This window comes from Cheilinus undulatus, linkage group 3 (assembly GCF_018320785.1).
Source record: "Cheilinus undulatus linkage group 3, ASM1832078v1, whole genome shotgun sequence".
Classification (NCBI taxonomy): Eukaryota; Metazoa; Chordata; class Actinopteri; order Labriformes; family Labridae; genus Cheilinus; species Cheilinus undulatus.
Genome location: NC_054867.1, coordinates 16,035,743 through 16,107,350, shown reverse-complemented (window position 1 = coordinate 16,107,350; position 71,608 = coordinate 16,035,743). Strand labels below are relative to the sequence as shown.

General features: G+C 37.8%; 5 protein-coding genes across 7 annotated transcripts in view; 4 read left to right on the top strand and 1 right to left on the bottom strand.

Annotated features, from left to right (window-relative positions):
* Positions 1-6,663, bottom strand: part of hcfc1a (host cell factor C1a) — a 15,722-nt gene extending 9,059 nt beyond the window's left edge. For 2 of the 3 annotated variants that reach the window (XM_041780099.1, XM_041780114.1), the window contains exons 1-9: positions 6,525-6,663; positions 5,162-5,362; positions 4,502-4,650; positions 2,459-2,619; positions 2,145-2,353; positions 1,494-1,578; positions 1,266-1,372; positions 980-1,159; positions 628-870 (exon numbers count right to left, since the gene is read on the bottom strand). In XM_041780099.1, coding sequence (XP_041636033.1) covers positions 628-870; positions 980-1,159; positions 1,266-1,372; positions 1,494-1,578; positions 2,145-2,353; positions 2,459-2,619; positions 4,502-4,650; positions 5,162-5,357 — 1,330 coding nt within the window. In that variant the 5' untranslated portion in view covers positions 5,358-5,362; positions 6,525-6,663. Of the gene's footprint in view, positions 1-627; positions 871-979; positions 1,160-1,265; positions 1,373-1,493; positions 1,579-2,144; positions 2,354-2,458; positions 2,620-4,501; positions 4,651-5,161; positions 5,363-6,304; positions 6,418-6,524 lie in introns of those variants that run through there. The other variant, XM_041780107.1, reaches the window with a different exon arrangement.
* Positions 6,664-29,096: 22,433 nt separating this feature from the next.
* On the top strand, positions 29,097-33,358 carry LOC121504481 (blue-sensitive opsin-like). Its single transcript, XM_041779286.1, has 5 exons — positions 29,097-29,475; positions 29,984-30,152; positions 30,318-30,483; positions 30,596-30,835; positions 33,254-33,358. Exons 1-5 carry the CDS (start codon positions 29,097-29,099, stop codon positions 33,356-33,358), a joined length of 1,059 nt encoding a protein of 352 aa, XP_041635220.1.
* Positions 33,359-35,898: 2,540 nt separating this feature from the next.
* Positions 35,899-39,880, top strand: LOC121504695 (blue-sensitive opsin-like). Its single transcript, XM_041779717.1, has 5 exons — positions 35,899-36,277; positions 36,882-37,050; positions 37,213-37,378; positions 37,491-37,730; positions 39,776-39,880. The coding sequence occupies exons 1-5, from the start codon at positions 35,899-35,901 to the stop codon at positions 39,878-39,880; spliced, it is 1,059 nt and encodes a 352-aa protein (XP_041635651.1).
* A 4,876-nt stretch (positions 39,881-44,756) lies between these two features.
* Positions 44,757-48,887, top strand: LOC121504077 (blue-sensitive opsin-like). Its single transcript, XM_041778687.1, has 6 exons — positions 44,757-45,135; positions 45,566-45,734; positions 45,897-46,062; positions 46,162-46,401; positions 47,115-47,117; positions 48,783-48,887. Exons 1-6 carry the CDS (start codon positions 44,757-44,759, stop codon positions 48,885-48,887), a joined length of 1,062 nt encoding a protein of 353 aa, XP_041634621.1.
* A 5,377-nt stretch (positions 48,888-54,264) lies between these two features.
* On the top strand, positions 54,265-62,328 carry LOC121503347 (blue-sensitive opsin-like). Its single transcript, XM_041777695.1, has 5 exons — positions 54,265-54,643; positions 55,230-55,398; positions 57,831-57,996; positions 58,101-58,340; positions 62,224-62,328. The coding sequence occupies exons 1-5, from the start codon at positions 54,265-54,267 to the stop codon at positions 62,326-62,328; spliced, it is 1,059 nt and encodes a 352-aa protein (XP_041633629.1).
* Positions 62,329-71,608: the final 9,280 nt, after the last annotated feature.

The window sequence follows — 71,608 nt, the reverse complement described above, 5'->3', positions numbered from 1 at the left end:
AAGAAATGTAGCTGGGCCGGACATGTTCGGCAGCCAGTAAGCAGCTGGTAATTTCAAGTTTGGAACCAATACAGATCAATTTTATAAAAAATATACACTTTTTTATTTATAGTCTCCCTTTTAAATTTGGCAACATGACAAAAGCACATAAAAAGTGCATAATAACACAACAGAGCTCTATTTGAACATAACCTGAAGTAGAAATGTTTTTTTTTTTTTTCACTTGAATAAAAATAAAACAAATAGAATGAAAAATTAAAATGAAATCCTGAAAACAATAATTTTGTTCACGTCTTACCCAGACATATCTTAAAGTACATAACAACTATATTTGCACAGTTGTACCTACAGTTGAAAAAGGCATGTTTTACACTAGTTTTTGGGGCTACTTCTGTCAGCATCGCTACCACACTTCAAAACAACACAGTGCAGTGTAGGTAGACTGTTGCTAAGCTACGCGAAACGTGGCATTTATGGTCTGAAATACTTTCCGAATTTATGAAAACTTGCGAAACAGGGTGCCCTCTGCCTCTCTGGCATGACCAAAGGCTGGGCCACTTGGGGGTTGGTTCTGGCCGCATGTGGCCCCCGGGCCTCTAATTGAATAGGCCTGAACTAAGGTATTACCTGTCTGTGGTAGGCTCTGAGCAGAGGGTGCTGCAGCAGCTGGTGCCGGGCTCTTAGGAGAGTTCACAGGCTGCGAGGGAGTTGCACTCATGGCTGGTGAGGCTGCAGCTGGAGTTGCGGGGATGTCATATTTCTGCAGCTGCAATAAGTAGGTGTCAGCAGTTGAGACTGCACCCCAGCTCACCTCCAGAGAGTTTGTGTTGGCACGAACTAACTGCACCCTGGCAGGGGCATGTGGCCGCTCTGTTGAAGTAGAGAACAAGAAATTAAACAAAAAGACACAATTTGACAACCTGACTCACTAATGCCTCTCTTATTTTAATCATTTTCTAATGCCTTAAAGCACACCTACCAGTTTCAAGATACCAGAGGTCTTTACAACAGACTTGGTTGTTCCACGCTTTACGATATCCATCACGACCACTCCAAACATAGAGCCTGGAGTTGATGGCCACTGCACAATGGCCTGCACGGGCCCTTGGGATGTTATCTTCAAGAGTATCCATTAACACTGTCTCCCAACACATAGTGTCTGCAGAAAAACATAAATGATAAAAATTAACTCCAATGAAGCACATTTTACATCAAATTTGAAAAGGTAAAATTTATAGAATTAGAAAGATCAAAGTCAGACAAACCAAGATTTAGGCATGCGAGAGTGTTTGTGCACTTCCACTCTTTCTCATGTGTGGCCACTTTGACATCATCCATGACTAAAGGAACCCATCCTCCAAAAACATACATCCTGCAGATGGAGAATATGAAAAACAATAAACTACAGTACCAAGCCCAGCCTTTTCTTGGGAACTCAAACATGATTAAAACAAAAAAAGTTTGATGTCACAAAGGAACAAGCGTTGTCTCACTTGTTTGTGATGGTGGTGGCAGAGTGAAGACTTCTTGGGAGCGGTGCTGTCCCGTTTACTGATGGTTTGTTCCATGTAAGGGTGTCTGAAAATCATCACAAAGTGCAGATGTCATACAAGAGCCATACAAAAAAGTCCCAACACATCACTAGATAACACAGACAAATCCCATGGCTGATTTGTGGGTGCATGCTTCTTGCAGTGTGGCCGTGACTGCATTGTCAACTATACTGCTGTCTGCTGACTGTCACAGCAGCAGAGATAGTTGGATATGAAATATTAGACGACTGCTGATGATGAAACCTTAATGACATGGTCTTTGGTGGATGAAAACAATAACAACAAAAAAACAAACAAAAACACTGTCTACCACATATTTGTAATGACGTTTAGATTAATGCAATGATTTTCTTCTCCTAGTTAGCTACAACAGCTGCATTAAATCTTTAGTAATGTCTATTTGCCAACTTTCATGATTCTCAGATTCCCACCAAATGTCAGGCAAATTTGAGCACATCTTTGTCAAAAAATGATTAATAATCCTCTGTGAGGAAGGGTCTGACAAGTCAAGAATAGCAGCACTTCCAGTAGCAACATACGGGTATTTTAATCGTGGGGTATCATATTTCTTGTACAACTTTGGAAACTTACCAATATCCAGGGTCCACAGATCTCCAAGACGACATCCGCTCATCCCCCCATAGATAATCAGCCGAGACTTCCTGCTCGTCTTTTCTGTGTATACCACAGCTGTGTGGCTTTCGCGGGGCGGAGGCAGAACTCCATATGTGATTGGAATATCCCATCCAACAACGCTGGAACCAGCACGCAGCTCAAGTGTGTAGAGATCATTTAGGTATCTGTGATAGAGAAGGACACGCTTTTCATACTCATGCTGTTGTTGGAATTCAATCTGACAGCAGTGGTGCATCATATCACACTGTTAGAATACAAAACCCTGGTACCTGGGAATGTTGTTTTTTGGGTCCTCGCTGTCATTTGCAAGCCCACCAAAAAGGTAGCATTTATTGCCAACAAGGGAAAAACTGTGGCCAAGGCGAGGACATGGAGGTGGGCCATTCTTCGGGTTTTTTGCCTTTAACTTTTTCCATTCCCATCTACTGGCCTAAAATAGAAACGGTCAACACCATATTAATAATAGATCACGTTCAAAAATTAAATACAGATGAATCTTATCTACCATGTTAATTTTTGGATATTTACACCAAATAAAAAATTAGTATATGTAAAAGTAATTATTTTATTTAAAGTGGATGAACTAAAACTTTCGCAGGAGAATACTGACAGAATTTTTACAGAGTCCTCCAGACAAGACAATAACAATACCTGATTGACCCCTGGAGGAAAACTGAGGTAATGCTTTTCTTTTTAGTATAGGTAAGTCCTGACTATATAAGCAGCAGAATAATGCTGCTGTTTCACATCAGATCCGGCCACTTAACCAACAACACCACCTGAATCCCAGCTACATATGTGCTGAAATAAGTAGTAACTATTTAAACAATGTCTGGTACTAGGTGGATGCAATCCAAGTTTTTGTAGATGTTATTTACTAACCCTTAAACATAACTGCCTAAAAAACTTGAGATTTCAGAGGTTACAGCTAAAGAGTATAAGGCTTGTTCATGTCACAACATACATAATGATTTCTTAAAAAAAAGATCAAATATATTTTTATTTGGAGTTTACTCCCAAAAACTATTTATTCAAAGTAAACAACAAATGCCCTAATCACATGAGACTAGTATAACCCAGGGACCTCTGGTAATTTCTAATAATCAAATTTTTAATCCTGTGTGAATCAACCATATTCGTAATTTATGGATTAACAATTCCAGGGCAAATTAACTACCATATTTCAGCACACACATATGTTCACGGGTAAGTCTAATCCCGCGTGAATCGGCGTCTCTGTAAATTAGGATGGTAATGAATAGATTTTCTGTAGTCTGTGCTGCTTTTCGTGCACGTTTTCTAATCAAAAAACAGAGGTAGCACAAAAGATTGTTAGTGACGTTTTGACACATATAAGTAATAAATGGTCCTTCTCTCTCAGTTAATTTCAGTTTATGTGTAAAAATGGCTTTACTTATTTATTCAAACTCTGCCCTAATGTTTGTTCACATACTGCTGTTTCTCTTTGCAAGTGCCTGATCTTATATCAGTATAATTTATCCGTACATTTCATGCATAACACAATTTAAGATCAACATTCAATGGTTAGGCTGCAATAACTGAGAAGGGCTGTTGTGGATGCATAACAATCCCAAATTCACAGAGCGCTGAGAAACATCAATAGCATAATAACTGTTAAAAGTAACAGAGGCAGGTCATATTTAACATTAGACATCATTAACCTTTCTAATACATTAACAGAGGGATTCTTGACTTTTTCTTTCTTACTCTGTCTGACCTGATCAGCCTGTCTGATCATCACAGGTGACTTTCACCACCTTGATGTGTAATGGGAGAGTTAGAGGAGATATTGCAATAGTCATGCTACAGATCTATAAATGTAAAAATATAAATAGAGAGTAGGGAAAAAAAACACGTAGGCGAATGCTGTCAACAGTATGTATAGGACACATGCAGGAAAAGTCACCTGCAGAATGCAATGTGCACAACTTTACATTTTTTTGCACAAGTTTTAGAAATAAAATACACTGTACATTTTTATTGCTGCAGCCATGCATCTGTAAATTTAAGCACATTACAGACTATGCTTATCACGTGGGAAGGTCCCACACCTGACATTGATGTCAGGGGGTAATTCAGAAATCTCAGAGGTCCACAGGCAATATACGTCCTGTGCAAAAAACACTTAAGCTTTATCTGATAAATATCGGCTAAAGTACTGTAAGCTAAAGTTCTGTGCTACAATGATGATCCTTCGCTTATTTTTTTTTTTTAGAACTGTTGACATTAAAAATAAATTATCCTAAAATATAAAACAAAATATTGAGGTCAGTGTCTCATAATTTCATTACCTGTAGCTCGTAGAGATCATTGCTGTACTTTCCATACTCAACCATTCCCCCAAACACCAGCAACCTTGTGCCATCGCAAACAAACCCATATGCAGCACAACCAGGGGGAATATCGCCACGGACAGCTGGGATAAACCACTGGTTTGTTGCTAGAAAATGAAATAGAATAATGACAGTGAGATAAGCACACTTCAAGCCTATCTGTGTCAAGAGCTACTCAACAAAGTGACAAGAATTTGATTATGATTCTGCCAGCAACCACAATGACAATATTATGTTAACTTCAACAGAATGACATTTAATGACATGCAACACCTTTCTGTTCCCATTGGTTTGTTTTCAGGAAACTGTGGCAAAAGACAAACTTAAACCAACCAGCATCAACCATTTTATTTTAGCCCGCCTTTTTTAGCGTGCATTTCAACCTTTTCTACAGCAGAGGGAGACAAAATCCTTCAAACATGGATCTACTTCGCCGGCCGAGGCCCTTACAATAGTTAGTCTGTACATCACGAATCTGTGTTTATTTAATAATAACAAAAGTTTGAGGCAAACAGTTCATGTAGAAATGCGTTTAGTTTAAATAAAGTTTTTACACTGCCATTCGTATAACTTCAACCATACTAAACATTTATAAACTGAACTGAAAGTTACACTTACCTGTGTTGTATACATGTAATTCATCCACAATCCCCTCATTTCCACCGCCGAAGACAACCATAAGCTCCTTAATAGCCACAGCTCGGTGTCCGTGTCTGGGCCGGGGAACAGGACCGGACCATCCGAGGACCCGTTTCCATCGCGGCTGCAGAACCGACGCCGTGGTCCCAGACACCGCGGAGCCAGGGGCAGACATGACTTCTGTCAGAACGTAAAACGAATGAACACTCTTATCTACGTAGCACATTTTAATAAATGTTATTTTATCACTAACAGTCGATTTGCAGAGTATCTGACGCTGTGCAGGAGCTAACTTCTCTCACAGTTAGTATGGCCGTAGCGGCTACAAGGCTTCATATTTAGCCGTTAGCTGTGGTTGACAGGGATAGTCAAGCTATAGCATACAAAGTAAGCAACTCGATGAGCCCCTGGTTGTAAACAATTTAATATATTTCCATTTAAACTTGCGTATCAAAAACATTTAAGATACTCAACACCTAAATTGAGTTTCATATAGTTGCTTCCAATCATTGAATTGGTTACATGGAAGCAGCCATCTTGCAACCAAACAAACCCCCGCTAAGGCTACTGCCAGTCTGAAAAATGGCGGAAGCGAATGAAATTGAAAAATACATAATAGCTAGCAAACTACATCAGCGCACATATTGTGTCAAATGAAAAGCAAATTCAATTACATACTAGTACAAAATAATACAAACCAACCCACTGAAGGAATAGAGAGTTACTCTATGGTTTAAACCGTTAGCAAGAGTCGGCTATTTTCATGCTTCTCTGGGAGTCGCCATATTGTAGCTAACAAACTTAGCACTCCCTGCAGCCGCTTTAGCGCAGTTACAAACATTAACATCAGATAATACCTCTTTTCAACTGTCGCAGCGATATAAAACCTCCATTTCTTGAACCACATCGAATAAGTCACACATAACCGCCCAAAAAGACGAAACCCCGAAGTTGTACTGTTTCTGCCGTAAGCTAGACTCAGTTAGCAGTAGCGACTAGTGGCTCAACCTAATTTACCACGGCTAACAGCGTTAGCTCAAAAGCTGGCATCTGTCAAAGCGTCGCCAAATTTTACAATTAGATGCAATGTGATTCCGTGTAATTTTCATATGCATATTTTACCTGGTACAAATGTAGTTGCAGAAACAGTCTTAAATCATAACCAAAGAAAGTTAAACTGCATATATTAAGTGTTATTATGTTTCATGCCGTCTCTGGAAGCAGCCATCTTTTCGACAATCGGCCTAGTTCTACAGCTCCCACAAGAAAAATGGCCGGACGGAATGCCACAACAAAACACAACAAACAGCGAAAGGAGGTAATTTCCCATTATATCACTTACTAATTTCGATGCAGTAGTTGCAAAAACACTGGTTCGTGGACTTATCTTCCGACAATAATCCAAATTCATTCGATTTGTGAAGAAGTATTTCCTCTCATGCCTGCCTGGAAGCTGCCATCTTCTTGACAACCAGAGGCGGAGGAAAATGGAAGAGAGTTGGCGTCACCCAAAGTAAACATGGCGACAAAGACCCGCTCACTTAACGTTACATACAGAAATACACACACGGTTTCCTTTAATTTTCATTGTGAATAGGTGAGTAATTCCGTTTTCAGTAAGGTGCCTCAAAAGACACTTGAAATCTGTGCAAAATAATCATGTAACGAGTTTCGGCGAATTACAACAAGTTGTGTTATTTCACTAGGCTTATTGTCCCTTACTAAAGATGGCGACATCCGTGCCGGAACCCTTTCTATATTAATGTCTTTGGTGATGCAGCTTATATTTCCTCTTGAGCCTATTCAGACATGCACAAACATGCAGGATAATAGTGTTTAAGCACAAATTTACACATCGAGTGGTTAAACATGTAAAAAAGATGACACGCCCACATTCAACATTAGCGCGCCCTCCACTGTAAAAACTGCTGCATTGCTGCACAGTATCTTTAGTATGACCCCCTCCACCCCCAAAACCTTTTTATTTGATTGTCTACATGTATGTCGCTGTTGACATGCACCATTAATTTAATATAGACATCTTGACGTTTTAACGGAATTGCCAACCAAAAGGACAATCTTATTTTGGGTTGAAAAAACTATCACAATAAAAGTAGTTAATAGATTGTTTTAGACTTTTGGTACAAGGCTAAAGCAGAACTGAAATATATACAGGTGCATCTATAAAAAATAGAATATCATGAAAAGTTATGCTTTCCCCTGTGATTTAATTCAAGAAGTGACACCATAAATTCTAGATTAATCATAACAAAATGATATATTTCATGAGTTTTTTTGTTTAAACATTAAAGATTAAGGCTTACGGGTCACACAAATCACAAATACATTTTCTCAAAATATAAGAAAGTCACAAAACATCAGTTCTAAAAAAAAAATTTATAATACAGAATTGATGACCTTATAGAAAAATATGCTCATTTATGAACTCTGTAATTGGTTGGTACTCCTTTTGCACAAACTACTGCATCAATGCAGCATAGCATGGAGCCAATCAGTCCATGTCCATTTTTGACAATCCTCTGAAAGCTGAGCTCATCCCTGTTGCTTATGCACCTTTTCTTACCACACTTTTCTCTTCCAGTCAACGTTCCATGAATGCACCATTATACAGCCTGTGAGATCAGCCGACCCTCTCAGCAGTGACCTTCTGTGGCTTCCCCTCCTTGTGGCGGGCGTCAGTGATGGTCTTGTGGACAACTTTCAGGTCAGCAGTCTTCCCCATGATTGCAGTTGTGTGTACTCAACCAGAATGATAGAATAAAGAATAGGCTTAGACTTTAACCTCAATATTCTATTATATTTGAGGTAGTGGATTTTTGATTTTCTCGAGCTGTTATTGCCAAGATTAAAAAAAAAAAAAGTCTTGAAATGTTTAATTTTGTATGAGATGAATCTAGAATATATGGAGGTTTACCGCTTTGAATTAAGCCACTGTAAAATTTTGTTTTGCATGATGTTCTAATTATCATTTTTTTCAATGCAGTAGTGCGTGCAGTAGATCACTGACTATTATAAAGGTGACCCTGGACACCTGACTCATCAGGTTTTTCAGTGATTTTAAACTTAAATGCTGTCAAAAATCCAAACAAAAGTATAACTGAATGCAACCTTGCGAGTTTAAAAAGTTTATCAATTTAATAGATTTATAATTATGCCCTTTTGAGGCAAGGAATCCCCATTTGTTGTGATGCTGTGGAATCTATCAGGTGGGCTCTATATCATAAATTCTATTCGATCTTTTCATGCATCATGATCATTTTTCCTCCTTTGGTTTTAAGCCTCATTTTCTAAAATGACTGGCTTCATGTGAAGTCAGGAAGAAGAAAAGCAGTGAACTAATATTAAAAGGTCAGTTTTTATTATATTATTATTGACCATAGTTAAAGACAGCCAGTAATATGGTTGTGCTTAAAAAGCTCAGTCTATTTCATTAAGAAGTAAAAAATTCCATAACACAGTTGCCCTCATGTAATTCATTATTTGTCCATTAGATGACAGGCTTTCATGTTTTTCTTTTTCCCCCTGTTTACAACTTGAACAGGGAAAACGTTCTGGACAACAGGGAGAAAACAATGTTTGTGTATGAGTCTGTTTAATTTTTATTATGAGGTTGCTGCAGCACAATGCCAAAGCACATTCATGACATATAAATGGAAAGATGAAAATTGAATATGTGGAAAAAATTGGCATTTCTTTACAGCACAAAGTCATGATAAAGTCACTTTCCCCTACAATATAAATATATTTTAAACTTAAATGCTGTCAAAAATCCAAACAAAAGTATAACTGAATGCAACCTTGCGAGTTTAAAAAGTTTATTAATTTAATAGATTTATAATTATGCCCTTTTGAGGCAAGGAATCCCCATTTGTTGTGATGCTGTGGAATCTATCAGGTGGGCTCTATATCATAAATTCTATTCGATCTTTTCATGCATCATGATCATTTTTCCTCCTTTGGTTTTAAGCCTCATTTTCTAAAATGACTGGCTTCATGTGAAGTCAGGAAGAAGAAAAGCAGTGAACTAATATTAAAAGGTCAGTTTTTATTATATTATTATTGACCATAGTTAAAGACAGCCAGTAATATGGTTGTGCTTAAAAAGCTCAGTCTATTTCATTAAGAAGTAAAAAATTCCATAACACAGTTGCCCTCATGTAATTCATTATTTGTCCATTAGATGACAGGCTTTCATGTTTTTCTTTTTCCCCCTGTTTACAACTTGAACAGGGAAAACGTTCTGGACAACAGGGAGAAAACAATGTTTGTGTATGAGTCTGTTTAATTTTTATTATGAGGTTGCTGCAGCACAATGCCAAAGCACATTCATGACATATAAATGGAAAGATGAAAATTGAATATGTGGAAATAATTGGCATTTCTTTACAGCACAAAGTTATGATAAAGTCATTTTCCCCTACAATATAAAGAGCAGGTGTACTTTAGTCTTTATTTACAGAAAATTTCAACGACAGATACATAGACTAATAAGGGTGATTATAAATTTGTATTTATGATAATAACTAGAAATAGTAATACTTTTAGCAAAGATATTAAGTATTGGTGTGAGTCGAGATAGGTCAACGACAACAATCCACATGATCCCTCAAGACCGAAGCAGCACCAAAACTCCTAAAAAGAAAGCACAAAGTTAGGAACATGCAGTAATGAGACATGAGTGCTTATCAACGCTGGGATATCAAGTTCTGTAGCAGAACATTTTTGTCCACAAGGGGGCATTTTTCACTTATATTTGGCATCATTTGGATCTCATACTGCAAATATACATTTACATAGAAGATTATTTTTGCAATTAAAACTAAAATTAATCTATCCATTTTTCTTCACCGTTTATTCCATTGGGGGTCTCTGGTGGCTGGAACCTATCCCGGTCTTCATTGGGCAAAAGGCAAGGTGCACCCTGAATTGGTCACCAGTCGATTGAAGGGCTTCTTAAATTCAAATATATATTTCTTTCTAATGAGTTTTTAATACAATGTAATGTGTACAAATTCACTACCCTCATATTCCATTCCAAGACACAACTGTCCACTTCCCAGAAATATTATCCACTAAGCTAAAGCTCCAGCCTGTAACGTTATGATCCTAAAAGACGCGTAGCGCATGTTCTTCTTCAGTATGCATCAACTTGTCATGAGGTTGACTCTCTGCTTTGTTCTTGCCAGAGGAGATACACCCTGCTACAGATTTTTAAGAGTTACTGTCATAGTTCTGTCATAGTTAAATATATAACACTTTCAAAAGTGTAGTTTAACTACATGTAGTGTGGACAAATGTAGACACTTCTAAAGTGTTGAATTGAACTCTGTAAGAGTTCATGAACACTGTCAATTTTTCAGTGTATTTTACGTTATTATAGAGGTGCGACTTTACCTGAACAACCTGGTTATAAACTGTGGCAGTTGATGATGCAGCAGGAACAAAAGGTTGAGGGTGGGAGGAGTTCAGTGGTAAATGTGATAAAAATGAGTAAAGAATAATCATTTTTTTTGCATTTGTAATGTTCCAAATGAAAATAGTTAAATTCTACACAAATATATTACGCTGGATTTACTTAGAAAAACACACACACAAACTATGTTAAATTTTACTCAATATATTCAGATATTCAGTTTTTCTGATGCATTATTTGTCCAAAATGCACATATTTGTTTTTATTATGTGCAGTTTATTCAAATTTGTTTAGTAAATATCAATTAACCCCAGTCTCAGTTTTTACAGTGTTGGACATCTATTCTCTTGTTGTTCTTGGCAATAAAGAAAGGTTATATTTTATCATTTAACTTCTCAGTAGCTACTCAGTGTGCAGTACTTGAAATAAACTTTGAATGAAACACTTTTTACTGTTGATTGAGTAGATTTACAGAACAGTGCTTGTACTTTTTCCACCTCTTCAGCCAACCCGGAGTCAGGCTGTGCTATCAACTCTTACAAAGAGGTTTTAAACAAGAGGGTAAATAAACAGTTTCTGCTTCCCGTGCTAGTTTTGAAGACTTAAGCTTCCCTGCATTCTGTAAGCCCAAAATTCCCAATGGGTGGTGTTGGTGATTTCAGAGAGCAAGAGCAGAGGAGCTAAATCTGGAAAGAGAGAGTTAGTAGTCTTCTGCAAAGAAAGATCATCCAGGGAAAGCAAATTTACACTTCACCTTTAATGATGAGCAGGTTACAAACATTTTCATATAATTCTTGTTTGTTAGGCTAAGTTCAATAAACACAGTCTTCTTTATGTTTTTATTGTAGCAACTAAACTTTATCGCTTTTATTCATTATTATGAAGGGTATTATCTGCATAAAAAGGAAATAAAAACATTGTTTCTTTATAATATTACATTAAGATGCTTACATAAAGTAAACAGACTAACAGCAAAATCAGAAAAAAAGCACTGTCTGTTTAAAATCAGTAGAATCTTTTCCAGTAGGAGTGCTTCTATGGCAATAAAGACAACTAAAATAAAAGCCTGCATTTAACATCTTTCTTAAATTTAAAGTGACAAAATAAAAACAGAAAATACACATACAGTTACAGAAGTTAAAATAAATTTTAAAAAGTATTTGATTTAACAGTTGTTTACTCCCTTCTGCTGATGAAATATAAATGTTCTACATTTTAATTCTTTTAAAAAAGAATGAGTGTTGTTCTTCCCATGCCTGCTTTAGAGAAGGAGAGTGGACAGGATGCACTGGTACCTTCAGATAGATTGGAGACTCATTAATCACATCACTGTGAAAACGATTACCAGAAAGCAAGCTGAAACTATATAAAGATGGAAATATTGGAGAAATAACACACATTTAACTGGGGTATACAATTTCTTTGATTCAAAGAGCTGCAAACATGCAATCCAAAGCCTAAATAAATCACAGACATGCATGTGATGGCTTGAGGTAGGAGATTACAGAGTGAGAAAACAGATCAGTGGAGCTCAGACATCCTGATCTTCCATGCTGATCTGAGTGGTCAGTAGTGGTTAACAACACGGTAAGAGTCTTAAGAAGTGGCTGCTGAGCTGGATGCATCAGCCTTAAGAGATCCAGTAGAAAGCCTCACAAGTGACAGGGGGAAAGATTATAGCAGCAGGAGGTGGAGGTCTATATGGAAGGCTTATAAGGTTTATATGCATCACACTTTAACAATTCTATTATGCGCTCTTAATCCTTGGGTTGCAAAGCCCTTCTCAGCCATTTTGGGAGAAAATAAGTGTAAAAATGTCTAAGATGTGCTTTTTAAGGACCATCTCTGCATCTCTTTGCTTCTTGACATATTTTGTTCAATCTGAAGTCAAAACTGCATTTCTGTATGTCTGTTTATCTGTGTTGGTTTTCACGCCACATCATTGCTCCAGTTGTCCTTGATACCTCTCAGAAGACTTCTTGGGTGCACTGGTTTGAAACTGGTGCCATGAAAGAATCATAAAGATGTACAGATTTGCTTTAAACTCCCAAAATGTTGCACCCGGTCATCATTAAGGGACTTCTGCTGACTTCTAGCAGGAGAGGGCCAGAACGGGATAAGGAAGAGGGTCCTGTGCAGGGCTCTAGAATATTTTAGAGGCAGAAAACAGTCCCACTTGTTGTCATTGCTGGTAAAAAAGAAAAAGAAAAAAAAAAGATCCAGTTTGCCTCATTATAAAGCATTTGTAAAATGTATCACCCATTTCTTTGTTTATACTTTCAAGCTGACTATATTCAAAGTCATTCACAAAAATTTTAAACTTGTTTTCATAATTTATAGCCATAAGTAGTTTTATGTCCTCAGTAACATGAAATGTAACCCTTTTTAGTGTCACATTTAGCCGGAACAATGAAATACTAATGAAAACACAAACATTTGATAAAGGATTTTCACCAACAGGTCCGTTTCAAAATTTTCTCAGAATATTGTTTTGAAAATAAAAAACCGGTAAACAGATATCTGGAACCTATATGCGTTACCATGACGTATAAAATGTATTTAATTTGGCAAAAGTAAAATTGCATGATCAAAAAAAAATGAAGTATAATAAACAAATTAGTCCGAGCGCTATCGGCATGAGAAACGGAATTGAGCAGCACTGTAGTAGCAGGAAAACAGGAAGTGATGTCATAAGCTCACTGTGTCAGTGGCATCCAGGCTAAAGTGTTGATTGGATAGAACTCTTGTGACATCTAGCCAATCAGACTGTGTCGTATACATAATCTGAAAATAAAATGCTGATGCTGATAAATGATCAAATGCTAAATATCAGCATCAATAATCAGCAGGGCTGATAATTGGTCTACCCCTACTCTCTGGTTTGTCTATCTACTATATATTATTATATGTTACATTTTTTTACCAGACATTTTAAGATACAAGAAATTAGATTTAAGAATTACATTTATGCGTACAGAAACCTGCTTTCAAACAATTATGTAATAAACAGACAGCAGATACTAAGACAGCGACACATTTATGGAAGGAAAAAGAATAAATAACATTTTCAGTTTGTTGAGGACCTCACTCTCTCTGCAGGTTCCCTGTCTTCACCTCAACATGTCAGTCATTAAGGACCTCTTGGAAAGTTTTCCAGGCATACTAAAGAGAGAGGTCTTGAAAAATGTGGCCTCACTTATGTTTTTTTTTTTTTTTTTTCAAATTCAACTTTTTGAAGTTTTACTACTGCTTTCGGATTAATTGATCAATGACCTGGTTTATATTCAATTCTAGCCCCCATTTTTGTGTAAAATAAGCATCAAATCTGGATTTACTTCAATTAATATTAATAATTCGATTATATTCAAACTGTTACGTGGCCAGTAGTAGTCAAGATAATCACAGGCCACATCTGACTGATCTCATCTAATCTCAAATAACAGATAACAAACAAGGGACACAAAAATAAGGAAAGAATACATTAGAGAGATAAACAAAAAAAAAAATGACAAATGGGCTTGTGTTGTTATATGCATGTTATTCTATAAAATATTACTTGTCAGAATATTTTCAATTTCAAAAACAGAAAATAGATTTTGTTGTGTGTCTTTGTGTGTGTTGTGCAGATGTGTATTTGTGGGTTCGTGTGTGTGTGTGTTCACATCTGCTGTGAAGTAAAACTGGGTAACCTGTCACCCCATAACACCGGGTCATTTTAATTCTAGTCTAGTGTTAGTTGACAAAAACTCAAAACATTTAAGTCTAGATTTAGTCCATAAAAGTCCTCAGTCTTTACTTTTAGTCAAAGCATTTATTTTCTTGCCTAAATCTGGTACAAAGTCATGGTAGTCTGTTCTATGCACCCTGCCAAACCTGGGGTCCCTGCTTTCTACAGCTGAGAGGCAGAAGAGATACAGATGAATTGTTTTTCTTTTTTTTTTTTGACAGATTTACCCATAGTGGAGAAATGTCACAGGTTTTGAATGTCCGACAGAAAGTACATTACATGTTAGTCTAGTTTTAGTCATCTTGATGAAAACTAAACTTAGTTCTTGTCAGTTTTAGTCATCAAAGGTCTATTTTTGTTAGTCTTAGTCTAGTTTTTCTTATGGAAAAAAAAAGCTGTTGATGAATATTTTTAGTCTTAGTTTTAGTCAACAAATTTATCACTGGAACCATCCATGTATCCAAGAAGACATTAACCTTTCAGACAAAATTGTATTTTGAACTAAAGAAATCTGCATTATAACACTGGTTAAGTGACTTCCAGTGCTTCTGCAGACACCCTCAAGTGGACAGTGGAGGATCTGCAGGTCATCACACTTTCACATTGGCTTCATTCTTCAACAACAGAGGTTATAGCTTGCTCTAAATCAGGGGTCATCAACTACATTTGTACAAAGTCCTGGTTATGTATTGACAGGTGATTTGTTCTTTCTTTTTTTTTTTTTTTTTTTTTAGAATTAACAGTGAGCTCAGTCCTTATTGCCTATGGGCAATCGAAGTATTTCAGCTACATATTTCTAACACTTCCATGTTGTCTATCACTAGGTTTAACAATAATATCCTGATTGGTGATAAAAACAAATAGAGAAAAAGGTCTTTTTGTTTTGATTCCCAGGCAGGAACATCACACACTCTAAGAGGGTGAAGTGAAAAGTTGACACAAGACTGCAGATTTAATCAGGACTGGACTGATAAGTACGTGTTTATCATGCATCATATTTACTTATAGTAGCTGACAGGTGGAACATGAAGTTATTCCTGATAAAACTGTGGCAATCTTGATTGTTTTAGGTAGAGCTGATTTGATTGCAGTAGGGATTTAAAGACAAAAGATACCCTCAACACCACATCACTTTTTTTCCTCCTCTCATTTTCTGAATTTAATCATCTTTTTGGGTCCGGAGCTTGATTGACAGTTGATGGTCACTGCTCTAAATGCTATCAATTCTTTCTGGTTCTGTTGATTTAAGATTTGTCCTGCTGCTCCTAATGTTAAGTACGATGTGTCAGAATTTTCACAAAATCTAAGAAGACCTAATACTTGAAATGTTTGCAGACTATTTTATCAAACAACCTTAAATGAGCAACCAGCTGTTTCCAGCCTTCTTGTGGATCAGATCCTTAATAAGCACCTTTCTTTAACAGAATAGACGATGATTCCTTTAATGCCAGCTGTGATATATACAGTGAAACTAACTTTCTCCAGGTGACTGGTGTCATTTCAAGGGCTGCACGAGGTCTGCTGAGCTCCTAGCATTGTGACTGTTTGGCAAGACGCAGTGGTATGTCACATAAACCAAATGTCAGTGTGTTAATGACAGGATAACAAACTTTCATCTAATCTCTCCGGTAAACCCATTCTTTTTTTAGTATTCAGTTCCAAATACCAATTACCCTAAAGGCATGGCTCAAGCTGTTGGGGATGGCGTCATTTTGCAAAGCCCAATTAACCTGCTGAAAGATTTGCACAATAATGTCATTTTCCCTGAAGCTTCAGCATACTCACGCTTTGTTAATGTTTCCATTCTGGGTGAATTGTTCTGCACAGTATTTGATTTATATAACAATTTTGGATCTTTTGTTACCTAATTAGACCGATGCAAAATAAACATCCAACCATGATGGAAATCCTTTGCTTGTGCTGCGATCCTGGCTCCACCTAATGTAATCCTTCTTAATCCTGATAAGATAATGAAGGTATAAGATCATCCATCCTAATGCTAAGAGAAAACAGGATACCTTGGTCCCATTAAAATGTGTTTGGCAGGCGTAATAGCCCTAATGATGGGATTATCTGATTACAAAATTACTTCCTTCTGGATTCGATCCAACTGAACCATCTTGAGTTCTGGGGCACTAGACTCTGTAACACCTAGTGTTGGCTATAACAGAAAATATGGTGTGTGAATGGTAAACTAAGAATTTTAAAGCATGTTACACTATTCATATCAACATTCACTATTTAATGGACAAACTGATGGCAAAAGCTGCCATGTGAAATCCAAGCTAACCAACAGGAACTAATTTCATCACATTTGCAGATATTCCAGGGATGCACCAATACAACTTCTTTTAAAGCAAGTACAAGTGTTCACATTAGAGTACTCACTGATACAAAGTACCAATAATAATACTCAACAATACCTTTAAACCTCTTAATAATTACTATTTTCATCAGATGTTCCTAACCCTTTCTCTTGACAAATTAGCAGTGCAGTTTGCAGTCTGCTTTTCTTTGGTTATCCTTGTTATCGTTAAAATATCATCAAACAACAGACATCGCTTTGACTTGCCAACCCACTCAAAAAATGTAAGGCCAGCATCATGTTGCAAAACAATATGCGCACAATATTGTTCATGTTTTATGAGTACTTGGGCTTGGTATTTGCACCAAAACATCTCTAATTTATTCACATACATGGTTTTTGAAAGCAATTCAAAATTCTGGGTCTTGCCTGTTGATAGTTTAACTGTTTGGCAAAAGCAGGCAATTGTCTGTGGCCTGGTGCCCAAAGGCACTGGAGGTACAGTGCCTAAAAAGTATCCACCCCCTTGGATGTTTCAGCCTTTTATTGATTTTATAAATCAATCATGGTCCATGTGATTAGGCTTTTTAAAAACAAACAAACAAAGAAAAAACTAATGGGGAGCAGGTGGCCTAGTGGTTAAAGGCGCTCCCCATGTACGCGGGTGGCCTGGGCTCGAATCCGGCCTGAGGCCCTTTACCGCATGTCTCTTCCCCACTCTTGACCCTGTTTCCGACTCCATCCACTGTCCCCTTCTATCTAATAAAGGCACAAAAATGCCCAAAAATAAATCTTAAAAAAAAACAAACAAACCCTAATGTCAGAGTGAAAACAGATTTCTACAAATTAATTTCAATTAAACACAAGTATGTACGGTAAAATAAGCCACTGAAGAAATATTTTCCTCCTTTAAAGTGACTGACCTAATTTGACAGAGGTCCAGTCAATCATTGCTAGTAGTTTCACAGTTAGAGAAATGGAGTTCACCAGGTTCAGTCACTGTTTAATCAGTATTCCTGGCTACCATTATATATTGAAAACAAAAGAACAGCCCAAGCATCTCAGAGAAAAGGTGAAGTCAGTGAAAAGTGTGAGTCAGGGGATGAGTACAAATAAAATTTCCAAGGCACTGAGTTCTATTTAGTCCATCATCAATTTAAAGAAGGAACATGGCACTTGTAATCTGTCTAGATCAGGCCGTCCTCACAGACTGAGAGACCATGCAAGAAGGAGACTAGTGAGAGAGACCACCAAGACACCTATGACTACTCTAAAAGAGTTACAAGCTTTGGCAGCTGAGATGGGAGAGACTCTGCATACAACAACTATTTCTCTCTTCTTCTTTCTTCATCAGTCAAAGCTTTATGAGAGAGTGGCAAAGAAAAAGCCAGTGTTGAAGAAAACCCATTCAATCTTGACAAGAGTTCACCAAAGGACATAAAGAAGACTCCATGGTCAAGTGGAGGAAAGTTCTTTGGTCTGATGAGGCCAAAATGATGCCTTTTGGCATTCAGACAAGACACTCTGGTCAACACTGCACATCATCACAAACACACCATCCTCACTTTGAAGCACAGTGGTGACAGCATCATGCTGTGGGGATGCTTCTCAGAAGCCAGCCCTGGAAGGCTTGTAAAGGCAGAGGGTAAAATGATTGCAGCAAAATACAGGAAAATCCTAGGGGACAACCTCACTCAGTCTGGAAGAGATTTATTTTCCATCATGACAATGACCCAAAGCACAAAACGAAAGCTTCACAGAAATGGTTTAAAGACAACAAGGTCAATGTTGTGGAGCGGCTGAGTCAAAGCTCAGACCGCAATCCAACAGAGAATTTGTGGCTGGACTTGAAAAGGAATGTTCACACCCAATCTTCTTGCAACCTGACAGAGCTTGAGCAGTTTTGCAAAAAAATTATAAATGCACTTACCAAGCTTGATTGAGACCTATCCACACAGAATCTGTGCTGTGATTGCAGCCAAAGGTGCGTCTACTAAATAGCTACTGGAAGGGGGTGAATAATTATGCAGTTCCCTATTTTACATAACATTTGTATTCAGTTCGTAGTTCTTTGTAGAAATCTGTTTTCACTTTGACATTAAAGAGCTTTTTTTGTGTATTTTCTGCATAAAAAGCAAAGTTTTATTGACCATGATAGTGGCCACAATATGATAACACTTTAATGCTCTGCAAGCAGCTGTGTTAAAAAAAACATACTAAAGAACTTTAGCAAAGAGTTTTTGTGTCCTGTGCCTCCTTCATTTCGTGTTGCCTCATTAAGATATGTCTGCTTCTATTGAGGTTTATAAGGTTTTACGGGAAAGCTTGGTGAAAAGACGAAATTCCTATAGGCCATGCGGCACACATCACACCAGACACACTTACATCCACATCCACATAGAGCATTGTGTATTTTAAAGAACAGACCGCGCTGTACATGTGGTGCATGAAGAGAAGCAGATAAATTTGTTTTTATGCAGTGAGGTTGATTTTAATGTACCAAAGCAGTTCATATGTTCAGGCCAAGTTCATCCATTGGCTACTGTAACATCCCTGGCCTCACTAAGTTTTAGAAGAACAAAGTTAGATTGTGCAGTCAACAACTTTTTAATCGCTTATTGTCCTCATTGTTAAATGTGCCACTAAAGCTCAGGAAATGAGGCAAAATGCCCAAAAGGTAACACACAGCTTGAGTTAAACCTGTAAGGCCACAGCACATGCTAATCTCAAGATTATCAGATTTAGTGTAATTGGTAATCAGATTGCAAAGCAAAGACCTGCTGGGCTCATAATTGGAAAGTGGGATTAACCTGTTTAACCAGGTTTGGAAGTTAAGAACGTGATGATGAGAGTCTCAAACACTATGCTTTGTGTACACTTGTAAACAAATGCATTGTTACCTTGGCCAAGGAGGTTATGTGATCGGGTGGGTTTGTTTGTTTGTTAGATTTTTAGCAACATAACTCAAAAAGTTGTGGACTGATTTTGATGAAATTTTAAGGAAATGTCAGAAATGGCATAAGGGAGAACTGATTAGATTTTGGGAATGATCCGGATCCATGTCTAGATCCAGGAATTTTTTTAGGATTCTGTACTATTGGGAGATATGGCTAATGGCGGAGGTCTGCGGGCTCTCTGAGTGCTTTTCTAGTTATTATTGCTTTTCCCCTCAGTTAGATTTTCTCTTTTCATAAGATTTTATATCATTGAGGGCTTAATCTTAAAGTTCCGCTCTTGAGCCAAATTTAGAGAGGCTCTTTACAGCAGGATGTGTGTTACATTCAACGATCAGTTCCAATAAATCCCCATAAACAGCAACATCTTACAAAGGGATTACAGGAGGCACAGTGGATCCTGAGTTAATCTCTGACTACCGACTTTGTGAGGCCTTTTTTCTTTCTTCTCTGCACAGATGCTCTGCTACGACAGTATTTATGTTTAAAAACCCACCACCAATATCTAATATTCATTAAAATCATTATATACAGTTAACTTTGACTGCAATTCTAAAGCTAAAACAATGTTTTCACAGATCAGTCATATCTTATCAAAAGTATTAACTGGCAAATCTCTAAGAGAAATCAGAATCAGAAGGATTTTAAAATGGTTTTATAAATTTCACAACAGCACAAATTTTAAAATGCATTAAAAAAAATCTGATTTTTCATTAATCTACCTCCATAGAGCAGAGCAGACTCATTATCAGATGATGTGTTTATGATGACTAACTCAAAAACCACATACTAGGCCCAACTTCTAGTAAAACAATCCCGATTTAAAACCTGAATTTTGACTTTTCCTTCATATCATTTATTTTGAAATGTTTTAAGATGCTGCGTTGCTTCAGTATCTATTTCTTTGAAAAATGTTTGATTTATTCCTGCTGGAAATTCAGTTAATCTGTGAAATGATAACCAATCAGTCAGACAGCCCTATTTTAACTTTGTTTTAAGGCCACTTGTCCTAAAGTCCTCCAGATCAACTGTTATAATCTTCTAGCTAATAGATACCTGACACATGTAGAAAAGCACATATATTTAGACATAAGACATTAATGATCTATTGACATAAAAGAGTCAGCCGCATGGAAGGAACTGGCATGACCTGAAATCAGGTCAGAGGAAAATCTGTCTGGACAGGGTGGGGGTGAGGGGCTAGTGCATGTACAAGGACATTGGTACACAACTTAAGTTCATCTGAGGATAGTAGATGTGCCGAGTGTTCTGTTTAATCCTTTGACCTATACGAACATATAAGTCATCTGTACATGACCTTAGCTACAACCAATAGGAAATAAGCACTCCTGCTGGCAGCAGAACAAATGCAAGGGATTCGCTGCCCTGCACAAGCAAGTTTTCCTGCAATGTCCTCTGCAAGTTTCTCTTAGTTTATCTTCAACAAATGATAATGATATAATTTTTCTTAAAATGCTTTTAATCAATCAAAGTGCTGTACATAGATTTAAAAGAATAAAAATAAAACTATTGACAATTAGGAACAATTAAAAATCCATAAACCAATAACAACACTAAAACCCTAACAGAACATCTGAGAAAGGAACAAACAACTCAAGACTTATGCACAGTAAACGGTAAACAAGTGGGTCTTTAGCTTTGTTTTAAATACATTTACGATACTTGCCTGCTTAATATCTACTGCTGGACTTTTCAACAGTGTTGGCGTATGCTCACCAACCATCTTTTACGGACCAATGGGACCCTAAAAAGACCAGTCTCTTGCTTTGGCAAACAGGATAATCTAGCACAGCTAAAGTAGCCTTGTTTGCTTTAGCTACATTAGTTATGTAGCTTTATTACTTACCTAGTTTATGTAGCTAACATAGCTTATGTAGCTTCATGAGCATCAGATTTAGCCATGTAAGCCATGTTCATTTTATAGCTAACATAGCTTTCTTAGCTTTTTGGTCAGATTTTTGACTTTAACTTTAACTCGGTAGCCTTAAGCCATATTTGGCTTGGGTCACTTGGGTGACCATATTTTGATCAACACCATTAAAAAAAAGGGTTGTGTAGAGTTTGGTGACCTGCACTTTAACACAGCATTCTTGCCTATAAGCTTTTTAACACATATTATTAGAACTATTGCTACAATAATGCTAATGCTAATGCTAATGCTAATAATAATAATAATAATAATAATAATAATAATAATAATAATAATAATATCTGAGAGCTACATTCTGTCTGTCTTGGGAAATTCTCTAATAACCAGCTCCTCAAGTTTTAGTTTCAGTGTCAGAAACACTTTGTAGGACTACTGGCACATACAACTGTAGATCATCTGAATAATAATGAAAAGCAATCCAAAATGAATGTGATATCTGACAATGTTGTGCTTGTGTTATTATATTTAAAGATGCCAAGGACTGTTAACTTTACTGTGGTTTGATACACAAAATCTGTGCTTTATCTTGAAACTCTCATTTGTTTTATCAGCAAACACTTATGAACTCACTGTATTTGTTAGTTATAACTCAACAACAGAGAAAAAACATATCGTCTTGACACGACTGAGATCACAATCACTAACAATCAGCATATCAAATAAATCCTTAATATCAGGATTTTTGCTTTATTTTTTCAGAATTGGATTGGATTAAAAGATTTAAGGGCTCCCTCTGAGCCTAGGCCCTCAAAGCCAAAACCTAACTGAAGAGCTATCTACAAATAATTAGTTTTGTGCGGAATTAGTAAAACAAATCTATAAGAAATATTTTATTTAATCTTTTAGATGTTGTTTCAGAAATGTGTGGCAGGAGCTGGGAATGGATGGGTTGACTTAAATGTCTCAAATCCTGTTAAATGAATTGGCCATGCTCATATTTGGGTTTTAAAAGTGATGGAGACCTAACTAATAGAGGTTTGTATAAGTTTTGGATACATGAATAACTGGCAACAATTGTGGCATATAACTTTGTGACAGTGACAGTTTTTCTATGTAGATCTGAACCTCATTTGAAATGAATTATCTGAAATCATCCATCCATCTTCTTCTGCTTATCCAAGGATGGATCCCAGTGGCTAAGTAAGTCAACCTAGACAATCCTCTCCCCAGCAACATTATCCAGTCCTCTGAGGGATTCCAAGGCCTAATAGGATATATAACTCCTCCAGTAAGTCCTGGGCCTACCCCGGGGTCTGCTCCCAGTTTGACATGCCTGGAAGACCTCAACAGGGACCAGACAGCATCCTGATCAGATGCCCAAATCACCTCAACTGGGTCCTTTCAATGTGAAGGAGCAGTGGCTCTACTTTGAGATCCTTCTGGATGTCCAAGGTCCTAACCTTATCCAAGGCTGAGCCCAGACACCTTCCTGAGGAATCTCATTTCAACTGCTTGTATCAGCGATATCATACTTTTGGTCATTACCTGAAGCTCATGACCATTTGTGAGGGTTGAAACATAGATTGGAGCTTTGCCTTCAGGCTCAGCTTCTTCTTCACCACAACGTTCTGGTAAAACACCTGCAACACTGATTGCAGATGTTGAACCAGACTTTGAGACAGGAAACAGAGACAAACTATTTAGCAAATAACTATTGTGGGGTATTACTTAGATTGACATGATAACTTAATTCAATATCGCATGTTACAAGCAAGCGTAACTTGGATGTTGCTATTCCTTGTCCCTTTCTAGACTGAAAAAGGCACCTCATGGCAAAAAATTGTTAGCCTGACAGAGATCTGACTCCTCTTAGCACCTGTCAGCCACGTGGTCATGAGGAGATTGAGAGATGAGACATTCCATTTCCATTTCCTTACAAAACTGGTGCTAGCCTGTTGAGGTCTCAGTGGGGAAAGGACTCATAGTAGTGCCCTGCACGGGCCTATTATCTAGGCCCGAGTCCGGCCCTGGCCCGAGGGGGTGGAGCCCGGCCCGGCCCGACAGGTTTTCAGAATCATCAGACCCGAAGCCGTATGAAGCCCAACTTTGTTTTTTTTTTTTGCATGTGCAATGCAGCAGCGCACAGCAACAGCTGACCTGCATATCGCAACAATTGTAGGCCTATTAACAAATAAACACTTCTATTCTATTCTATAGTTGAACTATTAATCAATTCTGAACATGGCAACGTCCAGTTCAACAACAGCAAGCTGCTTAACATGGCAAACTCTGTTCTATAAACACCACAAGAAGAACAGTCTGTTTACTTGGCATCATGCAGAAAAAGAATAGCATCCACAGTTTCAGGGGCAAGTCCAGTCCTCTTTTCTTCCATCACTCTTCCAGCTGTGCTGAAAGCACACTCGCTGCTGCTACCGCTGGCTGGGACACGTAGAGCGGGAAGGGAGGGGGCAGAGCGGCTGCTGCATTCAAGTGTTGCCATTTAAATTGGTTAAACACAAACACGACACATTGCTCTAATTGGCAGGTTTAAAACAAAAGAGTCTGAGCCCGGCCCGTGTCCGAGGTAATGATATAATCATTGGCCCGAAGCCCGGCCCTCGGGCTGTCGGGCCCCCGGGCCTAGGGCTCCAGTGCAGGGCTCTAACTCATAGGCATCATCAAGGTCAAGCAATACCTGTGTGACTTTTTTGTTTGGCCATCTGGATTTGCTCTCAGATCCTTGTTGACAAATCCACACTGTCAGGGAACCCTGGGACCCCTGCCCCAGGTATGGTGTCGATATATAACTGTTCACCAGGAGGTTCTTGGTCATGCGTCTGATCAAAATGTTGAAGAACATATATCCCTCCACATTCAGAAGGGCATTTGCCTCTAAACTGGGAGCCTTTCTCCTTTGGGATGAAAGTGGCATCTACAGTTTTCATAATGATGGGATGACTGGGATTTCCAGGTAGCTCCAATAAGCTTCCACACAAGCTCCAGCAGCCAGGGGCAGTTATTACAAACCTTGTGGGTTACTACTTACCACTTAGATGGAGTAGTGTTACACTAGAAGGAAGGCTCGGGTGTGTAAGGTATAACATTTATATATATATATATATATATATATATATATATATATATATATATATATAAAACATAACCCGGCAATCAAAGGGGTTTCACTTTTGGGTTGCCACTGGGCAGGTATTTGATGTAATGCTCCAGCTCCTGCTCGTTAGCCAATAGCATCCCAGGGTTCCTCTCCTCAAGTAGTTTATGGGCATTTTTGAAAAAGTTCCAGGACAAACATGCCTGCATTCTTCCCTGCACCTTCCCTGCCTTTTGATCCTTTCAGCTCTCCTAAAGTGCATGCATTTCTCTGAGCTTTCCTCAAAGGTTCTTAAGCTTTCTTTTTGTGGGCCTCAGCTCTACTCCATGATTTCCTTGGGAGGCATTGTTTTCTAACTATGAGAGGGATTTCCATCTTGTTTCCTGGTGCAACTCTCCAGATTAATTCCTTCCTTCTTGATAACAGAAGACATTTGAAGGTTGTTGGAGGTTGTGCTTTCCTTGAGAATAGTGTGGAGGATACTGCGATAGCAAAGCCTCTGTATTTCTCTGTGGTGTTAGCCTATCACTACTTGACTCTGGGTGTCTGGATGAACCTCTGTCGTGGTACTCTGCAGGTTTGCAGTGAAAATGTTGGGATAACACGGATTTTAACACCTCCGACTTCTCGTCAAACTGTGCCTTAAAGCTGGCGTCAAATTTCTGAGAGGCATTTGATTTTTGCATCAGACCAACGTGGACCCTTCTGTGCCATTGTATAGAATGATTGTTGAGAGGGATGGTCGCATCGACTATACATCACATCACATCATTCCCATGCTCGTACTCCTTCATTTGTATTTGTGCCGTGCTTTGGCCCACCTCCTCTTCTGTGCCAGGGCCTGGGAAGTGTGTTGTGCCTGTGCGCGGAATAGTACACTTGCACTGGTCAATCAATTTAGACTTCATGCTCAAACGAGCATAGACACTGTATAGATTGCCTAGTGTGAGTGCGCCCTGCTATGGCAATTTTTCTATGCTGCTGATGAGAAAAGAAATAGAGATGTCTGCTTGCCGACAAATATGTTTTATTCTTTTCAAGGAAGGTCAATCTCACACACAGGAGCGGTCAGTACGCAGAATGAACCAGAACATGGGGAGACTAGAACATTTATGCTTGAGGAAACGCCCCCCTAAGGTATGCTTGACACCCCTCTGTCTGGGAGGAATCCACACCAGCACAGGGCTTTGTTTCCAGGCAGTCTGGACATCACAATTTAAAAGACAAAAGGACCATTTGATTCAGTCATGGGCTCCAGGTTTAACACTTATTCAGGAGCTAGCACAGTCATCCTCGTTGCTTCGTGTTTACATATGAAGTAAAGGCCCTGTCCATATGGAGATAAAAATGATATGTTGCCGTTTCGTTTTGAAAAAGTTTTTTCTGAAAGACGGGACCATTTCAGGAAATATCCGCGTAAGCATGAAACCACTGGAAACGACTGAAAACGCTCTAGTGCATTTGCCACGCCTGTACGTGGCGCTGTGTTGCTGCCACGGAAATGCACCAAAAGAGAAGAAGAACATCACAGAAAACTGACACAAACTTTCTTCTAGTTGCCCTTCTGGTTGTTCTCCACGTTGGATATGGTGTGTGCGTTTCACGGTGGTGGTAAAGGAGCATTAGATTTTTCTGTAAAAGCCATAACAAGCTCAGTAGCTTCTGCAGCACGGACACAACCATGTAGTCCGCTATTATTGTTTTGGCCGGACCTGCACAGGTGCCTTAAAGGAGCTACGATGTGTGTGACGTAATCGTTTCAAGAAAGATGCTGACAGCCATCCACATGGAGATGAAACGGTAGTCGTTTATGGACCGATGCACTCTGGGACCCGTTTTCAAAAAGTATCGTTTACAGTCATTCAAAACGCCATTTCTGTGTGGATGAAACACCGATACGACAAAATACTTTTGTCTATACGCCCAAATTCGTCTCCGTGTGGATGGGACAAAAGTCGACACCTTCCTAGCCCTATGGTTTTCCCATGTCTGTGAAAGGGTAGGCTGCATAGAAAGGAGTACAGTAGGGGGTGTTGGGGGGAAACACAGGGGGAGTGTTGAGACAAAGAAGCTAATGCCCATTTACACGACAACATTTTCGAGTGAAGATGCAAAAGTTTTGTAGCGTTTTGGCTGTCCGTTTACACGGCAACGCCGTTTTGGTGCCTGAAAACGTAAGTTTCTGGAAACGGGCTCCAGAGTGGAAGTTTTCCAAAATGCCCCTGTCTCCATGTAAACAGGGAAAACAACACTTCCTGAAAATGCACATGCACACTACGGCTGCAATCAACTGTGAAGCACGAGTGTCGCAGCACACTGGATCCAGCCGTGGCAGCTCGAGCCGAGCTGTGATGTAGTTTACTGCCTGTCATGTCACAGACAGCTGGATTTAGAAAAGGGGACGCATTATTCTCATTTAGAGGGCTATCAGTGACAGTTTCTTTAGATAAAGTCGTGCTTTTAATTTTGGAAATGATTACTTTTGCCTTTTTTTATTGATCATCATGATAATCACCATCATCACCATCGTAGTGAGGCAGAGATATTTCACAGCTCATCTTAACACAAAATTGCTTTGCTAGATCAGTCTTGTTATAATGTAGATATCCGCTGTGAATAATTCAGCCCCCCCAAAGAAATTCAGCTCCTACAGCCTTTTATTTATCGTGGATTTTCTCATAAAGTGCGGCGCTGCACATAAGTGCAGCTGGAGCCTTTTTTTAGAATATTTCTATTTCCCTTTATGTCTGCTTCTCAGAAGTGATTTAGTTTTTATCTTTTTTTCTTTAAGTTTTAAAAACTTATTGAATTTCCCTTCTGGGATAAATAAAGTTATTGTATTGTATTGTGACTACCCTGTCTCCTCCTCTACTGGCTACATATCAATGTACAGCTGATGGAGGAGACAGGATTAGAGCTTCTGTGTTTAGTTAAAAAAGATAGTTAATCACTTCCAAGAAGCAGATAAAATTGAAAAAGGGGAAGTAGAAATATTGTTATGAAAAGGCTATCATTCTTTTGCTGCGCTAAAAGCAGGAAGTGCTGCACTTTCGGAGAAAATCTATGAGAAATCAAAGGCTTTAGGAGAAAAGTTTGTCCCTGGAAAATCAAACAGTCTTAACAGTATTTCGTTATAATAAGACTGGTCTTGCAATGCATTTCTGTGTTTATATGTGCCGTAAAATTTCGCTGCCGTGCTACGATGGTGATGAGGAGGAGGATTTAGTGATGAATGACTCTCATGTACATGTATGATAGAAATGTTACATATTATCAAAAACACATGAAAAACACTGTCCTTGTTGTAGGGACAGTTTTATTGTGTAGTAAATCACCTTACTAAAGCATTTGTCGGTCTCCTGTGTTCTCGTGTAGATGGAGGTTATTTTCAAAACGTTGTTGTGTAAACATGAAACTTTTGGGAAACGAAAAAGGAAAACGAAGCAAAACGTTGTCGTGTAAACAGGGCCTAAAACTCCATTACAACCCTAGCACTGTGGTCCTCAACCTGGCTGTGATGCCTCCTTATCTTTGCTTGACTGTGGCTACGATGGCTTACCTGTGGTTGATTGTTACTGCCATACATTACCTTTTTCTGATGGTCCAAGGTAAGCTGTTCAACCATCCACAGCTGTATTCTTTTGGGATCCTGTGCTTGTCTGTCTTTGATGCGCCATTTTATTACTGTGTTGTCCACCCAATTGATCAATTTTCCATTTCACCTCTTAGTGAACCAGCGCTTCAGTTTCACCTTGTTCTGTTTGTACTTGGACAATCACATAGCACCTGCCATGAGGATGATTGAAGTGGATAACTAGATCCCCCACTTCAAGGGGAGTCCAGCCAGTCTTCCCTGGCCACCCTCCAGTCTGTTTCCTGGAACCAACTGCACTATTCATGGTAATCAGTGGGGAGCCATACAAAACACATGCAAACTCAGGTGGTTCCTCCTTACATTTCAGGCATATGCTGCCTGCACAAACTGGATTACTAAAGCCCAGATGCATTCAGCCTAATTGACATCAACATCACATCATGATCATATTATGTAGTCCATTAACACAGGCCTCTTACACATTAGATTAGGGTTTAATGAGCTCTCGTGTGCCAGTGCTGACGCTAAATGCTTATCAGCAAGGTGGTGGGTGCTGCCATGGGACTCCATCATGTCTGCAAAAGTAACAATTAGGTTTGGGATGTGCCCAAACCATTAAATCCCTTCCTTGTCCTTTGAACAATCATGTGTGGGTAGTGAACGAAAGCTTTAAATCTCCTTGAGCCAGTTAAGTTGAGCCCCAGTAATATTTTAGTTTCCTATAAATGCAGGAGTAATTGCCCACTGGAAAGAGACTGTCAGAGGACAGTACCAAACAAGTTCCTCAGCATCAGTTCTGGTTAGATAGAAATTACTGGTGTAGTTCTAATAACATAATTCTATCATATTTTTAAAGGGTGTTGAAATTATCTTTGAGACTCCAGCAGACAGAAATGAGAGGAAATCGCCAAATGGAGCTCCCTGAGGACTTCTACATTCCCATCCCTCTGGATACCAACAACATCACTGCGCTGAGCCCATTCCTTGTTCCCCAAGATCACTTAGGGAATCCGGCTATTTTTTATGCGATGTCCGTTTATATGTTCTTCATATTTACGGTCGGAACAACCATTAATGGCCTCACTATAGCATGTACTGTTCAATATAAGAAGCTGCGGTCTCATCTCAACTACATCCTGGTGAACTTGGCTGTGTCTAACCTCATTGTTGCCTGTATCGGGTCTTTCACCTGCTTCATCAGCTTCTCCCAAAGATACTTCATTCTTGGTCCACTTGCCTGCAAGATTGAGGGATTTGCAGCAACACTGGGTGGTGAGGAGCTTAATATATTTGAATGGATTATTTTCTGAACCATGCTGACATGTGTTCACATGATGTGACACTACGCTGTTTAGCTGTCAGCATCATGTAAAACACAAAGATGTGTTATTCAGGACAGATATTTGTTTCTATAATCAATCATCTTGACCAGAAATTGTTTTTTTTTTCTTCAGTTCAAATCACTTTGCAACTCCAATGACTCTGGTTCCTTTTTGAGCTTTTTGATTAGTTTTTTTAGCCTTAAATGCACAGGCAGAAGAGAATTTTACTCAAAGTGTTTCATTGTAAATGTGACTACAGTACCTTAAAGTAACATCTGAGGAAGCTTTGCAGAGCTCACTGTGATATAAATAGATGTATTTTGAACCTCTAGGTAGACATTTAGCAGAACAAGAGACAAAAAAATGACAGCAAAGGGTTTCTCCTGCAATGTCCATTTAGTAGATGAAGATTTAGCACACATCACATGATCTAAATATGCTTTTCTGTCTTGTTCCAGGTATGGTGAGTCTGTGGTCTCTGTCTGTAATAGCGTTTGAGAGGTGGCTTGTTGTCTGCAAACCTCTTGGGAACTTTGCCTTCAAGCCTCAACACGCTTTAGCATGCTGCGCAGCAACCTGGTTCTTTGCATTGGCCGCCTCAGCTCCTCCTCTGTTTGGTTGGAGTAGGTCAGTGTCTTTGAAACCACACAATGGATTTTTTCAATGTTTACATTGGTACAGAATTATTCTCAGGAAATAACACTTTTCAGACAACTTCCTCAACAGTTGACTTCCATTATACTAAATTCTTAAATTTCTTGTTAAACTCTAAATTCTTATCCATCTCTGCAGGTATATCCCAGAGGGCTTTCAGTGCTCCTGTGGACCAGACTGGTATACAGCCAACAACAAGTACAACAATGAGTCCTATGTGTACTTCCTGTTTGGCTTCTGCTTTGCATTTCCCTTCTCTGTCATCTGTTTCTGCTACTCACAGCTGCTCTTCGTGCTGAAATCGGTGGGCACTTTATTCCATATCATCAGTTTTTATAATAAATTGCTGCTTTTATGGCCCACACCAATGTTTCCAGCAGACCTCTAATATTTAAATACCTCTCCTCCATCGACAGGCAGCAAAGGCTCAAGCTGAATCTGCGTCCACCCAGAAGGCAGAAAGAGAGGTGACCAGGATGGTGGTTGTCATGGTGATTGGTTTCCTGTTTTGCTGGGCACCTTACACCATTTTTGCTCTTTGGGTTGTCAACAACCGTGGGCAGGCGTTTGACCTGAGACTTGCAACCATACCATCCTGTATGTCTAAATCCTCCACAGTTTACAACCCAATGATCTACATCCTCCTCAACAAACAGGTGAGTGTCAGTGCCCAGCAAGGTTATTATAGTTAACTAAAACTATCTCAGTAACTTAAACTAAAATCGTCTTAGTTAACTGAAACTGAATAAAAACTCAACTTTACAGATCAAACGGAAACTAACTAAAACTGTATTGTGTGTTTACAAAACTAACTAAAATGAAATAGAATTTGGGACAAAATCTTCTTAGTTTTAGTTTTTGACACAGCATAGTGACTGACATGAATGCCCAAGGCTGGAGAGAGTAAAGTCACCTGATTTGATTGAAGATAACATCAAACAATTGTAATTTTAGGTCTTCAGTAGTATACAAACAATAAAATTGAATAATTTCATTGAAAATTGAAGAGCCCTTTTGGGGTTTTGCCTAAAAAACTAAAAGTAACATTACAACTAATAAAAATTAAACTAAAACGAGGCATTTTTGCAGAGTTAAAACTTGAGTAAACTAACAAGAAAGTAGTAAGGACTAATTAAAACTAAACTGAAATTTAAATGTAAAATTAAAAGGTAAAAACTAAATAAAACTGAAACTAATGAAAAATACCAAACTGTTATAACCTTCAAAAGACTGCAGGTAGGACAAAACCTGCACTGATTGATCAGATTTTTCCTTTGTTTTAAATGGTATCAAAAAATAGACTCAGTTTTGATCTTATTTGAGTGGTGCATCTGTAAATTGCTTTCACACACACAAAGGCTGGATTCAGATCATTCTGATGACCGTCTACAGCAGGAGTGTCCAAATTTGGCCTGTGGGTCAACTGTGTCCGGTGGTCCAATTTTACTTGATCCACAGAAAATTCTAAAAATAAAATGAAATATGTTCTACAGAAAAAGTTTAAGCCTTTGCTCAAATGTTTCATACTTCTGGTTTCTAGTCTAGGCAGCGCTCCCGTTTTAATTTTATGTATCACTTGACCGACAAACGAGGGGCAGTACTTTCAGGCGCAGCAGATTCATGATGTAAACAAGCAGCAGCAAGAGCTGGTGCAGTTATGGAGGAAGAGATTAGTGTGGATGCTGCTAAAGCACCATTTTTATCAGAACTTGAAAACATTTCTACGTTAAAAGAACAAAGAACAGCAGTGAGTTTTTTTCTTTTCAAAATCAACAAAAGTCGAGTACTTACATGTCTATTGTCGCCATGTTTCGCATTATTCCTCACTAGCTGGGCATGCGCAGCTCGATAGCAGCTACATCACGTGTTGTTGCTCTTATTGTCCCGTACAGATGTGATAGACGGAACATTCATCCAATCACACTCCGAGTTTTTTTCAAATCCTCTGCCTTTGCTCAAATGTTTCCTATTGAAGCTTTCCCAGATGGATGTGTGAAACACATCCATCTGGTGTGTCAGGTTAGAGTACATCATCATTTATAATACCAACATTATGTTTCTGACCTTAAGTGCAAATAGAAATTGATCATTTAAAGGGAGATAAATACAGACTTACATTAATTTCAAGCTGGTGTTTCAATACAGTGAACATGAATGGTTGATGTATTTCACTTGCATATCACTGGTGTCGGGCCAAAACCTCCTATCTCCAAAATCACCACTCTTCAGAGAATGAAAAAAAAGAAAGCTTTATTTTTCAAATAATTTAACAATGAATGGTCGAAGGCAGTCTGTTTTTGACACTTTTAATTGCTTTAAAAAAATGTAAACCCCACTGATAGATGTAAAGGATAACCAATAGCACTGATCGGTAAAAAATATATATATTTGTTAAAAATGGAGCTACAAGGTTTTACCTCGATGACAATGACATTTATTGTTATGAGTTCATTTAGTGGTGCATATAAAAAAGATAGACAGAAACCATGCAGCCAATATTATCTACTAATGTCTTTCATATAACTAAACATGTTCCAGCAATCAAAGATTATTAGAGAAATGTTTCTGTTGTCATGGCAGATTTGATCATGCTCTCTTTATGTTTATAATTCTTCAAGTCAAAGCACTTTGTAAACCCTTGTTTATAAAAGTGCTATATAAATAAAGTTATTATAATTTATTGGTATTTTAGCTTGACTAAGTAGCAGCATACAAGCTGTTCATTCATAAAACTAAATCATCCCGTATTCTGTTAAAGCTCTTGTCTCCAAAGGTATTAACTTCTCCATGTAATATACATTCACTGACATTGGGCCAAAGCCTTGTATCTCCAAAATCACCACTTCTCAGGCAATGAAAAAACCCACAGAAATACTTGAACATTGAAGGGTGACAGTCAGCATCTATTTGGTACTTTTTACTAGTTTAAATGTGTGAAAACAGATGTAAATATCAGATAAAAAATAAATTAATCATGAAAAAATGGATATAGGAGGTTTTGGGCCAATGTCAGTGATTTAATAATAGAAAGACTTCTACAAAGCATTAAATGTACTCATTTCTCCCCCTGTCAGTTCCGTGTATGTTTAAAGAAGATGCTGGGAATGAGCGCCAGCGACGATGAGGATTCCTCGGCTACATCATCAGTCACTGAGGTTTCCAAAGTCGGACCTGCTTAGGACGATGGCATTTCATTGTCTATCAGTCTGGATCAGTCTTCCTAATTCCTAACAAAGATTACCTCAGGGCACTTTCCAGAAAGGGACGGTCTTTGTACTCTTTACTCTATGGACTCAACATAAATCCACCATGAGCACAGCTCTGAATTAAATTTAGTAAAGTAACAGCGGCATGGAAAAAAAAAAAAAACAATTATAAGACTTTGAGCAGTACTGGACTCATCTGCAGAGACTGTGTTGGGATGTGAGGGGATGGAGGGAGATGCAGAAAGAGAGAGATGGACAGAGTCGATAGAGTAGTTATAGACTGATTGAACTGTCATTATATGCTAGTGTAATGATGTATTTCTTACAGATTAGGAGTTAAATGCAAACAAAAAATGTAAAAAAAAAAACAAAACAAAAGAATAAATAAATGATAACAGTGATGACTTTTGGTTTTACCAGGCTGTTCATTTAAAATGTCTACTTTTAAGTCTGGCTTTACAGTAGTTTTCCGAATCTTAATTCTGAAAGCATGGGCACAGAAAAGGGTTGTGTGTCAGAGTAGAGGTGTTTGCCTCACTTAAGTGGTTGTAACAGTGCTATGTCCAGCTTGTCTGCACCATTTGTGTTTGCCAGGTAATATGATATTGTATGTTGAAATGTACTGAAGATAGACACTTAAAGTGTGTCCAAAATGCAATGTATTCATTACCTGAAGAAAGTTCATTCCTCTCCTGGGGCTCTACATTGACTAGCACGGCAGCTAGTCTACCTGACGTTACACAGCAGAGCTTTAACATAGAGTAGGTATGTTTTTCTATTGGTCAAATAGCCGCTGTCTTGGCAACGACAATGATTAACTACCTATGACCAATTGTCAGATAAAGTGGAACATCACAGAATCATGTCATGCAGACCGCCATGGGGGTTGATAGTGAGGGCTCCATCTCTCTTCTTCCGAGCTGGTTGTTAGTAGTCAGGGTTTTCTGGCTAATAAGCAGCAGCAATGAAAGATAAGCCACTGATGAGAGGAGGACTGGACCGAACTATCCGACATGGAGTTTTTGTCTTTATGGGACTATTCCCAAGTTTACTGCTTTAGCAGAGGTTACAGTTATAACATCATGGGGACTAATATTGAACAACTTACGGTAAGATTCTTTTTTTTTCATTTTTGAGTTTTAATCTGGTGTCTATTTAATAGAGCACTCATGGGTTATTATATTAGTTATTTGATTCGTTGGTGTCAGTAGAGGATGGTATTTGGCTGTTGTAAGCTGCTAAGTTATGGTAGCAGCTAATGCTAACAGGCTAATGGTGCTAATGTGAAGCTAACTGTTGTGTGTGTGTTAAAACGTTATTGTATATTGTGTAACTGAATACAAGTGTGTAAGGAAAAGCTCACAGCTTTTATTTTGTGTGTTTAAACCTCAAAAATCTTTGTGCAGTCATTTCCATGGTCTGGTCATGTGTATGTGTTTACCAGGCTGTAATAACGCACTCGAACTGGTCAGTCAATTTAGACTTCATGCTCAACCGTGCACAGACACTGTATAGATAGCCTCGTGTGAGTGCTCCCTAGCACTGTGGTGCTCAACCTGGCTATGTTGCCTCCTTGTCTTGTCTTACCTTTGGCTGCAGTACAAACTTGTGGTTGATTGTTACTACCATACATTACCTTTTTCTGATGGTCCAAGGTAAGCTGTTCAACCATCCACAGCTGTATTCTTTTGGGATCCTGCGCTTGTCTGTCCTTGCTGTGCCATTTATTACTGTGTTGTCCAACCAATTGGTCAATTTTCCATTCAATCGAGAACCATCGCTTCAATTTCACCTTGTTCTGTTTGTACTTAACTTGGACAATCACATGGCACTTGCCACAAGGATGATTCAAGTGGATAACTAGCTCCCCACTTCAAGGGGAAGCCAGCCGGTCTGTTTCCTGGAACCATCTGCACTGGTCATGGTAATCAGTGGGGAGCCATACATAAACAGGTAACATGCAAACTCAGGTGGTTCCTCCTTGCATTTCAGGCATATGCTGCCTGCACAAACTGGATTACTAAAGCCCAGATACAATTAACCTGACATCAACATCACATCATGATCATATTATGTTGTCCGTTAACACAGGCCTCTTACACATTAGATTAGGGTTTAATGAGCTCTCGTGTGCCAGTGCTGATGCTACATGCTTAACAGCAAGGTGGTGGGTGCTGCCATGAGAGTCCATCATGTTTGCAAAGCCACAATTAGGTTTGGGATGCGCCCAAACCATTAAATCCCTTCCTTGTCCTTCAAACAATTAGGGATGGGTAGTGAACTAAAGCTTTAAATCTCCTTGAGCCAGTTAAGTTGAGCCCCAGTAATATTTTAGTTTCCTATAAATGCAGGAGTAATTGTCCACTGGAAAGAGACTGTCAGAGGACAGTACCAAACAAGTTCCTCAGCATCAGTTCTAGCTAGATAGAAATTACTGGTGTAGTTCTAATAACATAATTCTATCATCTTTTTAAAGGGTGTTGAAACTATTCTTGAGACTCCAGCAGACAGAAATGAGAGGAAATCGCCAAATGGAGCTCCCCGAGGACTTCTACATTCCTATCCCTCTGGATACCAACAACATCACTGCGCTGAGCCCATTCCTTGTTCCCCAAGATCACTTAGGGAATCCGGCTATTTTTTATGCGATGTCCGTTTATATGTTCTTCATATTTACGGTCGGAACAACCATTAATGGCCTCACTATAGCATGTACTGTTCAATATAAGAAGCTGCGGTCTCATCTCAACTACATCCTGGTGAACTTGGCTGTGTCTAACCTCATTGTTGCCTGTATCGGGTCTTTCACCTGCTTCATCAGCTTCTCCCAAAGATACTTCATTCTTGGTCCACTTGCCTGCAAGATTGAGGGATTTGCAGCAACGTTGGGTGGTGAGGAGCTTGATATTTTTTCATCACAACAAAGGGGAGGCTTCATGCATTCAGAAATGTTTCATTTATATATTCATAAATCTGTGCCAGTTTTTTTTTCTTTTCTTGCCATGGATTATTTTGTGAACCATGCTGACATGTGTTCACATGATGTGACACTACACTGTTTAGCTGTCAGCATTATGTAAAACACAAAGATGTGTTATTAAAAATAGATATTATATGTTTCTATAATCAATCATCTTGACCAGAAATTGTTTTTTCAGTTTTCCAGCCCAGAGAAATCACTTTGCAACTCCAATGACTCTGGTTCCTTTTAGAGCTTTTTGATTAGTTTTTTTAGCCTTAAATGCACAGGCAGAAGAGAATTTTACTCAAAGTGTTTAATTGTAAATCTGACTACAGTACCTTAGAGGAACATCTGAGGAAGCTTTGCAGAGCTCTCTGTGATATAAATAGATGTATTTTGAACCTCTAGGTAGACATTTAGCAGAACAAGAGACAAAAAAATGACAGCAAAGGGTTTCTCCTGCAATGTCCATTTAGTAGATGAATATTTAGCACACATCACATGATCTAAATATGCTTTTCTGTCTTGTTCCAGGTATGGTGAGTCTGTGGTCTCTGTCTGTAATAGCGTTTGAGAGGTGGCTTGTTGTCTGCAAGCCACTTGGAAACTTTGCCTTCAAGCCTCAACACGCTTTAGCATGCTGCGCAGCAACCTGGTTCTTTGCATTGGCCGCCTCAGCTCCTCCTCTGTTTGGTTGGAGTAGGTCAGTGTCTTTGAAACCACACAATGGATTTTTTCAATGTTTACATTGGTACAGAATTATTCTCAGGAAATAACACTTTTCAGACAACTTCCTCAACAGTTGATTTTCATACTTAACTCTTAAATTTCTTGTTAAATTCAGATTTCTTATCCATCTCTGCAGGTATATCCCAGAGGGCTTTCAGTGCTCCTGTGGACCAGACTGGTATACAGCCAACAACAAGTACAACAATGAGTCCTATGTGTACTTCCTGTTTGGCTTCTGCTTTGCATTTCCCTTCTCTGTCATCTGTTTCTGCTACTCACAGCTGCTCTTCGTGCTGAAATCGGTGGGCACTTTATTCCATATCATCAGTTTTTATAATAAATTGCTGCTTTTATGGCCCACACCAATGTTTCCAGCAGACCTCTAATATTTAAATGCTTCTCCTCCATTGACAGGCAGCAAAGGCCCAAGCTGAATCTGCGTCCACCCAGAAGGCAGAAAGAGAGGTGACCAGGATGGTGGTAATCATGGTGATTGGTTTCCTGTTCTGCTGGGCACCCTACGCCATTTTTGCTGTTTGGGTTGTCAACAACCGTGGGCAGCCGTTTGACCTGAGACTGGCAACCATACCCTCCTGTATGTCTAAATCCTCCACAGTTTACAACCCAATGATCTACATCCTACTCAACAAACAGGTGAGTGTCAGTGCCCAGCAAGGTTATTATAGTTAACTAAAACTATCTCAGTAACTTAAACTAAAATCGTTTTAGTTAACGGAAACTGAATAAAAAAACTGAGCATTACAAAGCAAAGGGAAACTAACTAAAACTGTACTGTGTGCTTACAAAACTAACTAAAATGAAATAGAATTGGGGACAATATTCCTTAGTTTTAGTTTTTGACACAACATAGTGACTGACATGAATACTCCATGGCTGGAGAGAGTATTATATTCAACTCAATACAAATTTTCCCTTATTTCTATCACTTTCTTTAGTCTTGTACATTTATGTATGTATATTGTGGTTACTCCCTACTTTCAGTACTTCTGTAACTGAGTTAGTGACTTCAACCATGGTGCAAAAGTGCCTAATGCCCAAAGGCATTGTGGGAAAAACCCTCAGACTAAGGAAAGATTGTCAAAGAATTTGACAGCATTTACAAAAATACTTCAAGTAATTGAGTACTTAAGAAAATACATCCTATCAATTCGGGAAATAGAACTAAAATAGCTGTGTTAGATTTTAATGTTAACGCAACTAATTCCTATATAGCGTCCAACTTTTCAGTCTTACACTGTAAGACTGAAAGGTTCATTTTGTCCTCTTCCACAGAGTTCAGTAACATCCATGGAATGTTAAGGTTGGACCTCACAGTCAAGGCATCTCTTACTTTGTCAGATTCACTCATGGTGCAAAAGTGTCTACTGCACAAAAGGATCTGGGAAAACTAGGAAATGTGCAGATTTAGGGATGATTGTCAATTAATTTAAGTACAATGACAAAATTCCTTAACTCAGAAAAGTAGAGTTGAAATAGCTATTTTGAATTTTTAACCTAACACAACTCATTTTTTCGACAACCCTTGACTATTTGGTTTTACAGTGTAGTTTTGCTCCTTTGCTCCATTTTCTTCACCATTGTGTGATTTACATAGCCTGTCCCACGAATCACCTTCAAGCACATCACTGCGGCTTCATGCAGTTTGTTTTTGTTTTGTGCTGAATGTTGGGATGAGCTGACATTTGCCCTCTTGGGACTTGTGATTTCATTGGACAAGGGACTCGTCCAGTTAAATCTGCTTGGCCATTGTAGAATCCTGTACAATGGCCCAATCACTGTATGATGATTCTTGGTGAAAAAATGTGGACACCCCTGGTCAATATGCTCAAGTTCAATTCTAAAATCAAGCAATTCAATTCTCTTTTGATATGGATTTTTTATCAGGAGTGGGCAACTTTGGTTACGGAGAGGGACATGTTAATTTAATTGTCATTGCTAAAGAGCCAGATTGGAACAAATGATCAGATATTCTTGATTTAATAATTTTATTCCTAATAAATAAAAGAAAGGAAGAAAATACTGAGCTCATGATCATTTATAATACTAACATTTATGTTTTTGATATCAAATGCAAATAAAAATTAATAATTTAAAGGGAGATAAATACAGAATTACATTAATTTCAAGCTGGTGTTTCAATACAGTGAACATGAATGGTCGATGTATTTCACTTGCATATCACTGGTGTCAGGCTAAAACCACCTACCTCCAAAATCACCACTCTTTAGAGAATGAAAAAACACTATTTTTCAAGTAATTTAACAATGAATGGTCGAAGGCAGTCTGTTTTTTGACACTTTAAATTGCTTTAAAAAATGTAAACCCCAATGATAGATGTAAAGCATAACCAATAGCACTGATTTGTGAAAAATACATATATTTCTTAAAAATGGGGCTGTTATATCTCCAAAATCACCATTTTTCGGGGGAATGAGAAAAACCCACAAAAAATAATTACACACTGACTGGTGACAGTCAGTATCTTTTTGATAGGTTTTACCAGTTTAAAATGTGGAAAAACTCACTGACAGATGTAAAGAGTGTCAAAATAGCATTGATTTATGACAAATAAAATTCATCATGAGAAATGGATATAGGAGGTTTTGGGCCAATGTCAGTGATTTAATAATAGAAAGACTTCTACAAAGCATTAAATGTACTCATTTCTCCCCTGTCAGTTCCGTGTATGTTTAAAGAAGATGCTGGGAATGAGCGCCAGCGACGATGAGGATTCCTCGACTACATCATCAGTCACTGAGGTTTCCAAAGTCGGACCTGCTTAGAACGATGGCATTTCATTGTCTATCAATCGGGATCAGTCTTCCTAATTCCTAACAAAGGTTACCTCAGGACACTTTCCAGAAAGGGACGGTCTTTGTACTCTTTACTCTATGGACTCAACATAAATCCACCATGAGCACAGCTCTGAATTAAATTTAGTAAAGTAACAGTGGCATGGAAAAAACTAAAAAAAAAAAAAACTTATAAGACTTTGAGCAGTATTGGACTCATCTGCAGAGACTGTGTTGGGATGTGAGGGGATGGAGGGAGATGCAGAAAGAGAGAGATGGACAGAGTCGATAGAGTAGTTATAGACTGATTGAACTGTCATAATATGCTAGTGTAATGATGTATTTCTTACAGATTAGGAGATAAATGCAAACAAAAAATGTAAAAAAAAAAAAAAAAAGAATGAATAAATGATAACAGTGATGACTTTTGGTTTTTACCAGGCTGTTCATTTAAAATGTGTTTTATGTATGGCTCCACAGTAGTTTACCCAAATCTTAATTCTAAAAACATGGGCCCACGGCCCACTTTAGGAACCACTGAGATGATCATGAAACTACAGAGGAGGATCAGAGCCAGAGGTGAAGGAAGAAATAATGATGTGCACTTGGAGAATAAAGTCCAAATGACAAGAAAAAAGTGGAAATGTGGTGAATGAAGTTGACATACAGTTTTAAGATTAACCACTTATACCTGATAACTCAAACAATAGCCAGACACTTCTCTTTTTTCTGAACTGAAATTTTTATTTAGCCTTCTACTGATATCCGTAAAAGGAAAAATTGCCGTAGAATTTCACATAATGGCATTTGTCTAATAATTCCTGACAGTTTGAAGAATGTAATTGGCACGTGAAGTGTTTAGATGCGTGCATACCATAAACTTCAGAAGGTTAATTCAACATAATTAGCAGCTTTCTTCTGTGTCACCCCCACACAAGTCTCTATGTTGATATTCATTTCATTTTATTTAAATATATATTTGGGGCACACAGATAGCCTAGCAGTCTAAGGCTCTACCCATGTAAGCGGGCGGCCCAGGTTCGAATCCAGCCTGTCGCCCTTCACTGCATGTCTCTCCCCATTCTCTCTCCCGTTTCCGACTCTATCGACTGTCCTCCTCTATGTAATAAAGGCATGAACAGCCTAAAAATTAATCTTGTAAAAAAAAAACATATATAGTGCATTCATAAAGCTTTCAGACCCCCTTCACTTTTTCCAATTTTCTTATGTTGCAGCCTTTTGCTACAGTAAAAAAAAAAAAAATCTCATTAATCTACACTCAGTACCCCATCATGACAAAGTGAGAATGGATTTTTAGATTTTTGTGTGCAAATGTATTAAAAAATGAAAAACTGAAATATCACATGGACATAAGTATTTAGACCCCGAGAGCCTGAAGCTACAATCGAGAAAATGCTTTGTTTTTCCCATTAATCTACAATCAGTACCCCATCATGACAAAGTGAAAACAGAATTTTAGATTTTTTTTCCTCAAATTTATCAAAAATGAAAAACTGAAAATTCAAATTGACATAAGTATTTAGACCCTTTGCAGAAACACTTAAAATTCAGCTCTGGTTCCTCCTATTTGTCACAATGTCAATTAGCGGACACTTTCAATGACATACATCAGGAGCATAGACAGTTGCTCACGGCATTAAGGATCTAGCCCGTTTTACCTGAGTAAATTTTACTCAAATTGAATTAAATTTTACTCTGAAAAATATAGCATTTGATCCCAGTCTATTTGAAGAAATTTACTCTGCTCACAAAGAAAAGTTTTCAGAGTTGTTTTTACTCTGAAAAGTGTTTTTATTTTACTCTAAATGGTGATTATGTAGGCCTATTCCACAATGAACAAAATAAAACCAACTCTACAGCAGTTGACTCAGTACAGTGTTATATTTAGCCCTCTCAGAGCAGTTTTTCATTCCTTATAGAAATGTTCTCCACTCATTATGGAACAATGTCTTCTCCATATAGAACTGGGTAACACTTATGTACAGCTCTATCTTACCCTAAATAAGATATGATGCTAATGATTTTGCTTTCTACCTCTAAATGTAAAAAAAAACTATATATATGTATATATATGTGTGTGTGTATATATATATATTAGCACAGCTAAGATGGCTTTGTTTGCTTTAGCTTTAGCCATATCACTTATGTAGCTTCATAACTTACTCGTTACTAGCTAACGTAGCCAACATGGCTTCATTCATTAGCTTTAGCTATATTAATTTCATAGCTAACATAGCTCTTTTAGCTTTATGTCAGGTTTTTTACTTGTAACTTTTGGTAGCCTTAACCTGTCCCTAGAGTGACCGTATCTTCAATCCTCCAAATAGAGACACTTAAATTTCGGCCCAAACTCACATGTATGAGCTCATAGTATGTGATTTTTTGGACACTATAGAAAGTGCTTCAGTCGATAAAATAGCAATTTCCAAAAATAAACTAAGACTTTAAATAAAGAGTATTTAATGAATACCAGTAAACAAACAAAAGGTTGCGTAGGAGAGTAAAATATTTGTGGTCTAAGCTTAAATTAACAGTTTTGAACAAGGTATAATCTGTCCCTCCTGGACAGTCTGTTTATTTACATGTCACTGGTGTTTGCCTCACGTAGGTGGTTGTAACAGTGCTATGTCCACCTTGTAGGCACCAATAGTGTTTGCCAGTTAATATGATATTGTATGTTGGAATATACTGAAAATAGACACTTGAAGTGTGTCAAAAATGCAATGTATTTATTACCTGAAGAAAGCTTTTTCCTTCCTGGAGCTCTAAATTGACTAGCTTTGTAGCATGACAGCTAGTCTACCTGACGTTACGCAGTAGGAGTTAACGTAGGGTAGGGTAGGTATGTTTTTCTATTGGTCAAAAAGCTGCTGTCTTGTCAATGACAGTGATTAACTACCTATGACCAATTCTCAGAAAAAGTGGGACTGTATTCAACAGAATCACATATAAACCAATAAACCACGATGTTTGGATTTACTACATTAGCTGAGGTTACAGTTGTAGCATCGTGAGGACTAATAGTGGACAACTGAAGGTAAGACTCGTTTTTTATTTTTCAGTTTTAATGTGGTGTCTAGCTAACAGAGCACTAGTGATTTATTATAGTATTAGTTATTTGATTCATTGTTGTCAGTAGAAGGTGGTATTTGGCTGTTGTAAGCTGCTAAGTTATGGTAGTGGCTAATGCTAACAGGCTAACGGTGCAAATGTGGAGCTAACTGTTGTGTGTGTATTAAAACGTTATCGTATATTGTGTAATTGAATGCAAGTGTGTAAGGAAAAGCTCACAGCTTTTATTTTGTGTGTTTAAACCTCAAAAGTCTTTGTCCAGCCATTTCCAAGGTCTGGTCATATGTATGTGTTTACCAGGCTGTAATAACAGGCTAACAGTTACTCAGGTTTACTGTTGCTCGGTTTCTACTGCCTCAGTTTTGTGTTAGTTTTGGAATTAAAAATGTGTCCCCAGTGTCGTTTTAGTGCAGACTTGAAGCTGTTTCAGAGAGTTTTAGATTTATGTGGGAGTTGTTCTAAATGGCTGGAATTGTTGAGGACTGCTGGTCATTTTGACCTGAGACAAAAAGTCTAGACGAAGCTAGTGGTATTTTTATATATTTATCTTTTTTTTTTTTCATTGTCATAATTTGGTAACTCTACATCATTGTAAATGAGGGGAACATCAATGATCCTTGAGATTTAAATAAAGGTTGATGGTGATGATGATTTGCATTTGTGCCACCGTGCCAGGGCCATGGAAGTGTGCGTGCCCGTGTGTGGAATGGCACGCTCGCACTGGTCAATCAGTTTAGACTTCAAGCTCAAACATGCACAGGCATGGTGTAGATAGCCTCGTGTGAGTGCACCCTAGCACTGTGGTGCTCAACCTGGCTGTGTTGCCTCCTTGTCTTGTCTTACCTTTGGCTGCAGTGCAAACTTGAGGTTGATTGTTACTGCTAAACATTGCCTTTTCCTCATGGTCCAAGGTAAGTTGTTCAACCATCCACAGCTGTATTCTTTTGGGATCCCGTGCATGTCTGTCCTTGATGCGCCATTTATTACTGTGTTGTCCACCCAATTGATCAATTTTCCATTCCGCCTCTTAGTGAACCAGCGCTTCAGTTTCACCTCATTCTGTTTGTACTTAACTTGGACAATCACATGGCACCTGCCATGGGGATAGTTAAAGTGGATAACTAGCTCCCCCACCACAGGGGGAAGCCAGCCAGTCTGTTTCCTGGAACCAACTGCACTATTCATGGTAATCAGTGGTAAGCCATACAAAACACATGCAAACTCAGGTGGTTCCTCCTTGCATTTCAGGCATATGCTGCCTGCACAAACTGGATTACTAAAGCCCAGATGCATTCAGACTGATTGACATCAACATCACATCATGATCATGTTATGTAGTCCGTTAACACAGGCCTCTTACACATTAGATTAGGGTTTAATGAGCTCTCGTGTGCCAGTGCTGACGCTAAATGCTTATCAAGAAGGTGGTGGGGGCTGCTATTGGAGTCCATCATGTTTACAAAATTAAAATTAGGTTCAGGGTGTGCCCCAAACTGTTAAATCCCTTCCTTGTTCTTCGAACAATCATGTGTGGGTAGTGAACTAAAGCTTTAAATCTCCTTGAGCCATTTAAGTTGAGCCCCAGTAATATTTAAGTTTCCTATAAATGCAGGAGTAACTCTTCACTGGAAAGAGACTGTCAGAGGACAGTACCAAACAAGTTCCTCAGCATCAGTTCTAGCTAGATAGAAATTACTGGTGTAGTTCTAATAACATAATTCTATCATATTTTTAAAAGGTTTTTAAATTATCTTTGAGACTCCAGCAGACAGAAATGAGAGGAAATCGCCAAATGGAGCTCCCTGAGGACTTCTACATTCCCATCCCTCTGGATACCAACAACATCACTGCGCTGAGCCCATTCCTTGTTCCCCAAGATCACTTAGGGAACGTGGCTATTTTTTATGCAATGTCCATTTTTATGTTCTTCATATTTACGATCGGAACAACCATTAATGGCCTCACTATAGCATGTACTGTTCAATATAAGAAGCTTCGGTCTCATCTCAACTACATCCTGGTGAACTTGGCTGTGTCTAACCTCATTGTTGCCTGTATTGGGTCTTTCACCTGCTTCATCAGCTTCTCCCAAAGATACTTCATTCTTGGTCCACTTGCCTGCAAGATTGAGGGATTTGCAGCAACACTGGGTGGTGAGGAGCTTAATATATTGGAATGGATTATTTTCTGAACCATGCTGACATGTGTTCACATGATGTGACACTACGCTGTTTAGCTGTCAGCATCATGTAAAACACAAAGATGTGTTATTCAGGACAGATATTTGTTTCTATAATCAATCATCTTGACCAAAAATTGTTTTTTTCTTTAGTCTTCCAGCCCAGATAAATCACCTTGCAACTCCAATGACTTTAGTTCCTTTTTGAGCTTTTTGATTCGTTTTTTTCAGCCTTAAATGCACAGGCTGATATAAATAGATGTGTTTTGAACCTCTAGGTAGACATTTAGCAGAACAAGAGACAAAAAAATGACAGAAAAGGATTTCTCCTGCAATGTCCATTTAGTAGATGAAGATTTAGCACACATCACATGATCTAAATACGCTTTTCTGTCTTGTTCCAGGTATGGTGAGTCTGTGGTCTCTGTCTGTAATAGCGTTTGAGAGGTGGCTTGTTGTCTGCAAGCCACTTGGAAACTTTGCCTTCAAGTCTCAACACGCTTTAGCATGCTGCGCAGCAACCTGGTTCTTTGCATTGGCCGCCTCAGCTCCTCCTCTGTTTGGTTGGAGTAGGTCAGTGTCTTTGAAACCACACAATGGATTTTTTCAATGTTTACATTGGTACAGAATTATTCTCAGGAAATAACACTTTTCAGACAACTTCCTCAACAGTTGATTTTCACAGTTAATTCTTAAATTTCTTGTTAAATTCAGATTTCTTATCCGTCTCTGCAGGTATATCCCAGAGGGCTTTCAGTGCTCCTGTGGACCAGACTGGTATACAGCCAACAACAAGTACAACAATGAGTCCTATGTGTACTTCCTGTTTGGCTTCTGCTTTGCAGTTCCCTTCTCTGTCATCTGTTTCTGCTACTCACAGCTGCTCTTTGTGCTGAAATCGGTGGGCACTTTATTCCATATCATCAGTTTTTATAATAAATTGCTACACCAATGTTTCCAGCAGACCTCTAATATTTAAATGCCTCTCCTCCATGGACAGGCCGCAAAGGCCCAAGCTGAATCTGCGTCCACCCAGAAGGCAGAAAGAGAGGTGACCAGGATGGTGGTTGTCATGGTGATTGGTTTCCTGTTCTGCTGGGCGCCCTACGCCATTTTTGCTGTTTGGGTTGTCAACAACCGTGGGCAGGCGTTTGACCTGAGACTGGCAACCATACCCTCCTGTATGTCTAAAGCCTCCACAGTTTACAACCCAATGATCTACATCCTCCTCAACAAACAGGTGAGTGTCAGTGCCCAGTGTGCATAAAAACTTCAACAAGTTTAAGCCTGTGCTCAAATGTTTTATACTTCTGGTTTCACATCTAGGCAGGGCTCCTGTGTTGATTTTATGTATTAATTTGTCAGAAAAAAAATCATTGATGTTTTTATTTTTAACGACTTAATTCAAATGACAACGTAAATGATAAGCCAATAAATAAAACAATAAAATATCTTAATTCATTTTGCCTTGTTAAAAAAGGCCAATGGACTTTGGAAGCCAATGGAAACACTACACTGCAAAACCAAACAAGTTAAACATACTGCTGGCATCTGGCTAAAACCTTGTATCACCAAAATTACCACTTTTTAGAAAATAAACACTGTATTTTTCAGTTGATTAAATGTTGAATGGTCATAGACCGCATCTTTGCTTTAGAATTGGTTAAAACCCACAGGCAGATGTAAATGGTGACCAATGGCACTGATTTATTAAAACAAACAAACAAACAAAGAAAAAAACAATCATGTAAAATGAAGATATGAGGGTTTGGCCAGACATCACTGATATTTGTTGAAACTGAGTATGTTGCATTTTTTTAGAAGTTGAAATCCAAATTTGAGTAGATTTAAGTTAAAATATATAATTTACAATCCTAATGAGTTAGTAGAACAAAAACAGAGTTGACCTATTACATTAAAATTTTACGTAACTTCAAACTTTTTGTTTAGTAGCAGGTACTGTGCCATTTTAAGGGATATAACTCAGTTTTACATGTTCATGTATGTTTGGTTAACTTCACCTTTTAAGTTAAACAACAATTTAGAAACTTTTCAACATTAAAAAAATCTGTTTTTATCCAACTCAAAACACCATTTTTCAATATGTTTTCAAGATACATGTTCCACATCAACTACAATTTTCCCTTATTTTTATCACGTACTTCAGTCTTGGACAGTTATTATATGTGTTGTGGTTGCTCGCTACTGTCATGACTCCTCTAACTGAGTCAGTAACTTCACTCATGATGCAAAAGTGCCAAATGCTCAAAGGCATTCTGGAAAGAACCTGCAGATTTAAGCCGGGTGTACACAGTGCAATTTCAAGCCAACTGTACCACGGTTGTGCCAGAATGTCATCTCACACTGTGCGACTCAATCGTTTATGACGCACAACCATCGCGCAGAGGTTGTGTGCTCACACTGTATGATCCGACGGTCGTGCACAACCTGAGAACTCACACTGTGTGACTGAAATCGGGACGGACTGTGACAGAAACCCATGGTGTTTCCTTTTTCAAAGACTCCCACACTCAGGTAGAAGTGTCTCCATTCACCCCCCCCCCATCTCTCTTGTTCTCTATCCCTCTCCCACTATCTCTCTCTATCCCACACATACAAACATTATCACTGTCTGTGAGCTGCAGGCCTGCAGATAGGAATATTTCCCGCTCGTTTATTTCCTTTATCATAGCAGGGTGCATCAGAAAGTGAGCTGAATCGCAGGAAAATCACACAGTGTACATCAGGCTTAAGGAAAGATTATCAATGAATTTACAAAAAAATTAAAATAAAAGCAATTGAGTACCTAAAAAAATCCATCCTATCAATTCAGGATATAGAACTGAAAATAGCTGTGTTAGATTTTAATGTAACCACAATTCATTTTTTAAACAATGTCCAACTTTTCAGTCATACACTGATACTGGGAGGTTCAGTTTGTCCTCTTCCACAGAGTTCAATAACATCCATGGCATGTTATGGTTAGTCCTCACAGTCAAGAACTCTCTAGCTTTGTCAGCAGCTTCACTCATGGTGCAAATGGCATTATGGGAAAACTGCAGATTTAGGGATGATTGTCAAATAGTTTGAGCACAATGACAAAAAATACTAACAATGATTGAGCACTGTTCACTTAAAACTAAAAATGTGTTTGTTGTCACCAATCAGTGAACATGATTGGTCGATGTATTTCACTTGCATATCACTGGTGTTGGGACAAAACCTCCTGTCTCCAAAATTTCCACTCTTCAGATAATTAAAAAAAAGCTTTATTTTTCAAGTAATTTAACAATGAATGGTCAAAGTCAGTCTTTTTTGACATTTTTAATTGCTAGATGTAAAGGATCATCAATTGGAAAAAGGAAATAAAGAAGACGGAACAAAAAAAACTAAATAATTGCTCATTGAATGGTGACAGTTAGTATCTTTTTGGTAGTTTTTACCAGTATAAAATGTTTAAAAACCCACATACAGATGTAAAGAGTGACCAATAGCACTGATTTATGAAAAATAAAATTCATCATGAAAAATGGATAAAGAAGGTTTTGGGCAAACACCAGAGATATTATAATACAAAGACTTCTACAAAGCATTAAATGTACTCATTTCTCCCCCTGTCAGTTCCGTGTATGTTTAAAGAAGATGCTGGGAATGAGCGCCAGCGATGATGAGGATTCCTCGGCTACATCATCAGTCACTGAGGTTTCCAAAGTCGGACCTGCTTAGGACGATGGCATTTCATTTTCTATCAGTCTGGATTTCTTAATACCTAACAAAGGTTACCTCAGGGCACTTTCCAGAAAGGGACGGTCTTTGTACTCTTTACTCTATGGACTCAACATAAATCCACCATGAGCACAGCTCTGAATTAAATTTAGTAAAGTTACAGTGGCATGGAAAAAAACTTAAAAAAACAAAAAAAACTTACAAGACTTTGAGCAGTATTGGACTCATCTGCAGAGACTGTGTTGGGATGTGAGGGGATGGAGGGAGATGCAGAAAGTGAGAGATGGACAGAGTCGATAGAGTAGTTATAGACTGATTGAACTGTCATAATATGCTAGTGTAATGATGTATTTCTTACAGATTAGGAGTTAAATGCAAACAAAAAATGTAAAAAAAAAAACAAAAACAAAAGAATAAATAAATGATAACAGTGATGACTTTTGGTTTTACCAGGCTGTTCATTTAAAATGTCTACTTTTAAGTCTGGCTTCACAGTAGTTTTCCAAAATCTTAATTCTGAAAACATGGGAGATCACTGAGACCGCATAAAGAATGTTTTAACCAATTGTTGATATTATAATCCTCCAAACACACACACTTTATGATTGGGCCAGGCCACAGGACCAAACACCTGCTGTTTGTAACAGTGGCCTCACAGTGGTAACTCCAGAAACACAAGATTTAAAAGAAACAAATAAGGAGGGGTAAAAAATCCTGGCTGAGAAGATTTAGTTGTATTTATGCTTGTGAATTATATAAACGTACCAACATCTTCCTTTCACTGGCTGATGTTGTGGGTGTTGTATCACACCTAAAATTGCAGTATGTAGCCAGCCTATGTCAGGAATTCTCTCCTCCACCACTAAACTATTGTAGTTCTGAGTTAACTGACCAGCGAACACATGAAGTGCATAAGAATGGCTGTGAATGTGTTCGAAAAATGTATCTAATTTGGAGTACAGAATTCATCTGACAGTCACTGCATTTGATTGATAGTTACCAAAACTGTAATGCAAGCTGTTGTGAGGCCCTCTGATCAGATATTTGACTTTAGATGAAGTCTGCATGAAATTCTCTCTTAACTAAGAGAAGAAAATGCTTTGCTCTGGTGTGAGTCAATAACCCAGTGGTTCCCAAACTTTTTCTGCTGATTAAACTATTTTCATGCACTCCTACCCCTCACCGTACAAACCAGCATGTAAAATATATAAATGTAAGACAAACACACTAGCAGACATGATTTTTCCAGCATTTTAATTTACTTCCAGTCCTGCAATTATTTCAGAGACTAGTATGGGCTTGTTTTGTGCTACAGATCTTCTTGTGTCCTGGGTACAGTAGTGAGAGTGCCACTCTCAGTTCATTGTCAGTGTTCATCTTTGATACGTATTTTGTCTTGGTAGAGGAAACGGCAGAAAAAGCTTTCTCACACTGGTGGGATGCTGCAAACGGGAGGAGTGTGGCCAGGGCTCTACTGCAAAGCAGTGGTTACACCTTTTCCTCTCCAATCCAAAATGCAGACAATGTCTTGGACTTGAACTCCAGTAGTACTGTTGAATCTGAGGTGACATCAATGAACTGCTCCTCTTCTTCTTCAGCTGGTGTTGCTTGCCTTACTGCAGCCTCCCTATTATGACACCCACAGCCCACTTAAGGAACCACTGAGATGATCTTGAATCTACAGAAGAGGATCAGGGACAGGGGTGAAGGAAGAAATAAGGATGTGCACTTTAAGAATAAAGTCCAAATGACAAGAAAAAGTTGACATGTGGAAGATGAAGTTGAAGTACAGTCTTAAGATGAACGCTTTAAGCCTTCTAACTCGTAAACTAGCCTGACACTACTCTTTTTTGGGAACTGAAATGTTTCTTTAGCCTTCTACTGAAATATGTAAAAGAAAAAATACCATAGCATTTCACATTTATTGTTTTGTATCGCATTTGATACATTAGATGTTTTTGGCAGCTGATAATCCACTGGAATGCATTTTTATCATCATATAGTATTCCAAGGTTTTTAAGTAATTTATTGATCATAATGATTAAGTTTCAGAAAAGTGTATATCAAAGATCATACACTAGGCTTTAAAAGGTTCAAGCACAAATGTTTAGAAAAAAGGCAAATTGTTGAGAATAAGGTCAAAATTTTTCAGAATAAAGTTGAAATACAGTTTGGAGGGAAAAAAGAGCAAATTTTAAAAGCAATATTTCTGGGCTTTTGTAATGCCTTTATTCTGAGAGGAGAACAGTGGAGAGAGTCAGAAACAGGGATGAGAGATTAGGGGAGAGATATACACCCACATATAATAGGATTGCTGCAAGGCACAGATCTGGGGAAGGCTACAAAAAATGTCTGCCACACTGAAGGTTCCCAAGAGCACAGTGGCCTCCGTATTTCTCCAATAAAATAAGTCTGGCACAACCAGGACTCTTCCAAGAGCTGGTCTTCCACCTAATTATATACTAATTTTACTGTAGTTTAGTAGCTTTTCTGTGTGCTTGTACTTTTTGGGTGTCTTTTAGAGCACTTTTTACTATTACTTAAGTATACTTTTAAATGAATAAATAACATGAAAGTATAATTAAATAAATATTTAAATAAATATATCAATTATTTTAATCTTAATCCAAAAAGACAAAGTGGTCTAACTCAGTCCCCAGAGATTAAAAGTTCTCACTTGCTCCCCCTCCTGGCCTTTATCTGTAATTGGTATAAAGAAGGTTTTACCCGGTTGTTTTACCACCTGGATCGTCTCTTTCATTTTGGTCACAGATAACAAAGGAAGCTGGATTAAACCGCTTTACTTACTCCATAACATAGTTAACATAACATAGGGTGCACATTTTAATGTTCTGTGTTGGTACTCATGTATGTCAGTCAAGTAATTGTTAGTTATTTCATCTAAAAATCTGTTTTAAAGTTTGTAAGTCATTGAATATGAGTAGCTATATGAGTTTTTGTTATAACAGGTTAACTTTGAAACGGGCATAGCACCAAGATATGACTGATGGAGCAAAGGGGGCAAACCCTAAGGATTGTCATACAGTAGGTTAATGAGCCTACACAACTATTTGGTCTTATGGGTGGCTTATATACAGCAGCCATGGAACAAAGCAGATCTGGAAAAAAAACTGCTATTCTCCACTCTGAAAACTAAGAAAGAGCACATATATAGGAGAGGATAAACTGAAATGATCTCTTTTATCTGTCATTTCAGCACCTTGGACAGCGCTACCAAGCACAGGCCTCTAGAGTTTAATTAGAAAAGGAGAGGTAAAAACGCTTTTGATACTCCTTTGCACAACAAAAAATAAACTATGGACCTCTAACCACTCACCAGCAAAATACTATTTACCAACCTGAAAGATTCTGAGGCTTTAGAGAAAACATTCAGGACCTTAGTCGTGTAAGTCCCCCCCTCACTCCGCCTATGGTGTTCATTATACAGGTACATCTCAAAAAAATTAGAATACCCGAAAAAGTTCAATTTTTTTGTCACTCATTTCAGAAAGTGAAACCCATATATTATATAGACTCATTACACATAGAGTGAAATATTTCAAGCCTTTATTTCTTGAAATGTTGATGATTATGATTTACAGATAAGAAAACCCAAAATTCAGTGTCTCAGAAAATTAGAATATTACATAAGATTAAAAAAAAAAAAGGATATTTTAAACAGAAATGTCAGGTTTCTGAAAGTATGTTCATTTCTATTCACTCAGTCTGAAAACCTTTGCAGGTGTTTGGAGTTCATTAGCTGATTAGGGTGTGACACCATGACTTTCCAATATTGAACTTCTTCACAGTATTCTAATTTTCTGAGACACTGAATTTTGGGTTTTCATTATCTGTAAGCCATAATCATCAAAATTTCAAGAAATAAAGGCTTTAGGGGTGCGCCAAAGCTTTGGGGAGAACCTTGTCTACTCTGACACAGTCAAAATAAGATGTACACACACACACACACACACACACACACACGTATATATATAAATATATGTTTTTTTTTTTTTAAATCATAATTAGAAACATAGTGTAGTGGGGCCTCACTAAAAGATGAAGAAATGAAAGAAATCTGTAAATTTTTGTGCTTAAAAGTCAACAAAAAAAATGTAGGTTATAAAGTTGTTTATTTACAAGAAATCAGACTTAGAATTTCAGGGTTACAGATTTACAAGAAAGACTTGAAATTTCTAAGTTTAAAAAACCTTAAATTTTGGCACTATAGAAGCTCAAAACATGAAGTTTTTAAAGCATACATTTACAACAGTGTAAAGTAAAATAAAACACAAGAAACCAAATTGAAAACACTGATTGATTTGTTGACTTAATGGTCTAAAAATATCTAAGTTTTGGTCCATGTACATTTGCAACTTTTAGAGTAAAAAAAATTCCTTGTAATAAACAAATTTTAAAACTTGAGAATTTTATTTTCTTATTGAAAATAACAGATCCTCTTTATTTTTTTTCTAGCGTGGCCCTGATACATTGTCATAATAATGGATAGTTTATACATATATATCTTTTATCAAGAACAAGTGTATGTAGTCCTGTTATGTAGGGATTTCGTCAGTGAAAACAATCAAAATGTATGTTTAATTTGTGTAGCAGCCAATGTATGCAGCCAAATATTTATCACATAGTCAGTAAAAATCAAAAGGAAATTACAACAGTGGCTGAGGAAATGATGGCGCTCATTGAGTTTCTATCATAAGTTTTTAGTTAGTGTTGTTTTGAATTGGGTGAAAGAGTGTATATTTCTAACGGCACATACATGATAAAAAAATCATTCTGATGAACAGAAACCTGCCATGAATCAGCTGTTGGTAAGTCTGAGAGTTTCTAAGTTGTTTGTGCAAACATACGCTGCCTCAACAAACTGGATTACTGCAGGCCAGATGCATTAGGTGACCCCATGAACATCAGGGAGGATCATATTATGCAGTCCACTAACACAGGCCTCTTACACATAAGGATTTAATGAGCTTTTCCACTCTAGGGTTGACACTGAATTACTCTGAGGTGGTGGGGGCTGCTATGGGAATTCTCATGTATACAAAAGTACAGCATGTTTGGGATGTGCACCAAAGCTTTAAATCCTTCTTTGTTCCTTGAAGATTTATGCAAGGGGATGTGAACTAAAGCTTTAAATCTCCTCTTTGAACCAATCAAGTTGAGCCTCAGTAATATTGAAGATTCCTATAAATGCCAGTTTAATGTCCCACTGAGAGGAGACTGTCAGAGGACAGTACAACAGAAATTCCTCAGCGTTGTTTCTAATTAGACAGGGTTATTCACAGAGGTCTAATTATCTCATTTTAACACATTTTTTTTCCCACCTCCCCGAATAGTGTTGTTACTCCAACAAACAAAAATGAGGGGAAATCGCCAAATGGAGCTCCCCGAGGACTTCTTCATCCCTATCCCTCTGGATACCAACAATATCACTGCGCTGAGCCCATTCCTTGTTCCCCAGGATCACTTAGGGGGCATTGGTGTTTTTTATGCGATGTCCATTTTCATGTTCTTCTTATTTGTGGTTGGAACAATCATAAACGTCCTCACTATAGCATGTACTGTTCAATATAAGAAGCTGCGGTCTCATCTCAACTACATCCTGGTGAACCTGGCTGTGTCAAACCTCTTGGTGGCCGGCGTGGGGTCTTCAACCTGCTTCATCTGCTTCTTCTTCAGATACATGATTTTTGGTACAATTGGCTGCAAGATTGAAGGATTCACAGCAACGCTGGGTGGTGAGGAACTTAATATGTTTGTTTATGACACTGAAGGAAAGGCTTTATGCATGCTCAAATCTTTCATTAATTTACAAATGTGTGCTAATTTCTATTTTATTGTTTGCCATGGAGCCGTTTATAAAACACAGTAAACTGCACCGCTCTTATTTTTTGAAGATGTGTTTTTCAGAACAGATAAGATTTGTTTCTATAATAAATCTCTTGTCCAGAAATGTGATTCTATTTACATTTTAGATTTCCAGCTCAGAAACAGCACGTTGCAATGATTTCAGTTAATTTTTCAGCTTTTTGATTAGTTTTGATCAACCTTAGATTCCCAGGAAGATGACTGTTTAAATAAAAGTGCAATTAAAAGAAGCTTTTTGGACTCCATCAGTCATTGTAAATCTGACCACAGTGCCTTAAAGGAACAACTTAGGTAGCTTTGCAGAGTTTACTATGATTTTAACAGAAGTATTTTTGAACCTTCATGAAGAAACTGAGCAAAACATGAGGCACATAATTTACAAAAAAGGTGAAATAGAAGAATATTCAGCTCATAGGATGAACACATATTTAACTGTTCTTTTCTGTCTTGTTCCAGGTATGGTGAGTCTGTGGTCTCTGGCTGTGATAGCGTTTGAGAGGTGGCTTGTTGTCTGCAAGCCACTTGGAAACTTTGCCTTCAAGCCTCACCACGCTTTAGCGTGCTGTGCAGCAACCTGGTTCTTTGCACTGGCTGCCTCAGTTCCTCCTCTGTTCGGATGGAGTAGGTCAGTATACTGACAAAACACTCAACAAATTTATTCATCAGATTTCTTTAATTTCACACTGAAGACAAATCTTTCGAAGTGGAAAACACTAAGATTGTACCTTTTAAAATCATAGAGCTCTTTTAAGAATGATGAGCATCATTAAGGACTTTGCATCAAATTTAAAACAAAGTGCCGTGTCGGGGTCTATTCTATGTGACGACTTCATGCGCCACTTTATGTTGTGCAAATTATCAGTAAATCTAAACGTTCAAGATCATTCATGCAAAGAGTATAAACAGAAGCAGCTGCTTTTTCAACATATACAGAACAGACTCAATCTAAGAGGACCTAAACAGAGTGTATAGACATTGAGGAGACAGTCATGTTAAACAGCATGATGGCAGACTGTACCTGTTTATACAAGACAGCACTGATGTATGAACTCAGGCTGTAGTCTTCTGTTTTTAAAACACTTTCCTTAAATTAGGTTGCCTATGTATAGAAGAGTATGACGGCCCCTTAAAAAAATTTAAATGCACATTTGTTTCCCAATTCTGACAAAAAAGTCCAAATTTTAAGAAAAAAAGTCTGAATTCTGAGGAAAAAAGTCAGAATTTTAAGATAAAATCCAGAATTCTGAGGAAAAAATTGAATTCTGGGATTTTAAAACAGAATTCTGGACAAAAAAGGTCAACATTCTGAGATCAAAGTGGGAATTCTGTGATTAAGGTCAGATTTGTGAGGAAAATTAAATCCAAATTTTTGGATTAAAGTTAGAATCCTGAGATAAAGGTTTCAATTGTGAGGAAAAAAAATTCGGGGAATTCTCAGATCAAAGTTAAAATTCTGGGGAAAAAATGCAGAGTTGTGACATACAAGTCAGAATTCTGAGATTTATTTTTCTATAGAACTGGATAAAAAAATGTGAATCTAAAAGAAATCTCTTTCATGCATGAGAACAGATATAATCAAATAAAATTAATATATTTTTTGCTCCGTTTCTGTGCGTAATTGCATGTTTTCTAGCTGGTCCAGGGCTCAACTCCCTCCCTCTCTATTTAATAAGTTGTCTTACTGTCAGCAAAAACAAACAAACAAGCAAAAAAAATAGATTAAAATAAAACCCCAGTTTTGAAAGATTCATACATGCTACTCTGTGTGACAGGATAAGACGTCTCTGATTACTTTGATTTCATTCTTTCTACCTGAGTGTATGCACAAAGGTGGGAAACTCCTCAACGATAGACTGGTGGAGGACAGTTGTTTTCAACTGGTGGGTCAGGAGTGGGTCACAGTTTTTTTCAGTACGTCTGGGAAAACGTGATCAAAAAGTCTACGAAGTACTGAAATCCTTGGTAGACGCATCCATACACTTGCACTGTTTTTCTCATGAGAATAGGTCAATTTAAATATTTTCTCAATGTTTTAACTTTTTTATCTCCTTTTCTTGCAATAACAAAGCTGATCTTCCTGTGATAATGATGCAAATTCTCAAGAGCTTTGGAGAACTGGCATACATTTACAGATTATCAAGGAGAAATGGAGTGTGAAACATGAAAGTTTTGGTCTGTCTCTTTTTCAGACACATATTTTTACCATCCAAGTTTCAAACAGCAACATCCTTCATGAAATAAACATGTTGTTGGGTCCCTATTTGTCATTAGAGAGACTGGGGGGTCCTGAGGCTAGACCACTTGAGAGTGACTGGTATGCAACCCTAGAGTGAGGAGAGTTTTAAGACAGGAGCCCTATAAATATAATAAATAATAAACTATTAACCAAGTTTCTTCTCTATTCAACTGTAAAAAATAGTCTTTTCTTGTTTTATTGCAATAAAGATTACATTCAAACATTCAGGTAGGATGATAAATAAAAATCATATCTGGATATTTTATAACTCACAAGATCTGTTTCTGGATATTCTTTTCTATAAAGAAATAATAAACATGCTGTCACAATACCAGAGTTGTAAACGGTGATATGATTCTGGTGATAATCAAACTATACTGAAACCTGTTTGATACCAAAGCAACAAAAATAGAAGTCCTAAGTTTTAGGTAATGCTTTATTTTAATCACAAACTTGAACATTGTCTAAATTGTACAAAAACATTGGTAACATTTCCATATACTGAGGGTGTCCAACTTTTCTATTCTCTGGTTTCTAAAAGCCTTTGAACAAGATTTATCCGGGCTGTGGTGGGGTTAAATGTGATGTCCTTTCATTAGGCCCATGATTCCTTGCAACACCCCTCAGTGAACTTCATTCTCTAACATGTTTCATGCAGTGGCACAATGAAAGGAGCAGAGTTTAAAAAGCCAGACCTGGATTGTGCAGCGTCTAAATGGCACAATGTAGACAAATTTTTGTGCACTACATCCTTTAGGCCAACACTCTAAACTCAGTCATCATAGACCCTGAGAGTTTTGAACCATTCTCCGTCTCTGCAGGTATATCCCAGAGGGCATGCAGTGCTCCTGCGGACCAGACTGGTACACAACCAACAACAAGTACAACAATGAGACTTATGTGTACTTCCTGTTTGGCTTCTGCTTTGCATTTCCCTTCACTGTCATCTGTTTCTGCTACTCACAGCTGCTTCTTGTGCTGAAATCAGTAAGCACTTTATTCAAAGTCATGTGTTTTTATAATAAATTGCTGTTTTTATGGCTTACGTCCAGCAGACTTCTCATATTTAAATGCTTCTCCTCCATTGACAGGCAGCAAAGGCTCAAGCTGAATCTGCATCCACCCAGAAGGCAGAAAGAGAGGTGACCAGGATGGTGGTTGTCATGGTGATTGGTTTCCTGTTCTGCTGGGCACCCTATGCCATTTTTGCTCTTTGGGTCGTCAACAACCGTGGGCAGGCGTTTGACCTGAGACTGGCAACCATACCCTCCTGTATGTCTAAAGCCTCCACAGTCTACAACCCAATGATCTACATCCTCCTCAACAAACAGGTTCGTTTAAGCATTCAGTATGCATACATGGATTAAAATGCTGCAGAGGTACATCAGCTTATGGCTTCCAAACACAAAAAGCTTGATTCTGATCGTCTTCTGAACTTGCACATCTCATCATTGCACATTCATATCCCTCCATCCATGTATCCGTGCATTTTCTCTTGGTTAATAACATTAAACAACATTATCTTTGCACACTGTGTTTGCACTGTAGATGCTTAATCACTGCAATACACACAACAGTTCTGGTACATTTTTTAAAACATTTTTGCACATCTACTTTATCTCCAAGCAAGCTATGTCTAAATTCTAGTTTATTCAAGCACTAGCAAACACGGTGTTGGTAGATTTTATTTGTAATCTTATATGTTTAACTTATTTTCCTTTCATTTGACACTTTATTGGTAATGTTAGGCTAAATCACTGCATGTATATGTGTCTATTTCTTTTCTCCTTTTTTTCCCCTCTGTTTTCTTTTTTTTTATTTAGTCTTCCTCCTGTTCTAACACAACTTAGCAGTTTGGGATCAATAAAGTACATCCATCCACCTACCTACCAGTAGTGATGGGAATTTTGGCTCTTTCACTGATCCAAATCATCTGGCTAAGCTCAGCAAGAAGAGCTGGTTCTTTTGGCTTCCAAATGGCTCTTCATTTTGGCGTGATTTGCCAAATTTAGCTGTGTCATTACATATGATAGATATGTGTGCTGGTATTTTACTCCAGTTTTGCTTTTTCTAATTGATCAAAATATCATGCAATTATTTTTCAAAATATACTGTCTCCACAAAACACCTTGTGGGTCAGACAAACTCTGCTCACTGATTGGGCTGTACAACACACCTGATATAAAACATTGTAACAACATCAAGCATGAGTCGTTGATGTATGGTGTGCCTGAGTTAGAGCAGTGTGGAGGAAAGATCATCCTTAATCACATACCATACAGACACACACAACATATATATATATATATATATATATATATATATATATATATATATATATATATATATACAGTCACTAGAAAAAGTATGTGAACCCTTTGAGATTTCTTGGATTTCTGCATCAATTGATCATCAAATGTGTTCGGATCTTCATCTAATTCACAACAATAGACAAACACAGTCTGCTTAAACAAATACTGCACAAAAAATGATATGTTTTCATGTTTTTATTGAACAAAACATGTAAACATTCACAGTGCAGGGTGGAAAAAGTACATGAACCCCTAGGCTAATGACTGGTTGACCCTCCTTTGGCAGCAATAACCTCAACCAAACGTTTCCTGTAGTTGCAGATCAGACCTGCACAACGGTCAGGAGGAATTTTGGACCATTCCTCTTTTCAAAACTGTTTCATTTCAGCAATATTATTTGGATGTCTGGTGTGCATCACTCTCTTGAGGTCATGCCACAGCATCTCAATTGAGTTGAGGTCAGGACTCTGACTGGGCCACTCCAGAAGGCGTATTTTCTTCTGTTGAAGCCATTCTGTTGTTGATTTATTTCTATGCTTTGGGTCGTTGTCCTGTTGTATCACCCATCCTCTGTTGAGCTTCAGTTGGAAGACAGATGGTCTTAAGTTTTCCTGTAAAATGTCTTGATAAAATTGGGAATTAATTTTTCCATCAATGACAGCAATCCGTCCAGGCCCTGAGGCAGCAAAGCAGCCCCAAACCATGATGGCCCCTCCACCATATTTCACAGCTGGGATGAGGTTTTGATGTTGCTGTGCTGTGCCTTTTTTTCTCCACACAAAGCGTTGTGTGTTCCTTCCAAACAACTCAATTTTGGTTTCATCTATGGACAGAATATTTTGCCAGTAGTGCTGTGGAACATCCAGGTGCTCTTTTGTAAACTTCAAGTATGCAGCAATGTTTTTTTTTGGACAGCAGTGGCTTCCTTCGTGGTGTCCTCCCATGAATGCCATTCTTGTTTAATGTTTTACTTATTGTAGATTTGTCAACACAAATATTAGCATGGGCCAGAGATTTCTGTAAGTCTTTAGCTGACACTCTAGGAGTCTTCTTCACCTCATTGAGCATTCTGTGCTGTGCTCTTGCAGTCATCTTTACAGGACAACCACACCTAGGGAGAGTAGCAGCAGTGCTGAACTTTCTCCATTTGTAGACAGTCTGTCTTACCGTGGACACATGAACATCAAGACTTTTAGAGATACTTTTGTAACCCTTTCCAGCTTCATGCAAGTTAACAATTTTTGATCGTAGGTCTTCTGAGAGCTCTTTTGTGCCAGGCATGGTTCACATCAGGCAATGCTTCTTGAGAACAGCAAATTCAACACTGTAGTGTGTTTTTATAGGGCAGGGCAGCTTTAACCAACACATCCAATCTCATCACATTGATTGGACTCCAGGTTGGCTGACTCCTGGCTCCAACTAGCTCTTGGAGAGGTTATTAGCCTAGGGGTTCACATACTTTTTCCACCCTGCACTGTGAATGTTTACATGTTTTGTTCAATAAAAACATGAAAACATATCACTTTTTGTGCAGTATTAGTTTAAGCAGACTGTGTTTGTCTATTGTTGTGAATTAGATGAAGATCGGAGCACATTTGATGACCGATTTATGCAAAAATCCAAGAAATCTCAAAGGGTTCACATACTTTTTCTAGCGACTGTAAATAGTAATAATGATTGGAAACGTCTCTCAAACGGGATCCAGAATTTATTGTACAACAAAAACAGCCAGACCTTTGAACCATCTATCTATCTATCTATCTATCTGAGAAAAGCTCAGACTAAAATGATACATTGCTGTCAAAAATCAACTTCAATCTAAATTGTTTTATTGATTAAAAAAATAGGTCAACATATGTTCTTACCATAAGACCTTTATGCAGACAAAGCCTTGCACCATTCCTTTTGGCATTGCCCAGGTTGGGAACCAATGATATCCTCCTGAGACCTCACATGTCTCATGTGGATTACATTTCAGCTGTCCCACAACAGAAATATTTTCTGCTACTAGAATTGTTGAGATAATTGTCCAGAATGTCAGCTGAGTTAAAGTAATTTGCTTCAATTGTTGGGATAATTTGCCATAAAATTTACATTTCTTTTTAACCCAAATTTTAGGGAATTTGTTTGAATTGTTGGGAGAATATACTTGAAAAATTTCATGGTGTTTTTTGGGATTTTTTTGAATATTTAGGAGAGTTTCCTTACAAGTTTTAGTGGGAAAATGCTATGTTACAATTACTATTAGTAATTACAGAAGAGGATTAGGGCCAATGAAAATTTTGAGATTATTTTTCTTTCTACTTGTGAAAAAAAGGCAGAATTCTGAGCAAAAAGTCTCAATTCTGACTCCTACAAAAACGCGGAATTCTGATTTTTTTTTTTTTTTTGTCACAAGTAAAAAAAAAAAAAATTCTCTCCGATTTTTTTCAGTGGCCCTAATCCTCTTACGATTCCCTATTTGAAAATTTGATTTAAATTTTTGGGGGGACTTTGTTATCAAGTTAATTGGGATCTATGTATCTATTTTTTCTTTATGATAAAAGTTTCACTGAAACATTAAATATTAAAGAAATCTTGGGGTATTCTTTATGGTATTCTTTTAAAATATGTTTAGGAATCTTCAAATACATTTCTGGGTAATTTCTCAGAAATTTTGGGAATTTGTGTGGATTTGGATGGGAAATCTTTTAATTCAGAACTTTTAATGTAAATGTTGTTGATGCTTGGCCTTAACAGGTCTTTTTAGTCTATATAAAAATGACTCCACCATACCTCTCTCAATAACTGACACCAGTTCTGTCTGACTGAAGGGTCCCTTCTGCAATAGCTTTACATATGATGGTAGAAGCACTTTACATGTAATAACAACATTAAATGTTCTCTTTTTTTCCCGTGTCAGTTCCGCGTATGTTTAAAGAAGATGCTGGGAATGAGTGCAAGCGATGATGAGGAGTCCTCGGCTACATCATCAGTTACAGAGGTTTCCAAAGTTGGACCTGCCTAGGATGTTGCTACTTCATTTTGATGACTAACATGTTGTATAAAGGACTGAACTGACCCATAATATGACAGGTGATATGATGTTATTCTTACAGATTAAGAGTTAAATGCAAGTATAAAATGTAAAAAAAAATAAAAAAATAAAAAAATAAATAATGATGAGAGCGAGGATTTCTGTCTTTAATACTTTCATTTATCATGTGTACTTACAAAAAATCTTTCTAATCTTGTTTTCTGTCCTTGAATCTTGCAAGATTCACAATGAAGGTCACTACAAAACCCATAGTAGGTACTATTCATTCACCAGTGGATGCTCAAAGTACATAAGGAATGTAGTGAATGTGTTCGAGAGGTTTCACTGCAATAGGAGTTCAGGGATTCACCTGACAGCATCTTTACAGAAGAGAACTTTGGCTGGAATATGTGAAGGAAACTGTAATGAAACCCTCTGAATCAGCTGATCATACAGTTGAGTTTATGAGATAAGCTAGATGACTAAAGTGGATATTTGTGATTAACTGTTAACCCAGTAAAGAAAATGTTCATGGTCTTTGGTTTGGTGTGTGTCATTAACTTTTCAGCTGTATCAGGAAAAATACTATAAGGTCTTATTTTCTAGTCTTTAGAGAAACACAAATCCACACATTTTATTATATATAATATTCTTTTCTATTACAGTGATTTGATGAAGAAAATCCCTCATTTAACTTGTGTTAAAGAGAGAAATTTCCTTCCAGCTCACTGTTGATGTTTTGAAATTGAATGTGTCACAGCATAAAAAGTGAGTTAGAAAGTCATTATGCCACATTCATTATGAAGCGTTGATTTAATATTATGGTACATCAGGAAAACCTATTCAAGACCATTTCTGTAAATATCCACCACAGTATTATTCACACAAAACACAAAGAAAGGGGAGTAAGGTAATCACGTCCATTTTGCCCTGAGACCCCGCGTGTACATGTGAGGACATTACATTGTCACATCAGCTGTCAGTTTGTTTGGATTTTTGATTCCTTTTTAAAGGTGGTGGTGGGGGGTGGGGGGGGGGGGGGGGTGGGGGGGCATGGAGTTGAAAAAGGTGGGGTTAATTCTGGTGCAATTTTATTTTTAGGGAATTTATTTGAGGAGTAATGTATTTTGAAATTGATTTATTTATAAATTTTGGGGAATTTTATGTAAATTTCGGATGACTTGAGAATTTGCTTGAAAATTTGTAGGACTTTCAATGGAATATTTATTGTACCTTTTAATTAAAACTTGAACCCTTTTTCATAAGAATCCTATGGAATTCTTTTATCTTTTCAGAATTCCTTGGAATTTTGGGGGGAATTTATATGTATATTTTGGGGGAATTTGATTTGAAATTTTGGAAGAAATTTACTTGCAAGTTTCTTGAATTTTCATGGAAATTATAGGGAACTGGATGCATTTTAGAAGGAATTTATATGAAAATTATCAATAATTCTCCATGGAATTTAAGGGGGTGGGGGTGGGGGGGGTGTATATCTTTGGGGGCAATTGGTCTGAAATTTTGGATAGAATTTGCTTTGAAAATTTCGGGAATTTCCTTAAAACTTTTCAGGAACATTCCTGGAATTTCCTGTGACTTTTAAATCGCAAAAAAGTCTTTATGCGTTTCTAGAAGAATGCCTCAGAATTCTTGTATTCATTCAAAATTCCATGGAATTTCTTAGATGCATTTATTTATTTTTGGGATTTGCTTTGAAACATTGGAGAGATTTGCTTGTAAATGATCAGAAATTTTCACAGAATTTAAAGTGAACTTTATATGACAATCTTTTCATAACATGTAAAATGTTTAAAATTTTTCTGAAATTTCATGGAATTTTTAGGGAATTTGTTTGGATTTTTGGAGGAATTAATACGGAAATTATCCACAATTTTCCTGGAATTTTGGGGGGATTTATTTGCACATTTTAGGAGAATTTGATAAGAAATTTTGGGTGGAATTCGCTTGAAAATGTCGAGGAAATTTTAATGTAAATCTTTAGGCCTATTTCAGGAAATTCGCTGAAATGTCTGGGGAATATTTGAGGACATTTTGGGGTATTATTGAGAGGAATTTTTGAATTTTCATAGAATCTTCTGCTGTTGTCTAAGAAATTTTAGGGAATTTAGGGGATTTTTTCAATTTTCTGTGAATCTCTAATAATTTCAAAGGGAATTTATTCAAGACCTCAAGAAATTTTATTGGAAATTAAGTTCCTACTTGGTCTTAACAAGTTCTTGTTGTCAATCTTTAGAAAAATGTAAACATACTGGGTCTCTTATTGACTCACCCACTGAATGGCCCTTTACTGGGCCAAAAAACACATGAAATGTATAAAATTCATTTAAAAAAATGTTGTTTATGTTGTGCAGTAGGATAAGCCTGTTGTCCTCATCTGCTGACATCAGTTTTTGGTGAAACTACTTCTTGCTCAAAGACAATGCTTAGGTTTTGTTTGGTCCTACTTATCCCACATAAGTGGGAGGAACTAAAAATGTATTCCCAACTAAAGCTTGGGTCTCAGGAGGTTTAGAAGAACAGAAGATGACTAGAAAGAACATCAGCAATGCTGGTATAAAAGCAAAAACAGTTGTTTCAACATTAATCCTGCAGATGGCGCCATACCTTCAAAAGAACAAATCTCATACAGGAGCAACGGTCAAGGCTGTGGCCGTATACCTCAGTGTTACTGGTTTTAAAGTAGGACTAAAATAAGATTTTCAGACAATACCTGGATTTTTCAAGGCACTTTTTAAACAGCTGGGGTGATCTGTCAAATAAAAACACAGCCAGAGTTTAAAATCAACACATAAACGTTCTTTGGTCTCACTGTTGCAGATGTGTGGCTCACTTCTTTGTTACAGAGGTAGTGAAGTTTGATTTGCTTCTATTGCATCCATTGATTTAGCAACACAGCAAAACACATGCAGCAATAATTTTCATTCAGTGATCAACTTTGATTAATTCCAGGCAGTTTGAATACGCACCAGAGGCTTTCACTCCATTCACTAAAGGGGGTTAGCTTATCCAAATTAGCCACTGTTTTCTGTCAGCCACATAAGTCCCTGTGTTGGTATCTACTAAGATTTAATCTAACATAAACATAGTTCACATTTAACTACAAGTTCAGTTTTGTTCTTCCAGCTAGATGTCTTACCAGGTTCCAATGGTTTGTTCTGGGCTGGGTAAAAAACCTCTCCTCATTTTTGCTGCCTGGACCTGGAATAACATGCAGAGCTCCCCGAATCTGAAAAATCTAGTTTCAACGGATCATCTTAAAATTGTTAACTGGCGTTGGCCAGGTCTCCCTCAAAAAAAAAAATCTTAACACCAAGGGACTACTGGTTAAATAAATGACAAATAAAAAAAAACAGACAGGGACAAATAAAACTAGTAGAACAAGCTGAAACAACAATTATGGATGACAGTGTGCTGTTTCCTGTAGTTTCACCTGTGGAAATGATAAATAAAAACAATCAAGAAGCAGTTGATGCCATCTGTATGTCCTGGTGTTGAAAGAGATAAAAATTCAATATAGTCAGATCAATACTTGGATCACCACTGAAACCATTATCCTCACAATCGAGGCCATCATGGGTTATCTGAGCTGCAGAAAGAGGCAGAGGAAAAGGAGGTATCGATCATTAGCAGAAAGTTCGACAACATGTGCACACAAATCTGAGAGTAAGATTATTACCTGATGTGAAGTGAACAAGAGACCATAAGGCTGGCAAAGGTGCACTTGGTTCACATCACACCAGTATAATTATTTACACTCAGTTAATGTCACCACACATGTCGACCACCTGCTGTTCAAATGGCAAGTGTTTTAACCACTTGTCCCCTGCTCACAGTGGTCATTGGCGATTCACGTCGGTAGTCGGGAGCAAATCCGAGTTCTGCTAGTAGTGAACTTTTACCAAACATGAATAGTTCAGAACTAGCGGAATTCCAGACCTACCCTCGAAAATCACATCATCATCACATGGATATAGGAGTCAAGAGGGATACAGACAAAAACTACACTGCAGCAAACTCCACCTCTTGGATGATACACTTACAGAAGGTCTGTGAAAGTAAAACACTCTCCATTAAATAAATATATATATTTAAAAAACTCTTAGAAATGCAACGCTATTCAAAAGGAAAAGGTAGACTAGTAAAAAACTAATAAAAAAAGTCTATTTTATTCACTAACAATGATACATGTTAAAATGAAGAAAAACAGAAAAGTTTACACATTTCTTCAGCGTCAGGATCCATCCTCTCCCGATGAGCAGTCCCTGTCCCGTGTTAAGTTCTACTGTAGTCTGAGAGACGGTTACCTGTGCTTTAAGTTGACTCCAGAAACGCACCAATCAACAGATTAAATTAAAGCTCCGCAGCAGCTTTTGTTAACCTCTGCTTTATCCTGAAGTGAACTGTTGTTCCGGAGAGATTAAGGTGTTACGGAGCGAGCACGTCAGAAGTAATTACTCCGTGTTAATGTCTTTTGTGGAAGAACCTGATTTGTCCATTTAATCAGCTTTGGTCAGCGGAGAATGATAACCTGTAACAGCATTTCACTGCTATATCAATGCTGTCAGTAATTCTGTTTTTAAAAAGAAGGCAAATTTCTGTTTAACATTATGATGCTCTTTTATTGCTCTTCATAAGTGATGCCCTTTTCCCATCACAGACTCTGGCTGGCATCTGGACCAGCACAGGTGTCTGCTAACTTTGGATCTGTTCTCGTTAGCTGTCCCAGTTAAGCCATGATGATCATTAATTAACATCAATGACATTTAAGAACTAAATAGGATTCTGCTATCAGTTACTTACTGAACACCTGTGCTTGTCCCTGTATGACACACTAAATATAAAGTCCATCACTGAAACTATTGTGACTTTCAATGCTTCAGCCCCCTTCAATAATAAAAAAACACTTGCATGCACAAATGTGAGGAAGCTTTGCCTACCAAGTTTGATTAAAGTGTGCTGCTGATCTCTGCACTGATCAGACTATTGCATCTCTCCAAAAGATCTTAACCGACATTATTTCTTACAGCCAAGCAGAGATCACACAAGTTTAAGATTGAAAAAGCAGAAACCAAGATCATGTTTGTACCTCTTATTTGACCTGTGACCTCGCTAAACATCCTGCATAAAAAAATTCCAGTGACTGAAAAGATAAGTAATGGTTTCATTGAGGAGAATAAGCAATGAAGTGGCATACACATCAGGGTAAGGCTAAATAAACAAATAAATAGATAAACTCTTCTTCAGTTTATGGCAACTGCATGTAGATTAAAGCTGATGTCTTAAAAAAATGACATTCCTAATCAAAGTCATGCAGCAGCTACTGTGGATTACAGATGTACCTCGCTAACCAAGCTCATTTGTAGTATTATTTACAGAGCCAAAACAACCTGACCAAGAGCCTGAGGACAGAGGGGTCAGTCCAGGCCACGGCTGATCCATCTCATTGAATAAGCGTTCTAAAAAAGTAAAACTAAGGGCCTATGCTTTAAAGTAGAGAGACTGCCTTCCTCTATAACCCAAACTGGTACATGCTTCCACTATGGTTTAATTTCAATAATGATACATTTTATGCACATTTGGTTTACATTTTAAGAGAGGCTTGTCTCCAGCAACCATGTTTCTGCTGTTTTTTTTCTATGAGCTCCGTTTTCTTGCCGGTTCAATGGCAAGTATGTTATCTTTAGAGATATGATTGTGAAGAGGAAATTTATGTTCTGTTCTTTAGTTTATAGTGATCAAATGTAGGGGGATGCTGAAGAATACTGCTGTTTCCACATACGTACGTGACTGATGTCTGTATATCTGTAAACATACGGACGATGCCTCCTAATGTCTGACACAAGACAGTGCACTTTTTTACAGATGAATAAAGCTGATAAACCACCTGTAGCCATTACATGGAAGACAATATTGTCTGGTATTTTGCCTTTGAGCAGCTTGGAATATGTGTTTGGGAATTAACTGATAAAACAGCACTAACATTGCATATAAAGAAATAAGTGAAGTTGACTACCATAAAGGAGCAGATATTTTACACATGGACATTAACAGCCAAGCTAAGCTAACCTTTTTTTTTTAGCTATTTAGATGTCATTTTTATGTTAAATAACTAGTTTTTTATTCAAATCTCCACTTCCTTTTCACTTAAACCTTTAAACATATTTCACACTACCACAATCGTCTCGACTGATAAATCCATTCATATGCAGTGGTGCTGCCAGCTGTAATCCTGTGCACACTGCACTTACAATTTATTACATGTAAATGTTTTTTTAAATGAAAAATATATATATATATCTGTGAATCTGGATTGAATTCTACCAATTTCTTTCCCTTTTCTGCTCTGGAGTTGCATTCTTTGGCTGCGCCCACTCACTAATATCATGACACAAATACATTTGAAGACAAATGATTGGTGCAACAAACTTCCCATGGTAACAGGTCAGAGGTTCTGGCACTGAACTGTTTGTGAGGAAAAAACATGAGATTATGGTGTTGTTTTTTTTTTTTTTTTTTTTTTTTGTTAACAGGAAGCTTTAGTCTAAGAGCTTTACTCTTCACTTCTAAAGAGGAATTTGAGGTTTTGATGCCCCACGTTGACACCACAGATACGGATGGTAAACTTAGGAAATGGTAGAATAGCTTACAAATACAACTGCTAATAGAGACACCTTCCAGGCTGTGAGATTTTCTTTAGAAACACTGTGCTTAAGGTACTTTGAATGATGCCTGTGTGGCGCCCTGGTTATTTGTATCAGTAGGACAATGCCCAGAATTGTTGTTTATTAGTTCCTGCTATCATATTGGTCCCCCTGACTATAATTTTTCTGGTTTAATTTATTTAGATGTTTCTTGTCATTTAAAACAGGATAAATTCACCTGCTTAAGCCTAATGTGCCTGGCTGGTAGGTGTCAGTAGTTGTAGTTTTTTGTTATCAACTGACACTGTTCTCCTGGCTTAGCAGGAGTAAGTTCAGTTGGATTGTATTGGACAGTCTGCAAAGAAGCACTAGGCAAGACTGTTATGTGGGAGGCAGTGTTGTAGTCAAGTCGCCAAACCTCGAGTCCGAGGCGAGTCCCGAGCCCCTAGTGTTCAAGTCCGAGTCGAGTCGTAGTTATCAAAGAAAAATCTGAGTCGAGTCCTCTTTACCTGAGTCCGAGGCGAGTCCCCATTACCCATGTTCGAGTCCTAGACAAGTCCCCAGTATCTAAAACCTAGAGCCACATTAAATTGAATTATAATTATTTTTAAGCTATTCCAGGTTTACAGGTGGGCTACGCTGATGTGTTTCATTAATGTATGAATTTCTTCAACTTTTTATTCTAAAGGGCTAGAGAAGCTGTTACAGTCTTCATCGATAATATTAGTTAAATTACCAGGATTATTTGTTAGGGTAGAAAAATGAGAAAACCTGTTTTTAACTGCACTCATGCTTTACATCTATGACTGGATTTATTCAGATTTCTCACTAAAAACTAAAATTCCAATTTTCTCTGTTGGTATATTTGAACACATCATGAAAAGGTCTTAACTCTGTCCCCCCTTCAGTACTCTTATGTCTGAGTTGTCATTAAACACATCATAATTTTGCTGTATTTCACCTTGTTTAGCTCACTAATCAGCGTTATCTTGCCGGTGTTACCGCAGATTTCAACATTGGATTGATATTTTTATCTAACGGGACTCACTACAAGGTTTTAGAGTTTTTATCACTCTGTCCAAGACTGAAAAGGATTACTGCACAGCAGCAACAGCAGCTAATATGACCAGTCTGAGCAGCTGATGGAGATTTTCAGTGATTCCAAGGTAGGCTGGCTGCGTTTTAGTTCATTTCTTGTAAAGATTACTGCAGGAATACAGAGAAAAGCCACAGATTTAAGCTACCTATCAACCTATCAGCTCCTCTCTTTGTCACCCAGGCTTGCCTGCTTCTTCTCTCCTCTGGTTGTTTTCACAGACAGCAGGTTAGACTCACACGAGTGTGGATGCAGGTGAACGCACACTGGGCGCTGTGTGAACACTGATCAGTTATGCGGGGTTTTCTCACACAAAACCTACAATAATAAAAAAAAAAAAAACTGTCTTCAGCAAAAAAAAGGTTCGAGTCCTCTTTTTCCTCCTCGAGTCCTGATGCAGTTAAAGCTTGAGTCGCAGTCGAAGTCCGAGTCATCAGCGCTTGAGTCCAAGTCGAGTCACAAGTCCTCCAAATCAGGACTCCAGTCGGACTCGAGTACTACAACACTGGTGGAGGTAAGTTTACGTGCTAGAACTGCTGTTTTGTCATAAAACAAGGATGCGAAGCTTTAGCATCCAAAGCTAATATTAGCATGTGTAGCACGCCAGCTGTGTTTAGCATTTGTTAACTGACATGACTGTTATTATGTACAATGTTTGCAAGATGTCACATGCATTGCTGGTTAACAGAAGCATATTTTGTCAAGAATAAGCTGTACATTTCACTGTAAACTTAGGTTTAGTAGGAAATAAGTTCAGCTGTATTGCATTTGACAGTCTGCAGAGAAGCACTAGATGCTGGTTCTCAAACAAGACTGTCTTTCTGTTATGTCTGCAGTTACCAAGGATGTAAATAAAGTCCACCTTTTCTTATGGAACCACATTGCCATTATTCAGTGTGCAACACCTGTACAGTACTGAGTGCTCCTTCAGCTTTTTATGTTAGTTAAAAAACATGCAAGGAGTATGACAAACGTCTCAGTGTACCATGAATATGTGGAAACGAGGCACAAGGTCTTGTCTTAACAATATTGCTGCTGCAGCTTCACTGTGGATGCTGGAGACTTGCATAAAACATACTGAGATAGCATGATAAAAAATGCCAGTTTTTGCACGTTAAAAAAGAAAATTGATCTCTGATGCTGAAACTTTCGTACGTAACTTTCGCCCAAGGTTATAGTGAACAAAAACTAACTAAATAACTAAAACTAAAATTTGAAACTCATTTTAGTTAACTAAAACTAAAGAAAAACTAAGCTTTACCAAAAAAAAAGATAACTAACTAAAACTGTAGGCTATAGTGCGATTACAAAACTAACTAAAATAAAAATAGATACAAAATATCCTTAGTTTTAGTCTTTGATACAACCATACTGACTTGGACCTACACCCAAGTCTGGGGAGAGAAAAAATTGCCTGAATTGATTGGTTAAGACTTCACACAGTGGTGGTTTTATGTCTGGAGTTAAATTCAAACATTATCTTTAAATAAATAAAATGATAAGTGAATAGTAG

Coding starts and splice junctions, on each gene's coding strand:
- LOC121504481 (XM_041779286.1), top strand. CDS start 29,097: ATGAGAGGAAATCGCCAAATGGAGCTCCCTGAGGACTTCTACATTCCC. Junction 30,484..30,595: donor TGCTCTTCGTGCTGAAATCG/GTGGGCACTTTA, acceptor CTCCATCGACAG/GCAGCAAAGGCTCAAGCTGA. Junction 30,836..33,253: donor ACATCCTCCTCAACAAACAG/GTGAGTGTCAGT, acceptor TCCCCCTGTCAG/TTCCGTGTATGTTTAAAGAA.
- LOC121504695 (XM_041779717.1), top strand. CDS start 35,899: ATGAGAGGAAATCGCCAAATGGAGCTCCCCGAGGACTTCTACATTCCT. Junction 36,278..36,881: donor ATTTGCAGCAACGTTGGGTG/GTGAGGAGCTTG, acceptor GTCTTGTTCCAG/GTATGGTGAGTCTGTGGTCT. Junction 37,051..37,212: donor CCTCTGTTTGGTTGGAGTAG/GTCAGTGTCTTT, acceptor CCATCTCTGCAG/GTATATCCCAGAGGGCTTTC.
- LOC121504077 (XM_041778687.1), top strand. CDS start 44,757: ATGAGAGGAAATCGCCAAATGGAGCTCCCTGAGGACTTCTACATTCCC. Junction 45,735..45,896: donor CCTCTGTTTGGTTGGAGTAG/GTCAGTGTCTTT, acceptor CCGTCTCTGCAG/GTATATCCCAGAGGGCTTTC. Junction 46,063..46,161: donor TGCTCTTTGTGCTGAAATCG/GTGGGCACTTTA, acceptor CTCCATGGACAG/GCCGCAAAGGCCCAAGCTGA.
- LOC121503347 (XM_041777695.1), top strand. CDS start 54,265: ATGAGGGGAAATCGCCAAATGGAGCTCCCCGAGGACTTCTTCATCCCT. Junction 55,399..57,830: donor CCTCTGTTCGGATGGAGTAG/GTCAGTATACTG, acceptor CCGTCTCTGCAG/GTATATCCCAGAGGGCATGC. Junction 57,997..58,100: donor TGCTTCTTGTGCTGAAATCA/GTAAGCACTTTA, acceptor CTCCATTGACAG/GCAGCAAAGGCTCAAGCTGA.